The 50701-nt window shown below is 53.4% G+C and overlaps 1 protein-coding gene across 2 annotated transcripts; it reads right to left on the bottom strand.

The window, feature by feature from the left end:
* Positions 1-540: 540 nt before the first annotated feature.
* Positions 541-28678, bottom strand: Ccn4 (cellular communication network factor 4). 2 transcript variants are annotated; one of them, XM_004837922.4, is made up of 5 exons: positions 28464-28677; positions 14704-14983; positions 8469-8729; positions 5081-5274; positions 541-2828 (listed from the first exon to the last, which is right to left on the bottom strand). In XM_004837922.4, exons 1-5 carry the CDS (start codon positions 28530-28532, stop codon positions 2529-2531), a joined length of 1104 nt encoding a protein of 367 aa, XP_004837979.2. In that variant the 5' UTR covers positions 28533-28677; the 3' UTR covers positions 541-2528. The 2 variants fall into 2 exon arrangements, with proteins under 2 accessions (XP_004837979.2, XP_021107461.2); XM_021251802.2 differs by lacking the exon at positions 8469-8729 and having other exon boundaries at positions 2334-2828; positions 28464-28678.
* Positions 28679-50701: the final 22023 nt, after the last annotated feature.

Below are 50701 nucleotides of genomic sequence, written 5' to 3' on the forward strand. Positions count from 1 at the left end.
GTGTTGGGGCACTCATCATGGCAGCATAATTCTATTAGAAAGAGCTTGTTCAAGGAAGGGCCTAAGTACCCTTCCATATGACTTCAACACATTGTTCAAAGATATTCTCTTTGGACCTGCATGGGTCAGATCCACTTCTCAAAACCAGCAGTAACTTAATGACACTGGCCACCCCGTCTTGCTATTCCAAGATAACCCCCCAACTCCTCCAGCCAGGTTTCCTAAGCTCTTGGAAGCTATGCTCAGTTTCCCAAGTGGGAAAAAAAAATTATTTAGAACCTGACTCTTGGAGTTCTTCCGAATCTCATATGGGGTTAGCTGTTATCTAGCCTTGTAGATGGTAGGTATTTCTCTTCCAAGAAAATCCAACAAGACTCAACAGAGATGATGGATGGAGTAAGTTCTCTTTACATGAGAATTTTTGTACATACACGAATATACATTTCTTTAAAATATTGTTGCTTCTATGGTGCTTAATATAAGATTTTCACTGATAAAAATTAGATTTTAACACAACTTCAAGAAGAGAGCTTCTAAATAAAGGTAGAAACATATGCACAACTTATTTTATTTTTCAAATACATATTGAGCACCACTGAATGCCTTGCACTGTGCTAGGCCTTTGGGAGGTCAGAGTAAGGAGGGCAAATTCCTGATTCCTTTTTCTGTTGAAGAAACCCTCTGCAGGCTGCATGCAATTTCCTCATGAGTAACTGCATATCAGCCCAGTACACAGTGCTGAGTAAATGCAATCACTTATAAATGCATGATCCGAGGTGGTTCTTATTTGAAGGAGGGGATAATCTTAAGGAATGCATAATTTTTGTCTATCCTACTTTTGGGGGATGCTTAAGTGCCTAAGTCATTGGAAAATCAGACACTTCTTTTGGAATAAAATCTAGAAAGACAATAATAAAAGCAAAAAATAATAGCAAGAAGTTGCTTATTTCACTGTTTGGCTATTCCAGCACATTTGAAAGCTCAGGAAAAATATGAATTATGAGGTCAGTCCCATTTGGACTTGAATTCCAGTTCCCTCGTTTACCAGGTGGGTGGCTCCAGTCAAGTTTTTCTTTGCATTTCTGAGCTTCCATTTCACATTTGTAAGACTAGAAATGATAACGAGAACTTCTCAATATTATCATGAAGATTCAATAAGCAAGTGTATGGAAAGCACGGAGAACCATGTACAGAGAAGATAATGAATCAAAGACTATGACAGTAACATATCCTAGTAATGAAATAAATAAGAGTTTCATTTCCATTTATAACTACCTTCTCTTTTTTTGTTGTTAGCTTTCAATTCTTTTTTGGCTTTTACCTCTATTGAATGTATTTCCATATCTAAGCAACTGCTCAGCTTCTGTCTTCAGACCAGAAAATTGAATTGTTTTGATCCGCCAACCCAAGGTGTATGAAGTAGGTCCCTGCATCATAAAGAGATGAGTCCTGGGTTCAGGGACCTCATGGTCTTACAACCTCCCTCCCTAGAAGCCACCTCAGGCTAATGCAGTGTGGACCCGTTCTTGGTTTGACCCATACCTGACCCAATAGGTCTGGTTTGGACTTCAGAGGACTCTTCAGAGGATATCAAGGACCGTAAGAGAGAAGTACCTTCTAGGACACCACTGTCGGGCACAAAGGGGGCTCCACCAGTTTCAAAGTGCCCTGGGCAGAAAGAGGGTCAGTATGCAAGGAAGATCCCGGCCAGTGCCCATGAAAATGCCAGTCAGCAGCCGATGAGTTCCTTGGTCCGTTATGCTTCTGAAACTGGCTGACCTTGCTGTGACCCTGCACTATTGACTGGGCGCTTCCCCCATGGACAAAAGTAAAATTTCTCAAATCACATTTCTGACTGAGATGAACCCAGTTTGAATCCTTCTCAGTGCAGGAGTGAAAATAAATTGAACCTCAGCAATGTCCAGGTTGACAAATACAACTCTTCACTGAGCATCAAAACCAAACAACTATTCACCTCACTTGACAAATGTCTGGTGTTGCTGTGGTACAGAAATCTGGAATCAAAGCTCCTTTTATGTACTACGGACAGAAATGCCCTTCAGAATACTATGTGAAAGGGCCCAGGTAAAAGCTTCCATTGTCCCCAATCCCATCCGTCCTCCTATATGGACCTAAGGGCTCCTTGGAGTTGGCCACTAGAGAAAGAATCTGTGATACTGGATTATCTAGCTGGGTCCACTCCTTGGGACCTGGACAAGATCCAGCAGGCCTTCCAATGACTCAGCAAGGGTGAGATTGCTTTCATCCAAACAGCTAGAAACCAGCACTTTCTTTGGTGTGATGCAAAATACCACCCACAGGGGCACCTATTGTTTGGACCTGAGCAGCACCATCATGGATCATCTAGGTGGTGGAAGACAGGACAGAAGGCTGAAGGTCCAGATCGGAGTTTTTAGAAGTGGGTAAGCACTAGACCAAAGAAGGCTCAATTGTGACGTTATTGGCCTCAGAGTGCTGGCTGGTTTAGAGCATTTAGCCAGGTCCTGAACCCCATGATTTGCACCCCACTAGTTGGCAATTTCTGAGATCTCAGGGTAGAGTTCCAAGTCAGCAAAGATATCATTAGGATTCCTGCAGGTCAGGTTGCAGAAGCAAGCATTGATCCACAGGACCTTGCGGGAGAAACCAGGCCCCTCAGGACACTGGAAGGACACCTCGATGGTCTTGGACTTGTAGGGGATGCAGCACCTGTTGTCCATGCACACTCCACAGTACTTGGGTCGGTAGGTGCGGGTGCTGACGCAGCCCGCAAGAGTGAAGTTCATGGGCGCCTCTGGCTGGAACACAGCCAGACACTTCTTCCCTTCCTGCAGGAAATGAAAGGAGCTCTTGGTTGAGATGTTCAGGGCATGGACCACACCACCTTCCCGCAACCCTTGTCACTCACTGTGTGCTTTGTCTTACTCTAAGATTCCCAGCATCTTTGAGCAAGGAAGAGCATGCACAAACAATAGAGACCCAGTCACATTGCACAGGCTTAAAATGAGGATCACCCAGCAATTGCTTTGCTAAGGTTGGATCTCACAGCCTACAGTCTCCGTCCTCTCCTGAGTTTTTGCCTTGCCAATGCCCACTTGTCACAGTTTTGCCAACATGGGGAACCTCGGTAGCTCTTTCAGCCAGCGGGCTCCACAGCTAGTCAGTGGCAGGGCTGGCATGGGGGGTGCACAGTAGGGCCAGGCTTCACCCAAGCTTCCCTCCTGTGCTTCCCCCAGCCTCTCTTGTACATGGACTACACAGCCAATTCAACCACACTGGACATCATTGAAAGGTGACTCTGTCCTTCCATGGGGTTGTGGACCACCTGGGGCTCTTTCTGCATTTCTATGATGTATGAGGTGTGATTGAAAAATATGGTCACTGTTTACATTTTCAAAAAACATATTACAGTGAAAGGCATATTGCCATCAACTCTTAATGAAGTACTTCTCCTAGCTTAGATCACACTTATCCTACTGTTCTTCCTACTTTTGAAGCAGGTCTGGAAGTCTTCTGAAGTAAGTGCCTTTAGTTGTGCTGTCATGCCTGTTTTGATGTCCTGAATCGATTGAAAGCATTTACATTTGTGCTTATTTTGACTTTGGGGAAGAGCTAGAAGTCGCAAGGAGCCATATTCAATGAATAAGATGGATGAGGATGCACTATTATGTGTTTTATGAGCCTGTCTTTCCCCGGAATGGCACTTGGCAGCAGGATTCACCATATTTTTTTAAAATCACATTTTATAAAGATACTCACACAAGAGAACTTGCAGAACTGCTTCAGAAAGTGGCAGGAATGATGGGATAAGTGTGTTTTTAAAGGGGGGAGGATTTTGAGGGGACCTAAAGGCAATGTTTCTTTTACTGCAATGATTTTTTAAGTTTAAACATGCACCATATGTTTTGAACACCTCTTGTAATGTCATGCCTGGTGCATAGTAAGCATTTACTAAACATGTTGAACTAAGGTTCTTGCAGCCTACTATGTACAAGAAATGGCAGAGCTGGGGTAAAGCAGACCCAGGCATGAAGCGTATATATTCATGAAACCCAGTTAGGACACACAATCATAGAAACACAATTCTGTGCTGTCATTTCCCTAGCTGTTGATATCTTTCCATTCATCTTCTCAGTTCAGACTATGTACTGAGGACCTGCTGGGCAGGAAGCTCTGAACACACAAAGGCCAGCACAATGAGGGAAATAAACAGAGAGGAAGAAAGAGGAAGCAAAGAGAAGAAAAAGAAGGAGAAAGAGGAGGGATGCATCCAGGTGACCAACAAGAGAAGATGGGGAAGCTCTTCCCAGGGACAAGGAGCAAGGCTGGATATTGGAAAAGGACAGCAGGAAGTCTGGCTGTCTTGTCTGCTGGGAAATCTCCCCTCCGCCCAATCCAGAAATCACCTGGGCTCCCAAAAGGGAGCCAGAACTGAGCTTTCCTTGGTTTTTCTGTTTTTGTTGTGAGTCCCGACTAAGGCATGAGCGAGGAGCACTGAGTTAAGCACGGAAGCTTCATTCAGGTCTGACTGAGCACCGGGACACACCCTGCAGGGCCTCTGCTGCTTTATTTTCATCACCTGAGACTCTCAAAGTGGGAAGGGACTTTAGAGATAAATACAAACGTTGTGACAGTGGGATGTGAGGCCCAGCAGTGGGAAGAGATTGGCCAGTCATGTGCCTACAGTAGCAGAAGGCACCTGATTCCACCTGTCAGGGGCCCAGTGGCGCGCTCCTCAGGACACCCCAGGTGGCTTTCCTAAGTGCTGGGGCCAAAGGGTGTGGCCTGGCCTGGTTGGGAGGGTAGGAGTCAGTGAAGGTCCCTCAGCATCACTACAGAAGAAAAGTTTGGAGAGTCCCCAGGCTCTCTCTGGAGTGGCTTTGATTCTAACAGGATAGGGACCTCAAAACCTTTCATGGGGTGAAATTCACAATGCATTGACCCAGTGACAAATTACTCTGAGAATCACAGGAGCTTTAATGATCCCGTTTTACACGTGGCCTCATACGGGAGTAGTTCCAAGCCCAGACTGTCTGCCAGTCACGTCTCAGGCGCTTGCCTCTGTCCACTCTGGACCCACCTTGATGTGTGGGCGGATGTCCACGTCGCACGGCCGAAGGTTGCACAGGCGGCTTTCCTGCTCAGGCCAGCACTGGGCATTGGCATTGGAGACCCGAGTGGAGATGCCTAGACCACAGCTAGTGGAGCAGGGACTCCATGGGCTGGTGTAGGGTAGACAGTTCCCGTGCCAGGGTTCCACGTCACTTACGGCTGCTGTACAAAGACACCAGAGTCCCCATGAGACTTGAGCCACCACCCGCCCCTGAGCCTGACCGTCACTGTAGGAAAGAGGCTGGGGTCCCCTACACTTGAGGAGAGAGTGAGCAGTCAGCCAGAGACAGAGACAGAGACAGAGAGATGGAGGTGCTGTGCTGTCCTTTCCCTCGGAGGACAAACAGGCTACCAACCAACACCGACACCCAGGGTCAGAGGGACACATTCTAAGCTCCTTATATTTTTCTGACCAAGAAAGGAAGCACAGTGCATGGAAGGAAAATCATCTTTAGAGACAGGTGGACCAGGAGTTCAAATCCTCCTCTCCTCCATCCCTAGCTGTGTGATCTTGGATGCCTCACTCTGGTCTCAGTCGCCTGGTTAGAACCATAGTATCTGCCTTGGGTTGGTGGGACCACAGATTCTGGATCTGGATGGTTTCTGTACCAAGACAGGGGCTGAGAATGAGAGGTGAGAGAGATGCTGCCCCTGGCCCTGCACAGGTAAAAGTAATTTGGGGGAGTTCGAAGGTGAGGACCCACATTCTAGCACCTAACACTTCACTATGGTGATGCTTGCGGTGTGGTGGATCAGGGACTCCAGGCATCAGTGTCCAACTCCCTGGGTTCAACTCTCAGCACTGCTGCTTCCAAGCTGTGTACGTCTGGAGCTCATACTCACTTGTGTGATTCCGGCCCTTTCTCTGCAAAGGGACTGGCAATACATGGCCCTCCAGGGCTGAGGTCCGAAAAGACAACGTCCTTGGCCCTCCATGAGCCCGAGTCCATGTGAGCTTGAGGGTTATTCTCAGGCTGCTCTGGGGAACCCTGCCTGTCCAGCATCTGGAGCAGGTGGCCATTCAGTTGCTATCTTAGAAACGGATGCTACTGAGCTAGAGAGGGACTGAGGCAGATAAGGACCAGCAAGACAGAGAACTGGCTGCAGAAAGAGGGCACAGGTACACAGGAGAAAACTCCATCTGGGCCTAGGCAGGGGACGTGGGAGAGAAAGAGAAAGAGAAAGTGGCAGGTGGAGGCAGAAGGCACAGAAAGGGCTGGAAGGGCAAGGAGAAGAGAAGAGAGGAGGAGGAGAGAGAAGGGGAGCAAGATAGAGAGGGAGCAAGGGAAAGAATGGGGAAGGAAAGAGAAACTGGGAGAAGGGACCTAAGGAGGCTCAGGGGACACGGAGAAGGGAAATGTGCCTCTTCCTCAGCCCAGCGACACCCAGGAGCGCAGGGCACACTCTGAACAGATGCGGGGGCGAACAGTGAGAGAGGCCGGCCGAGGCTGCAGGCAGGAGAGGGGGGGGCACTCGGGACAGGGGCGGCGGGGCAGGCAGAGCTAGGCGGTAGCACCCAGGAGGCTGAGGCCCAGCCAGGAAAGGGGTTTGTCTGGAGGATGAAAGGCTTTGGTTTCTGGGTCGCCTCCGCCTCAGCCTGGGAAGCCGCAGGGCTGCGGGGCTCTGCCTGAGCTGGGTCACAGTGGGGTCACTGGGCCACACACAATGCACAGGCGGCCTCCGCCTCCGCCTCCACCCCCCCGCCCCCGTGACCCTTGTGCGGCCCTGCTGTGAAGGCTGTGACGGAACAGCTGCCCTGCCACCTCTTCCCTTCCACAGGGGACTGCTTCTCCGCCAGGGCCATTTTGTTCCCAGGCACATCTGGCGGTGTCTGGAGGAGGTTGAGGCTGTCACACCTTGGGGACCGTCTCACTTGGGGTGTGGTGCTAATGGCATGCAGGGAGTGGCGGCCAGGGTGCTGTTAGCATCCTGCAGGGGACATGGCAGCTGCTGCCTCACGGACTCTCACATCCTGAGTGCTACCCATGCGAGGCTAGAAACTCAGCTCTACACAGTCCCTGAGTGATCTCATGCACTTAAAGTGGTTTTCAAATTAGCCATACATGTTGAGCTCCCAAACTCTGTGCTATTTTTTGCTACTCCTCGCCCACTTGCCTGAGAAGTACTTTCCTCTAGCATCGTGCCTGCCCTCTGTCTTCCAAGGCATCAGCTGCTCCCTATTCCCCCCTCCCCCGACCTTCCTCGGTGTCTCCTCATCTCCTCTTCATCTGGGGACTCCTGAAAGGCCAGGCCCACCCTCACCTCTACCCCAGGTGCCCCCTCTCTCACTGTATTATTCCTATGTCGCCATCGGCAGCTCCAAACAGGAGACCACAGAGCTCTCTCCCTGCTTCTCTCCCCTCCACTGTTGTGCCCATTAGATACTCCTCTGTGTATACCTGGCCACAAGTTCAATCTGTGTCCCACCATTTTGATCTCTTTAGCCTCAAGTAGGCTCCTCTTGCTTTCTCTCCTAGGGAACTATGTGCTCCAGGAGGCAACTCCACGCTTGGTTCTATTTCATGTAGGCACAGGTGGGATGCCAACACCGGCAGTCCCACGCAAGCACTGTCCCTTGCATCTTTCCCTTCCTCACCGTCTCTACTCCCACTGTTATAGTTTAGATCCTTGGTAGCCCATCCATTAATCAATCTATTCATCCATCTATCCTCCTTCTATCCATCTTCCATCTCTCACCCATCCACTCATCCACCACCCATCTAACCATCCATTCTCTCATCTTTCAATCCATCCATCCACCCATCCATCTACTTATCCATCTACCCATTTGTCCATCCATCCATCTATTCATCCATCCATTCACCTAGCCAAATGTCCAACATTAATTAGGTACCTGCTAGGTGTTCTGCACTGGACTAGGCTCCAGAAGGCAGTGAGGAAACAAATAAATCTTTCTTTGTCTTTTCTTTCCAGGACTTCCTGTAAACAGGATTACCTGGCTGAAGCCTCACCTGCTCACCTATCCTCCACATCAGGGGGACCTGGATGAAGCCACCTTCTCCCTCCCTGCCCCTCTCCCTAAGTACCCATATGCCCACCTTCCTCCATTCCACCCCCAAACTCTGTAACAGATAATAATAGAGTGTGCTTGTGACCTTTTTTTTCTTTGCAAAGTACTTCTTCCTTTTATGCTGGGAGGATCTTATAAGATAGACAGAAGATGAGGAAATTTCCATTCTACAGATGAGAAATGGGGACCGAGAGAGGTGTGGCTTTCCCAAGCCTGCCCACCTAGTGAGATGTGGACTGGATGCTGGGCCTCAGCATCCAAGTCATGCAGAGGGACCAGAGTTCCCCGAATTCTGTAATCCCCTAGATTCTGTGCCTGCACCTACCCAGGGCTGCGGTGTCACCCAGCACGGTCTGTCGAGGTCTCCGGGCGTCATCTTCACACACCCACTGTTCACAGCACTGGCCTGGCACTCTCACCCGTCGGGGCTGGTGGCACCAGAGACGCGGAGGGCGTGCACGGAGGCACAGTGGCGTGCATCCCACTGCACCGCCAATGCACGTGCAGTTGTACCTGCAGCTAGGCTGGAAAGACTCTCCGTTGCTGTAGCGCACCCCATCCAAGACGCAGCCCACGCCTACCACCTCTGCAAACATAGGCAGCACCCATCGTTTGGTTAGGCAGCCCTGCAAGGACAGCATCCAGGCCAGACACCCAGGAAGCTTGTTCCCTAGGGTGTCCTCGGCACAAAGCCTGGTGCTGACACATGCCTGCCCAGAGGGCTCACGTTCCAAGGAGGGCAGACATGTAAACAAGCCAGGACACCAAAACCCACATGGCCTCCTCTCAGGGCTTAGTGACCTAGGGTACCGGTGCTGGGACGTAGCAGCTCCATCCTTGGAGCATGTGTTGCTGTGGGAGTGGCACAGAGAAGACATCCAAAGCGATCACACAGAGTGTCAATGGTGACAGTCACTGGTGACACTCGTCTAGGAAAAGTGGAGCAGGGGTGCAGCTGGGAATGGGGGGCAGATGCAGGAAGCCTCACTGACATCAGGATGCTCCCCTCCCCAAAGACCAGGAAAAAGGAAGTAAACCTGCCAGGTGCTGGGGGAGGGTACCAATCACAGGTGTGAAGGTTGCAGTTGCAGGTGGGAGAGGCAGGGGAGGAAAGAGAGAAGCAGGCGTGATGCCAAAATGGCTTCCTCTTGGCTCAGGGATGCAAAGCTGTTAGAGCCTAGCACCTTACTGGGAACAAAGCAAGTGCTCATTAAGTAATAATTTGAAACAATGACAGAATTGTGCTTCATAAAAATACTCTTGGTGCCATAGAGGATAACTGAGAGAGGCCAAGGGCAACATCTGGAGGCCACCACGGTATCCCAGCTGGGGCCAGGGAGGACCCACAGCTATGGATGGAGGGCTTGGCTTCTGACTGCATTTGGAAGAAAGCTGCCAGGACTTGCGATGGAGGGTCGAAGGGTAAAGGACTCCTGGCTCTGCAGGAGGGGAGCAATGCTGTCACCCGAGGAGCAGCATTTGGGTTAGGCAGACCCAAGGGCCCATCATTAGCTGTGCGACACCAGGGTGACAACCACCGAGTGGCCCTGAGGGGTGCTCATGTAAACATGGAGTCTCTGGGAGGGTTGGGGGGGCTGCTGGGCCATAAGTAACTTTTAATGCCATGTGGTATCATAAACAGAGCACCTGGAGGCACAGACAGCCTCTGGGCAGCAAGGTGCCCAGCCAGAGGAGGGGCAGTTCGGGATCTTCAGTCTGCCTGTAGTTCTGCCCTGCCCTCTGGATTTGCCCACAGAGGTGATTCCTAACTTTCACCCTAAAATCTGTCAGGAGTGCAGGTTGTCCCTACTACTTCTCAGGGACTCCTCTGCATCATTCTTAGTGCTTATCTCATTTTAGATGGAAATCCCTTATCACCTTCATATGCAAAACTAAAGCTCAGCAAGGTGAAGTCAAGTGTGGTCATCCGATGTGACCACAGTGAGTGGCCGGGGGCAGCGTGCATGCACCTTGGTCCAGCTATTGTTCATCCTGGAGCGGAGCTAGCCCAGAAGGAGGTACAGAAGGGCAGGTGCCAGTGCCTACTGACCACCTGGTCTTATGCCCAGCACCGCTTGGTCCATGAGCTCTCTCAGGTCCCCCAGGACCTCATAAGGAGAGTTTTATTGTCTTCATTTGGCAGACAGGGAAGGTCTGAGGGGCTAAGTGATTCATTTGCTCAAGGTTGTCAAGCCGGCGAATGACAGAGCTGGGACTCCAGCCCAGGGGATCTGACACCACAGGCTCTGTCCTTCCATGGGGCATCAGATGAGGAGGGAAATGGGGAAAAGCAAAAGGAAAGAAAGAAAGAGCAAGCTGAAGAGGAGGAAACAGGAGCAAATCACACTGCAGTGTGTTCTGCATCACCACTGACCACATCCTCTTACTGGGGGAGGATGTGTGAGTTTGTGTGGTGCCTGCACGCACATGTGTGACACTGCGCATATGCAAATGTGTATTGGTGGTTAGGGGCAGGCCAGGGAGGGCAAAGCCTTGGTTCCACCCTCATGTGTGGAGACAGCAGGGAAATGGTATTGGGAACCTGGAACCAGTGACTCAGGGATTCTCAGAAGAACCAGCAGAGGAGCCTTTGAGAATCTGATGCCCAGACCATGCCCCAGAACATGAGGGCATTTTCTTTTCTCAGCCTCGGTGTTTTTTGAATCCCCAGATGAATCTGGTTTGCAGCCAAGGTCGAGAAGCACTGTGCCTAGAAGATGCCATGCTCTGCTTGGAGTCTTGGGTGGGGACTGGGGGGTGGGGGTGGCAGCCGCTGGCCATGGAAAGTCTGCCCCGAAAAGGCCAGGGAGCAGTAAGTGTGTGATGGCTGTGAACGGCCCCATGAGCAGGCTCGATGTCCCTCCTCATTCACTTTTCTCCTGCCTAACAAAGGACCAGTTCCTGGTGAGGCAGTGAAGCAGCCACTTCCTGCCCATCTGCCTTTCGCATGCAGGTGTGGCTTAGCTTGCTTTCCTCTCACTGAGAGGCTTCCAGGAACTCAAGGCAACTTGCCCCTTCCCTGGGGCCTTCACTCCCTTTGCCCACACCTGTGGACGCCCAGCCCAGTAGGACAGGCCAGTGGGCAGGCCCTGCTGTACCTCCATCCTGAGCTCGTCACTCAGCTGTGTTCTCTATGGGAATAACTCAGTGGGTGGATGGATGCCTGGATAGATGTGTGTGGGTTACTGTCTGAGCACTTACTGATCTTTACTGAGCACTTACTGTGTACAGGCATTCGGCATCCTGACAACCTAGACATTTCTCACACTGTCCTCGATGAAGAAACTGAGGCTTATGTGGTTGAGCATCTTGCCTCAAGTCATGGTACTGATTATCGTGATGCAGGGATTCCAACTCAGGTTGCCTGGAAGACCATGCCTGGGTTTACTGGTCCCTGACACCAGACTGTGGGACTGGGCCTGGCAATGGATTTGCCCCTCCTCTGAGGCTGACAATTCAGAAGGCAGAGAAGACTTCAGCAAAGGAAAGTTAAAACAAAGAAAACTCTAACCCACAGCACTGAACGCCATGTTTTGATTTGTTGTTTAGTTGTACTCCCTTCTTTATTGCTCAGCTCACACAAGGGTGGGTGAGGGATGTGCTCACAGTCACGTAGCTAGCAAGTGCCAGAGCCAAGATTGAAAAGCCCAGTCTGTGTGCCTGTAAATGTCACCATCCTTCTAGCAAACCATTCTGCCCTCAGACCTGACCCGGCTGCATTAGATGTAATGTTTGTGCTGCAGAAATAGCCACGCAGCCGGACTGAGTTTGCTCCCTGCCCTTTGGATGTATTTAGTTTGGCCCACAGAGTGTTTCAAAAAACTGTTTCAAATTTATTGCCAACATTTACAAGTCACGCACAAGTCTAGATTTCTGGATTCTCTTGGAGACTGAGAGGACCGGACAGAAGCAAGCTCACTGTTCTTGGCCAGCGTGGAGGGGCCCCCAGGAGGGTGGCCTGTGATAGCCAGAGCTCGTATGTGCTAGCTTTCCACCACCCGCTCCGACCTCTCTGAGTGAGATGTGCCCGAGTTGCAATCAGTCATTTTTATCACCTGCCTTGTCCTGCCCTAATTACCTGCAAATTTTCAAAGACAGATGTAGCTTGTCCCGGGGACTGTCCATTAGCTGAATACCCATTCGCAGAAAGGTTGTCTGTTAGGGGGGCGATTCTTTCTCTTTAATCTCTGGCTCAGAGTTATCTCCTTCTCTATAAGATCAGATCCTGACCTCTCTTCTTTCTTGCACTAGGGTCTCACAAACTCCGATGCTATGTCAGTATTTTTAGGAAAAGTTTCAGTAGAACAATTTTGAATTGTGTGTGTGTGTGTGTGTGTGTGTGTCAAAGTGGGTGAGGAAGAATGTACCTAGACAAAAGGATTTAGTGTTCAAATAAGTTTGAAATGAGAAGGCCTCATGATAGGCCTTTTGGAGCATGACAGCAGGTAGACATGACCACTGTGAGCCTCTGAGAAGCTCTGAAGCACCTGTTTAAGTTCAACCCACTGCATACTCTGTGATCAGGGAGCCCTTGGCACATGTAAAACTCACTAAAATCTTCTTGAGACCACAGTGTTTGTTTTCCTGAATAAATGGAAATAAATAGAGACTCGTGGTGGGTAAAGAGCTAAAGAGCTGTAGGGGGTGAAGGCACAACCTGAGCTGCAAAGGCACATGGATGACAGGATGGGGAGGAGGTTTTCCAGGCAAACCAGACAGACAGCCTCTGGATCCACGAGAGAATCTATAAAGGTGCCATGCCCAGTAAGTGATGAGATCTTGTACAGATTTAGAGGTTAGCATAGTCACAGTGAATGGAATTACCACTGAATGAGCTCGAAGAACAGCTGTCAAATGGGAAAGAATTATGAGATGATCTCCTCTAACGGGAGTGGTTCTAGCGCCAGGAGTGAGGTTGGGCCAGTTGTCCCACTTGAGCTACGAGAAAGGGTCAGTGACGGACAGTGTGTATCAGCAGTTGGTCTAGAGCTGCAGCATGCATGACAATCACCTGGGAACCTCACTGAAGGTACAGCTTCCCATCCTTGCTTCCAGAGGACCTGATGCAGAAAGTCTGGCTAGGACTCGGGAGTGACAGTTTCAATCAACACATCAGAAGGTTCCATGCAGGTAATCTTCCAAGTTCTCTTGGAATACATTATTTTCCAGTAATAGTCTAAGTAAAAGGAGAAAGCTTGCAGGATAGGTAAAGCAGAGCAAATACTTGCAAAACCAAAGACACGTGACTTGGTGTGAATGTTGAAAGATGAACCAATGATAAAAGAGAAGAGAGTGGCATAAATTAACCATGATGCTCAGATGGGGTTGTCTGACTTGGAATTATGTTCAGAACCCTCGTCAGCAACCCACTTCAGGAAATATGTGTTAGCTGAGCATCAGACACTGTACTTCGTGAATGTCTAATGGAGTGTGTATGAAGTCACAGTTGGGGGAATTCTCAGTTTAGCACTAGGGAAGAAGGGAGTTCTTTGTTTTATGAGACTTTGTGGAACTTTGCAGAAGTTAGGCTGCTGCATCACGATGCCTTATTATCTCTCTTCATCGTGCTATGTTATGTAACTTTGGTAATGCTTAGAGGATTTGAACTAAGAAAGTATATGTCCAGATAGAAGCAGGAGGTCAGACGGCCCCAAAAGGAGGTCTCAATAACAAAAAAGGACAGCATGGTCAGGATGGAGCACTTGAAGGTAAAACCAACCTTCCCTCCAAACACAAAGATACTATGAAGAGCAAGAGCAAAGAAAAAGAAAGCTGATTATAAACTGCAAGAAAAACAAAAGGCATCTTAAAAAAAGAAATTGAAATAAATACACTATTTTATACTGCAATGAACAATATTTACATAGTCACAATATTGTAAATACTAACAATTGCAAAACCAAAAATTATCACGATGACATTTGGAAGATAGAGGAGGTGTTGGGTGGAATTGAGGAGCTAAGTCATCAGCTATCCTATAGGAATATTAATAGATTGTCCAAAGTTGATATATGAAGCCAATTAACACATAGCTGAAGATAGTATCACATAGTGCTAACTGTACAAAGGGCTAAAAAGTTAAAAAATGACCTTAGTAACCAGAAAAACATGATTGGTAGGAAGAGATAGTTGCAGGCTGCTGGTTTTCATTCTTTCAAAGCTATTAGATTTAAAATATTTAAATTTACAATAGTACTAAAATATTTGGAGTTCCATAGTGACCTCATGTCACCTGGGAGGCTGTGGGCCTCCATCAAAGGAACCTACCCACTAAAAGAATAAAACCAGACCTAGCTCTTTCCTGGTGGAAACTCCTTCCCCAGAAATTATGTCTCCAGGACCAGGAAGTGAGAAAGAAATGAGGCTCTGGAGGCCAGAGGCGGAGAGCAGGCATTGCTATCTCCCTGGAAAGACCCAGCCTGTGGCCTCTCACCATGGCCTGGGACAGGATGCTCCTCCTGCCCGTCTGAGGCTTGACCAGGGGAAGGGCCATGGTGCTGAGGGAGGCGCCTCCCCAGGGCTGGGCATGGAGCTGGTCAAAGGTAGAGGCGCTCACTTACGTGCACACACTCCTATTGCGTACCTCGGGCTGTCCCTGCTGTAGTCGCAGTAGAGGCCCCGGTGGGGATCGCAGACGGCGGCCTCGGTGCAGTTGTCCCCCAGCTGCTGGGCACATATCTTACAGCATTCACAGCCATCCGTGACCAGGCTGACCCCCAGCGGGCAGCGAGGCAGCGACAGCGGGCACTCACATGGCCACTTGCAGAATTCAAGGCTGGGGGCCGAGTCCTCGGGTGGCGTTGGAGTGACACCCATGGTGTCAGGGGCTGGAGAGAGGGCCTGAGGGGAAAGAAGATATAGAGACCAGGGGTTCAGAGCCTGGAGGATCCTAGAGTCACCTTCCCTTTTGGTGTTCAAAAGGATTTCATAATTTTTCTACCATGCATTCAATAGCCAAACATCTCTTTTCTTTTCAATAAACCCAATAGAATGGAGGAGTGCAAAGTTCAGAGAAGTTAGGCAAATTTTCCAAGTCTCCCTGTTGGTTCAGTGCTAGGGTCCAAGTTCACCCTCGCCCATGCTTGTCTCCTTCCTTCTGAGATCATCCCCCCAGCTCCAGAGCAGGTGAGGTGGCCTTGGGGTGCAGAAGAAGGAGCTTTGGGCAGCTGGGAGCCTCCTGAGTCCATTGCTCCTGCCCTGTGGCTCCTGCTGTGTTCTGCAGATCCATTCTCTTTCCTCCACTGAATCCGCCAGACCTGGCCCAGCCAGGTGGCTCCCCAGTAACCTGGGCTCAGTCAGATGACCTGTTATGGTTTTGTTCTCCTTCTGAGCATCAGGAAAGGGCTGGGGAAGGGAACTGGGCTCCGTCACTAGCCCTGCATAGAGGAGCCTTCATTCTGCATGCAGGGCACTGGGCCCTCCATTCTATTTTTCCCACCCACACCACTCCCCAACAACCCCATTACCATCCCTCAGCCAACAGGTTCCTCTTTATTCTGGCAAATGTGACAGCTGGAACTTGGAAGGGAAATTGAGGCCCAAATAATTTCCTGGGCCCAAAGAACCTGCAGAGGAAGAGGTCTAGGAGCTGGATGCAGGAATCTGAAGCTATCTGGATCTTGGGGGTCCAGTTACCTTCCTGCCCCTCTGGCTGCCTCCCTGAATCCCATCTGGGCCTCCCACTCTGCACTGGAGGAGACCATGCTCAGGGGACGAAGAAACTCCCCCAAGGACGCAGACAGTGAGGCAGCAGAGCTGGATTTCACAAAGCTGTTAGAATTCAGATCTAGAATACCCCTCAAAAGTCTCATATGTTCAAAGGTGGGGCTTTTGAGAGGCCATTGGATCATGGGGACACTATGCTTATCAGTAGATTGATTGATCCATTGCTAAATTTATAGCTGACCCTGTGGGTAGGAGGTGGGGCCTGGGTGGAGGTGGGGCCTGGGGTGTGGCCTGGAAGGGAGTATTCTTGTCCTGGACTCCTCTCTTTTCTCTGCTTCCTGGTGGCCATGGAATGAACAGCTCTCTTCCACCATGCACTTCCACTTCCTGCCTCTTTGGCTTTCTGCCATTTCTACCCTTCTGGATTCAGCCATGGACTGAATCTCCCCCAAATGTGAGCCAAATTAAACCTCTCCTGCTTGAAAGTGGTTTTATCCCAGAGACAGGAAAATGACTGACCAGCCCTCCCACTCCCAGGCCATGGAGCGTCTGTCCAGGACTTCTCGATGTGATGCCCAGATTTTGGGCTGAGCAGAGCAGTAGCCAGGCCTTCTGTGTGAGGCAGAACCAGAGGGGCCCAGCTGTGTATGATGTATAAATCTGCCTTCCACTCTTGCACCACAGGTTGGGAGGCTGATATGCAGACAGATTTGTCTTCTCATGCGGAAGGAAATAGACCCAAAGATGCTGACAGATGCATCAGTCTGTGTCTAGGCCCAGGCACAAATGAATCTATCATGCTCACTTTGACACCCTTTATGCTTGGCTCCTCTGAGGTCTCTCATTCACTCAACAAATGTTGTCCGAGCTAGCTCATGGCCTCTCTTCAGTTTTATGCATTTGAAGAAATACTTAAGAATTTTCTGTACTTGGGAAACTCACAGCTTATGGGAAAGCCAGGCTTATGGGAAAGCCACCCTGACTATCAACAATAGCAAACCCTGGAAAGACAGCAAAGCCAGGGGACTGCTGGCTGAGAGGGCAGCTTGGACATGGCTTTTTCCCTACAGTGGGAAGCACTGCGTGCTGGGCATCAGGAGGCCTGTGAGCTCTCTGAACACCATGTAGGAGCTGCTGTGCCCGCTGGATCAGGGTGCACCCTGGCATGCTTGGCCAGGAGGCCCAGCAGTCAGCTGCGGTGTGATCTGACCCCCAGCGCCTGGGACATCATAAGTGCCGTGAACACTGATGCAAAGAATAAAGGACCCCAGAAAGTCAATTCGGCAAATGTTGATTTGGCCTTCGTCACCTGTCAGCTTGATTTCACGTCCACTGCCTTCCTACCTCGAGGCCTCTGCAGCGCAGTTTCCTGAGGCTTAGATGCCCTCCCTGCCTCTCTCCAGCAGGGCCCCTCCTCTGAGAGCACCATGCTGACCGCCGACCAGCTGCAGCCTGGCTGTCCTTTCACGTGCTCTGCACACAGGGCCCCAAGCATCTGTGTGTGTGTGTGTGTGTGTGTGTGTGTGTCCACATGCGTGCGTGTGCTGATGTTAGTGCCTGTGTGCACCCTGAAGATGGATCCCTCCTGCTCTTAGATTCCCACCAGAGCCTGTCACAATGCCCGTCCTTGCTGGGGACACAGACAGAGCAGCATGCAGCTGGGCTAAGGAGGTAAAGACCGAAGCAGCTCCAGGGAGAAGGACCTCAGGGCAGAGGACAGAGCTCTCTGCCACTGCTGGACTTCCTGTCTCCCTGGACACTTTCAGGCTGTGACTCCAGAACCTGGGAAGCCTCACAAGCAGCCACCAGGCCTGTCTGCCAGGTCCTCAGGCTGCTAGGAAGTGTTCTTGGCAGAGGAAATAGAGAAGCGCCCTCCCCCAGGAGCCTTCCTGCCTGCATCAGGAGTGTGGGGTAGAGCTGCTGCCTGCCCGCCAGGAGTGGACTTGTCAGGGGCCGGGCCTGATTCTCTCTGTGCCTGAGACACAGGGGAAAGGGGGCTGCTGTCACTTGATATTCAGGAGGCCACACCCTGGTCCTCTCCTCTCAGCACCAAGGCTGGTAATGCAGATGCTGCAATGTACTGCAAGCTGGCGGGCACCCAGCACCCGTCTACAGTCACTGCCTGACTTCCTGTCTCCACAGCAAGGCAAAGATCCCCAGGAGGAGGCATTCTTTCTGAGTGCCAGCCTAGGGGCTATGCAGCTGGCCATGGGGTGCCACAGGAGGATCTCCCTGGGAGAAGGGAAAGGCTTGGAAGGCCTGCCAGATCTTCCGGCAGCAGAGGGATGGGTTCTGGGCAGCCGCTGAGGCCAGCCCGTGCTGTGGGCGCCATCTAGTGGTGGCAGGGTTCCCCAACACTTGGGAAGAAGTCCCTGGACCAAGGCCATGAAGTGGGGAAACCTCAGGACCCCAGCACAGAGGGCTCCTGTGTTTGGAATGTGCCCCTCTGAGTCCCATTGTATGGCCCATTGCTGATATCCAGGGCATGTGGCTGCAAGTCCCCAGTCAGTGCAGACTCCCGAGGCCCAGCCAATCCCCCACCCTCTCTGTGTGCTCACAGAACAGACGGCGGGTGTGGGCTGTGGTTTTTGCCCTTGAGCACTGACAGCTTCACCAAGCACACTGGCTCTTTCCATCGCTCAGACTTGTTGGACACTTGTTGGACAGCGGCTATGTGACAGGCTCTGGGCTAGGCTGGAAGGAAGCACAGGTACGCAGATGCAGACCTCTGGTCACTGTTCACAACCAGTGATGCCAACAGACACACCCACCGTGGTTGCAACCCAGGGTGATCAGTGCTGAAAATGAGACCGTTCATTCATTCACTCATTCATTCATTCTTTTACTCTCCGTTCCATCTGTTCATTCAACACCTCTCTTGTCAGCTTTGACTGCTTGCTAGGTCCTGCTGTGGGGGCTGAGGACCCAGTGGGGGGACCAGAGGGACTCATGTGACTCTGGGACTCCTTCCAGGCCTCGGCTCTCTCCTCTGTCAAATGGGACCCTATTGATGCTTATCTCTCAGTGAAAATGAAGCCAGTTATGGGTGTTGTCCCTCCTGCCCAGGCCTGCCAACCATCGCCCCACTGGTCACCTGTGCCAGCCTGGCGCTGACTTTGGCTGTTCTGGTTGACTTCACTGTGTCCCCCCTACAGTGTTCCCATTTTACACATCAGTAAACTGACTTGCTCATTGCCATTCAGAAAGCAGCAGAACCTGGCTTTGAGCTCAGATCTGTTTGGATTCATGTTTTCCCCAATACTGTGCATGAAAGAGAATTTTCCAGTGGAAGAAACCGGCTGGAAGGTGGTGAGGACACCATCGGTGAATGCCACCAAGAAACAACTGGACAATGATCTGGGCTGAAGGTTGCAGAGGGGATCAGGCATCACAAAGCCCAGCATGTGATGAGTGCTAATCGGCATCTATTGATAGAATGAGCTGTGCTCATGTCCTCAAGTAAACTGTAGACCCTGATGTCAGGAACCCCTCAGGACCCGGGCAGTGTCCCCAGAGTCTTTGATGGCCCACAAGAAGGTGACTTCTGTGATGCCTGTCCTTAAAATGTAGATAGCAAGCCCTGTTTAAGCAGCAGGTATGGAGGCAAAACTCATTGAGCACCGATTGGCCGCATCTGGCCAGCGGTGAGGTCCCGGTGAGATGCAGAATTTGGGAAGTCTCTTTGTGGTTGAAAAGTAGAAGAGGAGGGCTGCGCATGGCTTAGAGACTCCTTAGTGGCCCATTCCTTCTGGGGCTGGGGCTCGGGCTCTTTCCTGAGCCTTGGGGACCCCCCTCCCAGGCTCTGGTTTTCACTGGGGCCCAGCTCTGCCTCAGCCCTTCTCCGGAGAACCTGGACTGCCTGCCCCCACGCACCATGGACTTGGGGGAGCGTATGCATCGGGCAGGTGGAGAGACAGATCTCGACCAGTATGTTGCCATATGGACACTGCTATTCTTAAGAGGGGATAAAGGGGGAAAATCATACAGCGGGGAGCATGTTATCTAGGGAAGGTCAGAGAAAGAAAGAAAAAATACATCGGTCCTGTCAAATTAGAGTTGTTCACATAAAAGTCGGTTTACAACGTGCTTCTGGAACCAGACCTCTGCCCAGGCCACTGTTTACGGCTAAGACAAGAAGGAGGTGGCCCCTCCAAGATGCTTCCCAGCCTGGATGCCAGGGTGCGCTTAGTCATCTGGCGCTGCCCAGTGCCCATGGCTGTGGGCCCTGGGTGAATCCAGCCTGGCTCTACCCACTTCCAGGACGACCCCTCCCAGGTCAGTGGATCCCAAACTGAATCAGACCAAAGCAGAAGTCAGCCAACTTTGCTGCTCTGGAGCTCTAACCACAGCAATCCCTGGCCACTTTCCGCTGGAGCCTGGCTTATGTGGCCCAGAGGGGCCTGGGCTTTGGGACTTTGCCAGGCCATTCTGAGTGCAGCAATGGTGAGCACCCTGCCCCATGGAACTGAGTGCAAAGGTCTGGATCCCACTTTGAATATTTTATTTCACTCCTGCCAGATGGGGCTCAGAGCCTGCCCTTGGCCATTCTTAGGGCAGTGGGAGCTGCCTGCCTTAAAACACTCCGCAGTGGGGAAGGACTAGGGTGGGGCCCCACGTCACCTTCCCGTTTTAACCTTTGACTCTTACAAGAGGCAGGATTGGAAATTCTGGTGACTCTTCAAATTTTTAAAAATGTACTACTTTTAAAGACACACTGCCATTAATCCAGCTTCAAAATATTTCCTGTTAGTTCAAACACATCCTTGCACTTTCTGGAAGTCCTCTTGTGAGTATCTTTAGTTGTGCTGCTGTGGCCACCTCCATGCCCTGAATTGATTCAAAATCTTTACCTTTCATGGTCACTTGGATGCTGGGGAAGAGCCAACAGTTGCACAATGCCAGGTCTGGTGAATAAGGTGCATGAGGACGCACTGTAATGTTTTTCTGAGCCTGCCTTCCCAGTGGATGGCACTCAGCTTCAGCATTGACTAGATTTTCGATCACATCTTATAAAGACACTGATGAAAGAAGACTTCCAGAACTGCTTCAGAAAGGGACAAGAGTGGTGGGATAAATGTGTCCAGTGAGGTGAAGTATTTTGAAGGGCATTAATGGCAATGTGTATTTTGCTGTAATAAATTTTTGAAAATACATACATTCACCATACTCTTCAGTCACACCTTGCACAACCCACATTATGTGGATGAGCTACTGACTCCCCCAACTGCCCGCCGTAGTACAGCCACATGGAGCCTTGGGGCCATATCACCCTGTGGTTCCTCCGCAGCACCTGGCTCAGTAAGTGGGTCTTGTGCCGATCGAGGAGAAGGATCTGCCCTTGATGCTTTGTTAAAAGGCCTGAAAAATGGGAGAGCAGAGAAAGGAGGAGCTGCGGGTGATAGGATTCCCGAGTTCCATACACTTAACCCCTCTGGACAGCTTGTGGTCAGCAGGCAGCGTCAAAGCCAGGAACTGCCCCCTGGGCCATACTGATTCACATAGACTGATTACAGTCGAGAGGCAAAAGAATACAGCTCCTGCAAGAAGTCCCTCCTGCCTTCCGAGATGTTTACAGTGGGCTGCAGTGACCGGTTCGCAGCACACTCCAGCCTGTTGACACTGGCCCTGGAAACACGCTCATCTGTGAGGTGACACCAGTGCAGCCTCAGCGTCATGAAAGGGCCTGCAAGGGACTTGGGAGCAGGAAGTGGGGGCTGGCCAGGTGGGGCGGGCCCGGCAGGGAGTGGAGCTCCCCTCTCCTGCACGTGGGTGTGACTCACAGGTGGGCAGGGAACAGGGTGAGGGCAGGGCTCACCAGCAGCGAGGGACCCAGTGACAGCCCCGCCCACCACTCCCAGCTCTGAGGCCTGGGCTATCCTCACCCTCTCTGAGCTCTTGTTTTCACTGGTAAAGCGATGGCAATTGTGGCCGCAGACTCCCGCAGCCTTATCACACAGTTACTGCTTACTAGAAAGGCCCCATTTCACGGATGAGGAAACTGAGGCTCGGAGTTTCCTCTGGGTGCTGCATCTGGAAGGAGGCACGGCATCCCACGGTGTCCTCCAAGCTTCTCTGTCATCCCTACCATTCATCCATAATCCTTCATTGCCTCTACTTGCCCGTCACACGTGCACCGGGCTTCTCTAGGCATCCGGAGCTCAGGTGGACAGGAAGGCGTCCTCCTGCAGGGAAGGTCGTCACAGATGGAGCTGAGCCCAACTTGCCAAGGCAAGAGGAGCGGAGAGGTGTGTGGGGCCTTCTAGAGCGGGACTGTCCTTTCCTGCCTCCGGGGCAAGGGCTTAGAGAGGCCTGGGGATGGGCAGAGGCCTGGGCTGCCTTCTGTGGGAGGCCACCCCTCAATGCTCCACCAGGGGGCAGGGTTGAGGCAGGAATGGCTGATCCCAAACATTGTGTGGAGGGGACTTCTTAAGGTGTGCCTGGCCTAGAAGCACTTTCTGCTCAGATACTGATCAGGCCTGGGCCCAGGGCTGGGGAATTGCCCTCCGGACCCACTCTGCATACGGCTTTGTTCTCACATCTCTGGAGCCAGCGGCTACATCTGCTGCAAAGGAAGGGAGCCCATCTTTCCAGAGCCTGCCTGCTGAAGGAGTGCCCTAGGCCTCCTTGGGGCTGCCATTATGTGGGGCGTCTGGGCCAGGGCCGGGGGGCTCCCCATGTCCCAGCATCACCAGGGCCTGCTGCATCCCTGGCCAGGTATAGCAGGAGCTATGGGATGTTGAGGGGCAACCCTGGAGTTACACCAACAAAGACCAGGGTGGGAGAAGATGCCATCTGGGAGCTCGGGCTGCTCAGTCTGCCAGTGCTGCAGAGGTGAGGGGCACTGGGTGCCACCCCACGGGGACACCTGTGGCCTCGACTTTGTCCTCTTCTGAACCAGGACAGGTCCCTACTGGCTGTCTGGCTCTGACCATCAGTCACGGGGCAGAGCCTCAGGTGAGGTCTCTCCCCAACTTCCTGGGTCACCCTCACCCTTTCCCTCTTCTAGGGAGTCCTGCCAGCCCTGCCTGCAGACGCAGGTGTGATTTGCAGTTCGGATGGCCTGGGAGTAGGACTCTGTGCCTCAGTTTCCTCCTCTGTGGAGAGGAGATAGTGAAGCTCTCACCACCACAGCCCCCCGAGGGTGAGATGAGATGTGCACCACCGTGGGGCTCAACCGATGGCTCTGGGCCATGTCAGAGCTGAGTTCTGTGAGCACCAAGCCTGGGCCACTCTGAGCCAGAGCCAGAAGCTGCTGCTGAGACCATCAAGTGTGGCGGGGGACGTACCCTTCTGCACGTGCGTGCATGTGTGAGTGTGTATGTGAGTGTGTGGGGGGGTGTGGATGCAAATACAAAGGGCAGAATCTTTTGGAGACCCCGAGGGGAGGAAGCACCTCTAAAGGAACATCCAGAGCTTGGAATACATATTTGGGGGCCCAAAAGCCAACCCCACCCTTCCCAGAGAGGCAGCGATTCGGAACTCTCCCTGGGAGAATCCTGGCCTGCAGCCCTGCTGGTTCCACCCAGGAGCCAGAGTGAATGACTGACAATGACCAGAGACTGAGGGTGACCTGAGAATGACGGAGTGGACACCAGGGCTCTGAGGTGGCTCCGGGTGGAAGCAAGCCCAGGGCACAAGGCCAACCTCCTCATTTTCAAGATGAGCCGAGGAGCAGACAGCACGTGCTTGCCTAGGGTCACACAGCCATGGGCCTCTCCTCTGGTCTTCAGCTCCCCAGGCTGGGAGGGTGAGCATCCCTGCCCTCTCAGACTCTTCCTCCACCCTTGGACCCCCACAGGCCTTCCTGGCCCCGGGCGCCTTCTCTGCATTCCAGCCCCCTGCCCGCCCCTCCTGCAGGCCTGGGTGCTCTCCTCTCACGCCCCCACCCTCATCAAGGTGTGGTACATCCACAGCGCCAGCCGAGCCCGGGCTGGCCCACAGCTTGCAGACTTCAGGCAGACCCTATCTTATCGCGTTCCCGGGGAATGTCCACTACTCACGTCTGAGAGGCCAGCTCCAGGTTCTGTGTCCCTTCCTCTCCTCCTCCTTCCTCTCCTTTCGTAGACGGGATGAGGAGGTGGAGGAGAAGGAGGGATGTTGGCATTACTGTGAGGATGGTGAGGCTAGAATCTGCCCATTTCACTTGTGTTTGAAATCTAGTCCATGCAGAGACTCGCAGGGACCAGTTAGCATATGGGTGCTTGAGCTTCTCCTCAAATCCTGGGTCCTCTGAGTCCTCTGCATGCCTCCTCTGCCAGCATGAAAATCCATCTCCAACACACAAACCTAATCCAAGGAGCACAGAGCTGACACCTCATTGCCACACCTAGGGACTGGGGAGTGGCTGGGCACGGGCAGGGATGCTGAGTCCATGGAGCCAGATAGAGCGTGAAAGGCAGTCAGAGGCCAGGGACACTGTTGCCTTGACTCCAGCCTGGGAGACACAGCCTCACCTACGGGCACCTTCACTATTGTCACCACCATCATCACCATTACCGTCACCCTGTTATCATTATCATCACTGTCACCATCACCATAGTGACGTCCCTCCCACACAATACCCAAGAGCATTCACCAGCTGCCGTCTGAGGTGCTGAGGACCTGGCAGGCTATGGAGACACCCAGCACAGAGCCAGGACCCCAGCCAGGGAGGCTACCCTTCCCCCTGCCCCATGCCCTCTGGTGTCCAGCCTGGGTCTTTAGTGCCCCACTGTGTGCATGCAACACCAGTCTGCAGCCTGTGCCTCCACTCAGGTTGGGGCCCTGGCACTGCTGTTGGGGCACTCGCAGTCTGTTCATGGGTTGCCATGGGCTTCGTGTGCTTTGTCTCTACCTCCCTTCCAACCCTCCCAATACCTCCAGCACTGGTATGTTCCTAATGCCTGTGTAAATGGCGTGCCCACCAAGGGTCCCCAGCTGGTGGGCAGAGGAGCTGGGATGAGATCTCTCCACATTCCCCTTCTGCACCTAATATCACTCCTCTGTGTCCTTGTGTCCACGGTCTAGATCACCATCCTCTAGTAAGATTCATGTCAGCCACAGTCAGGACTTTACATTTTCTAGTAGCCTCATGAAAAGTAGAAAGAAACAGGTGAAATTTAGTGCAACAATACATTTGTTTAGCCCAATGTTTATTCCAAATACTATCATTTCACTTTGGAGCCACTCAAATATTATGGAGACTGTTGCCGTCCTGTGGTCCTAGTCTGGCTCTGGGATGGGTGTGCCCCTCCACAGTGCCCTTTGGCAGGGACTGGCCGCATGGCGAGTGCCCATGGACTCCTGCAGCCATGGCTATTGCCTGGGTAGTGCTGGTCAGAGCCCAGTGCTGAGTGCTATATTCAAATGTGCTGACACACGGCTGAGGACACCAGGCTCAGGGCAGAGCACATACTGGAGCCATGCTGGCTTTTATCACCTCCCCACCACAGGGTCAGGCGCTCTGCAGAACACTGAGTGAGTGGACAAGTGTGTTCCACCCCCACCTCAAGATACCGCAGTGCCCGCCACTGCCCTGTGTGGCCCTCAGCCCTGCAGCTGGCTTTCTTCCTGCCCTGTCTGGGGCTGGGCCCTCTCTAAGACCTTCAGCCCATATTGTTTTCCCCAGCCACCAGGTGACGTTTTGCGTCCCAGGAGCAGGATGAGGTGACCCACTCCTGTGCCCATCCCCATGTCACCTTGTCGTGCAGGGGAGGAGCCTTGCAGCCCTGTGCTCTGGCCTGCACCTTGTACTAGCTGCACACGGTGGTGGGCTGAGCTGAGCCGGCCAGGGGGCTCCAGGAGCCCTTACAACTCTGACCACGGCCCCACAGGGTGGGCCAGGAGGATCTTCGAGGCTTGCTCTGATTCTGCCGCACACGGCAGTGCACAGAGGGTAGGTGAGGTGTTTTATGTTCCCCTTTTTCAAAGGAGAAGTCTTACCACATAGTCAGGTCTCCAGTATTCTGCAGTTGGTTCTGGGAGTGTGATTTATTCACTCAGATGCACCATGTGTACATGCGCACACACACACACACAACACACACACACACACACACACACACACCCGTGCACAGGGGGGAAGAGGACATGGGCCTCGTCTGCAGATCGGCATAGACCCTTCCAACCCATTCCCTGGGGGTTGCTCCCAGCCCCTGAATGCTGAGCATGGGCTCCAGAGCGGGGCTGGAAGAAGCCCGGTGCTCAAGCCCAGTGAAGGTGGGGTGGGGTTGCTGGCCCTGGACATCGCTAACTCCCAGGGGTGAGGAACCTGTCACAGCCTGTGTCTCGCCTCACTCTTCCACTTGACCCGACTCTGTCCCTCTCACCCCTGCCTGTGGGTGGACGTCGCCAGTCCCACCAGCTGCTGTGGGCCAGGGGCCGGGTGTCCCATTTCTGCACAAGTGCTCAGCCCCAGGCAGTGGGAGTTTGCACTGCACTGTGAGGGTGGAGCGGACTCCACTCCAGCACTGGGACTCCAAGCAATCGCTTCACTTCTCTGAGCTGGAGTCTTGCGTCTACAAATGCGGGTGAAGGCACCTCCGTAATGACAGTGTCAGAGGCGTGTCATAACTGTCACCCAGGCAGGGTGCTTGGTGCATGATGTCGCTCACCAACTGTTCTCCCTTCTCCCAGCAAATAGTCAAAGAGGAGTAAAGAGATTAAAAATTAGTCATATGTAGAGTACACGTTTTTCATAGGTTAGATTCCCCAAGACCACGGTGCAGTGTCTGAGGTCACCGTCCCTTCCCCCAGGGCTCATCGCTCCCTGGAGGGCCCCTCCCTTCCTCCGAGACAGCCCCTCATGACACTGTGCGCATCTGGGGGAAGCTTCTCCACACCTGGCTTACTTAATGCTCTCAGAGATTCTTGCCTGCCTCTCCTTCCCTGTGGACGTTTAGAATCAGTTTCCGTTAGCATCCCTCTGGCCCCTGATTCTTCTGTGAGCTAATTTGCCGTGCTATGCAAGGAATTTGATAGAAAGAGCCTCTGGTTTCTGGAGGAAGCCTGGGTCTTTACCATTTCGGGTATGGTGTCCCCAGATGGAGGATTTGAGGATGCTAGAAGGACTCAAATGCCCCGCCTCTGTTTTGACAAGTATGGGCAGGGAGCCTGGGTCTGCCCACAGAGCAGAGCACCCCCCTTTCCCAACAGCCTCCCGCCGGCCACCACGTGGGTCCCTCTGGACTCTCAGCTCCTCTGCCTTCACTAGGGGTCTCCCCTAGCAGAGCCTCAGCTCTGCCGCCAGGCGGTCCAGTCCTGTGTGCTCTGGGGAGGTGATCCGGTTCTAGCGTGCTTGCACCCACTGCAAATTTCTCCTCTCCTGCTCCTGGCTCTGACCCCAGCAACCCTAAGAAGCTCACCTCTTCCCTTTGCATGCCTGGACCTCCCAGGCATGGTGGCCTGTGGACCCATCCCCAGGAAAACACAGCTGTCCCAGAGTGGGAGGCAGAGGCCACTCCGGGACAGCCCCCAGCTGGCAAACCTCTGAGAGGCGGAGGATTTGCCATCAAAGACCCCAGTGTGACCCTGCCACCCACTCCCCGTGAGACCTGGGCAGGCCCTCCTTCCTCTAGGCCCCATTCCTTTCCTCCAAGAATGGAGTCAAGATCTCTTCCCTACCGGGTTGGACAGCAGCTCCCAGCAAGCCCGAGGAAGAGCAGGAGGGCTGGAGGGGAGCCAGACACTTCCACGGAGGGCGCGGCACACTGGGGCCCTCAGAGGGCCGGATGTCTGCGGTCCAGCCCTCTGAGGACACCTCTCAGCCTCAGATCCCTGGGCCCATGGCAAGTAGCTCGACTGAGCCTCAGTTTCCCCACCCAAGCGTGGGCACACTGGTCCTGAGGAAGCCATCGGTGTGAGGCGGTGACAGCAGTCCTCTTGCCCTCTCTCATTGTCCCTGACCGCAGAGGCTGTTTTGGTCTGGGCCGGGCTCTTGCATTCAGCAGCTGCCCCGCTGCCCACTGCTGCCTGCCCTGCTGGCCTCGCCTCTGCCCTGTGTCCATGCCACTTGCAGGCTGGCTTTGTGCTGCCACGTGTCCTGCTCCCTGGCTGCCCTCCCCTCGGTGGTACAGACTTTGTCCCTCCCTTGCTGTCCCCAGGGACACAGGTGGGAGGGCCTCCTGGGACTTTCCCGGGAAGCCCTGTCCAAGCTCTCCTGACTTCATACCGGGACCCAGTGTGCTTTCCCCACGCACCGCAGCCCACGGCGGCAGTGGGGTGAGAAGTGTTTGCTCAAGTGAGCAGTCTTGCTGAAAGCTGGCAGTTTTCTTTCCAGCTTTCCTTGGCGTTTCCTGTAGTATCTCCAGGGCAACAAGTCTCAGAGTTTTCAACCTGAAGCTTCCAGGAGCCCCCAAGGACAGCCACACTTTGTGCTGCTGATAGGGTACGGGACCGGACCACGGTCACTTGGCCAGGTGGCAAAGCCTCCTGCAGCTCAGACCTCCCCCCTACACCCCGTCCCGTCCTGTTTTATTCAGTGCAGAGGCGGGGGATGCAGCATCTGCTTGGTTGGCCCCCAAGGACACCCCTCCTCCTCCCAGCCAGGTCTGGCTGACCCTGGCAGCCCTTCTCCCAGCCAGGTCTGTCGCCACCCTGCTCATCCTGTGCACTGCCCCCAAGGCAGGACAGCGGGAAGGGAGCGCCTGGGCTCTGAGCCCCTTCAGGCTGGACTCACCGTGGTCAGGATGCTGCCCGTGGCTGCTGCTGTCACTGCTGCCAGCGCCCAGGACAGGAACCACCGCATGCCTGGGGCTGGGTGCCAAAGGCAGGCACCAAGGAGGAGAGCAGAGGGTCTGGCCGCCTCTCGGGGGAGCTGCGCCCAGACTGGCCCGGCCCATCGGGAGCCGCAGATATTCCTCCTCCGCAGCCCTGGGGGGGTTTGTTAAAGCAAGATCTGACGTCAGAGTGAAGGACAAACCCTGCATTTTCCTCTGAAAAAACTTTTCCTGCCTCCCTCTCTCTCTTTCCCTTTCTTCCCTGTCCCCACCCCCAGCTGGGCCACAGCCCTGTGCAGTGCCGACAGTTCTTAAAGGGAAAGCTACAGGGCTAGGATTTCACAGGGACTTAGACAGTTCAGGAGGGTGGGGAAGGGACAGGCGGAGGTGGAGGGGACACAGGCGGCCCTGTCAGAGGACTCCCCAGGGCGAGGCCTGCCTCTCCTGTCTGGGCTGCTCCCACCACTGAACCTCGCTCCCCTCTCCGGGCTGCAGGGAGAGGAAGACTTCCAGCCATGGCTTGAGAAATGACAGGAATTCACAGAACTGGCCTAGGAGCAGATGTCAGTGCTGCCCTGCTCCAAGTCCCCTGCCCTGGTCCCAGAGGTGCTGTGGCTCTGGGCATCTGTCATCCCGGGGGGCTTGGGGTCCCTCGCCTCCCCGATGCAGGGCTCCTGCTGTGGGGAAAGGAGGTGGCTGGGGGCCTGCTGCCCCCTGTTCATGTCTCAGAGAGACCGGGGGCGGGAGCCTGAGTGGCAGTGGCCATGCTCGCTCCCACTTCTCCTCCAACTCCCCCTCAAGGACAGTGCAGCTGCAGAGCCTGGAGCGCTCTCTCACACCCAGCACACTGCACTCGGAGCCCTGCCTGGGCGCCTTACTCACAGGGGATGCCAAAGCCTGCGAGGCTGCTCAGAGAGGGCCAAGGGCTTGTCCCACCTAAGGGCTTTCTGTCTCTACAGCCATGATGCCTCAAGAGGGCATCCTGATGAGTTCTCCATCGGTTAACCTGGAGTGGGCCAATGATACATAAAGGGACATTTGTTCGGAGTGCCTATAAAGGATATTCTTCCTCAAGGGAAGAAAGAACAATTCTAATCATCTTATTCTTTCCAACTGTGTAAAGGTGATGGCTGGAACAGCAGCAGCCATTCCGGTGTATGTGGCACAAGCCTAAGTCTAAAAAGCCAACATACTACAGGCATCAGAGCAGAAGAAATAAAAAGATCCAGGTTCTTGGTGCTTTATGTTGTTACTAAACAAACCTGGAACCATCCCTTCCAGACTATTCATTACAGAATGTAATTTAATTACTTATTGCTTAAGTCATTCTCAGAAAATTAGATTTTTTGTTCTTTGAAGCTAAATTTATATTAATCTATATATAAGAATTTACTGAAATAGTATATGTAAAATGGAAGGCAGTGATGTGGGGCCACAAAGAGACTGCCTGATAAAGGTCTTCAGTTTCTTTTCATTAACCAATTTGATGCTCTTAAAGACAAATCCTAGGTGGCCAGCATTGTTGACAGGTTTTAAAGGAATCACTCAGGTGCCGTGGGCCAATGCAGGTTTGACAGCCTTTTGATGAACACCCAGTTCAGCCAGGCCCTGCGCTAGGCAGCACCTCAGGACCCAGGCTAGACCGTGTCACCTGCACTGTGCTCTGTGGTACCGGTGGGCAGGGGCTCAGGAATGCTGGGGATCCCAGGGCTCAGCACCCCGGGACCGGATTTAGATCTAGTTGTTTCATGCCACTGGGGCAGACACCCCCAAGCACCAGAGTTCTGGGTGCGTCCACCTGCTGGGGGTTGCTCAGCTGCCAGGCTGCTCCTCGGTGGGGCCCGGGATGGCTGGGGACAGGCAGCCTGCTGGGTGAGGAGGCAGAAGGCCAGCATGTCAGCCCACTCTGCCTCTTCCGGGGCCTTGGCAGGCAGCAACCTGCTGCACCTTTGCTCTTTCAGCGAACGTGGGGCACTGGTGTCCATCCACTCTGTGACCTTCTGACCAGAGGAGTCAGGATGAGCCACCCCAAGCTGGGGAAGCACACACGCCACTGGCAGGGGTGCTTCCTGCCTCAGCTCACTCTCCAGCCCAAACTCCATCACACACGTCATCCCCTTCTGCAGGCGAGGAAACTGAGGCATGGAGCAATCTTCTGTGCTCAGCAGAGCTGACATCAGAACTCAAACCTGCAGGTCATCTTTGCCAAGTAGGCCTTATTGCCCTGTGTGTTGGACGACAAGTTAATACTCAGAGGAATGAGCTAACGCAGTGGCCGGAGAGATGGGAGCTGCCAGAGTGCACTCTTCATTATGACCAGAGAGAGGGAACGTGTGTCCTGCAGTGCTGAGGTGTGGCGCCTGCATGGGCCCAACTCTGGCGAGGGACCCGCTGGCTGTGTCTTGTCATGGTGGGGCACGTGTGACGTGAAGACGCACATCAGCTGTCTGGAGCTAAGAGAGCCTGGGCTCCCGTAGTGTCTTCGAGGGCACAGTTCCACCTGGCTGAGGACCTTCCAGGAGGCACACACAGCTCTCCAAGCTCTGCTCCCAGAGGCCTTTGGGTCTCTGGGCCTCCATTTCCCCAAAGATGGGGGTGGGTGCTCAGCGTATGAACAGCAGCAGCTCTCCGGTTTGTCTGGAGTCCAGCCAGGCACCGGGAAGGAGTCCTGTGTGTTTCCAGCCAGTTGAACGTGGACCCGGCCTCCTTCTCTTCCACTCAGTTCTCTGGCTGCCTTAGTTTTCCCAGCCTGTGACCTGCAGCTGCTCATTGTGTTCCCCCAGGGAGGGGCCTCACATCTCCTTCACCTCTCCTCCAGCTGTCCTGCCCAGCCCCTATGGGCCTAGTGGGGAGTCCTTCTGGGAGTCGTAGGGCTCATCTGTTAGCTGTCACCTTAGCTGGTGTCATTCCCATGTGGCAGATGGTCCATTGCTGCCCTCAGAAACCTGACCTTCATTGCTGTGTGACCTAGGAGAACTCAAATAATCTCTCTGTTCTGGTTTTCTCGTGTATAAAGTAGGGGCAAGAGCGGTACTTTCTGAGCACTCTGCTTTGGTAGGATTTATTACACATGCAGCACAGAGGCCAGGCTCAGGGAAACCCCACCTGTGTGAAGGTCCCTTCCACTTGGCCCCAAATGGGAAACCACAGAGGAGGGCAGCACTTGGCCTGGTCAGGTCCGAGTCCCACTCTGGGCCCTCAGGTATGTGGAAGGACAGCATCCCGGCTCGGACTCCTCCCCATGCATCCCCTCCGGCCCAGGTCCTGGCAGCACTTCCGGGGGAGGGCCGTCTGTCTGCCACCTCTCCCCAGCAGAGGCAATAAATTCCGGAGAGGGGCAGGGTATGCTTAAGCCGAACAGAAGGCCCCCCGAGCACAGCCAGCTGCAGGGAAGATTCCAGCGTTTGTCTGGGACCAGGTGCCAGCAGCCCTGAGGCTGCATCTGCCTGGGATCTGTTCACAGCCTGTTCGCTTGTCATTTATTTGTCCATGAACACGCTCAGAGCCCACGCTGTGCGGGCAGGCAGTCCAGTGCCAGGTCCTGGGGAGACCCAGAGGCGTGCACCGTCTCCTGGTGGGAGCCATCTCTGGCTGCTCCAGGGACCACGGTCTCGTCTGAGCTTCCAGGAGAATGCAGGAGCCTGAAGAAGAGCCCTGGCTCCAGCCTGCCTGGGGGTCAGAGGGCTCAGGTGACTGTCCCTCACGGCCCCCCCCAAGGCCGGCGCTGGGAGCTGGGGCCACCGGGGAGCCCCTGCCGTGGCTGGTGTAACAGGAGCTCACCTCCAGCCACAGGTGGGGCTCCCCGCTTCTCACCTGGGAAGGTGAAGGAGAAAAGCAAAGTGAGTGGTCCCGTGCCAAGCCTCTCCAAAGCCTCACCGAGTGGGGAAGGCGTGGGTGGATGTTTGGGAAGTCCTGGGATCATGAGGGCTTGGACTTCCTGGGTCCTTCCATTCATCCATGAGGCCCCAAAGTGGTGGCATCATCATCGGGAAGGAATGGGGACAGGCGGTGGGGCCTAACTAAGGGGACTGACTGATCATGTGGGTGTGGCCTTGGGCACTAAATCTGGCCCCTGCCCCTCAAGCTCTTCCCCATAGGGCCCTTACCTGGGTCCCCAGCCTGGGTCACTGAATCCGTGCTCACTAGAGAAACGGACTTAATCTAAGACATTGGATGGCCCCTGCACAGTCAGGTGTGGAAGCGTGCGAAGGAGCTGTCTGTGTGTGGAGACCCCAGGGGTCCAGTCAGAGGCCCAAGCTCACCGTAGCGTCCTGCGAGTCCCCATCAGGAGGCTGAGGGTCCGTGCTGGAAGCCAGGAGACAGATGTCCAAGATGAAGGCAAAGACTCGACTTCCTCTGAAGAAACAGAAGCGAACCTGCAAACGTCCCTTCTCCTTCCCTTTTGATCGTGTTCAGGCTACAAACCTACTGTTGGTGCTGCTCGGCTCGCTCACTCCCAGGTGGGTCTTCTGCCTTCAGGAAATCCAGTCAGTCACACCAGGCGCTGTGCTAAGTCTATCAGCTGGGCGTTTCTCACTCAAACGGACCCAACAGTCACCTTTTGGCCCTCACCCCGCTCTTGAACTCAGTCTCCTCCCCTCAGCGTGGCTCCAGGGTGTGACAGGCCCCAGATCCCTCCGCTTTGCCCCTGAGTAGAAGCCACAGTCCTGTGTCCTCGGTGCGAGTGCTTCTGGTGTTCAGGGCCGTGTGCAGATGAGGAAGAGAGACAGTAGTGCACCCAGTGAGACTTGCCCAGCCCAGATGGCCCAGCCAGAGCTTCTCTCCTCCACGGCAGGCTGGCTAGCTCACCCGAACTTAGGAACTGAGTGCGAAGGCGTCCTCAGCTCTCCCCTCAGAGACCGCTTCTGCCCTGGGCCTGCATCGGCTCTGGGGCCCTTGGCTTGGAGCATGGTGGGGTCTCTGATGCTCTCCTTGCCCCTCCACCAAGTAGAAGGTTCCCCACGCCTCCCCAGGGGTCACAAGCACCGCCTCTCTTCACTTGCCTGTGAGGTTCTCTGGGGACAGAAGCAGCCACGCTGCCCTGCATGTGGCGTTTGTCCTCACTGCCTGTGATGCTCCTCCCTGCGGGGCTGCAGCAGCTGGAGATCAGGGTTTCAGGACCACAGCGATTCCACCATGTCCCTGATGTCCAGGTCTGGCCTCAGATTCCAGGATCAGGGCTCTGCCACCGCCTATGCTGTTGGGGGACCCATGGGTGACCTCGTGTGCAGCATTCAGCTCTATTGGCCCCAGGCCTGGGTTCCAGCCACATAGATCCCCAGCAAGACAGCAGGAAGGGGTTCCACGGGCCACCAGGGCCTTTCTGTCTCTGCGGCCCTGTGGTAGAGGTGGCTTTGCTCCTTGCATGCAGTAGGTGCTCAACAGATGTTTATTCTAAGACTAAAGCTCCCCCGCCCTTTCTAGTAGCAGGAAGAAAGGGTGTCTTTCTCGTGGGGCTTTTGTGATATGGAGTGACAGCAAATGTGCCCCTTGGTGTCTCCAGTCCCCTGCCCCTAGTGCCAGCCCAGCTGCTCCCACCTGCTGTGTCCCAGTGAACCCACCCCATGGTTCATGCAGCACACAGAGCCTCAAGATGAGGTGGGAGTTTGCACCCTCTCTGCTTCCCGGTACAAAAACGTGGGTTCACAGGGGTGAGAGTGACTGCCTGGGGCCAGGTGGGCAGGAGCCAGGACCCCGAGCCACCCAGGTGGCCACCACAGTGCTGTGTGCACCTCTGTGGATGAGGACATGCGCCCGGGGCTCTGGGGTGTTCATGGAAGGGGAGGATGAGGCCCATGGTCCTCAGAGGCGTAGTGGATGAGCGGCCACACAGCACCTTGTGGGGATGGCCCGGAGTGGGCCCCAGCAGCAAGGGAGCCTCCCAGCTACAGATCAGGGGTGGCTGCTGAGCTCTATTGAGCGAGGAGCACCACATTGTGCTGGGCCTCAGGACGGAGCATTTCCCAGGCTCTTGTGCAAGGAATGGCGGAGATGTGGCCCATGGACAGAAGGTGCAGTTCCAGGAGTCCCCAGGGCCAGGCTGGGCCAGGGACAAGACATTTGCCCTGGGTCAGGGGCCTCTGAGCAGCAGTGTGGATGGGGCATCTCCAAGGGCCTCCTGCCTGGGATTCACCCAGAGGCTTTTTTCACCCCAGCGTTTCTTGGCCAGCGGGTCTGCACAGGGCTCAAAGATTCACTTTCCAATGCTCATGTCCCGGTGAATCCGCAGGCAGCTTCATGGGAGCTGGGTTTGAATGGGGCTGATTGAGAAGTGCATGGATGCCAGCTCAAACCTGTTCCGCAGCCTGCTGGGGCTTCACGGCCCAGCTGCCATGTTCTGTGCCCTCTCTTCTGTGAAATGGGGTGGCGACATGGCCCACTGGGGCCCTGAGGAGGAAATGAAGCCACTGGTTAGCTTCCCAGGCCCCCAAACTCAGCATAAGCTTGGACGCTTAAAGCAATGAGAGAATGTGTTCTCTCTCAGTTCTAGAGGTCGGAAACCGGAAACCGGAAACCAGAAACCGAGGTGTCAGCCGGACAGTACACCTTGAAGGGAGACCCCTCCCTGCCTCTTCCAGCTCCTGGTGGCCCCAGCTACTCCTGAGCGTGGCCTCCGCCTTCCCAATTTCTATCCTCAAGTGCCTCCCCCTCCATCTGTCTGCCTGCGATGTGACACTTATGGGGGGCACTGCTATGGGATTTGGAGCCCACCCGGATAACCCAGGATCTCATGGATTATCATCTCAAGATCTTTAATTAGTTATATCTGCAAAGACCCTTTTCTCAAATCAACACGATGACAGGTTTGAAAGATTCTGTGACATGTGGCCATACCATTTTGGGTACCGCATTCCACTCACTGTGGTTGTACATACGACTGCTCGGTGTATAATCCTGGCCACACGTGTTCTCAGCTCCTGCTGACCTCCTCCTCCACCTTCCTTGTCTCTGTTGGTAATCCTACCATCCTCATCTTAACATAAATGCTCCATGTGCTCCCCTCTCCTCCCACCACACTGTACTGCAACCTGACTTATCAGGGACAGGGTCACCCCAGGGGGAGTGGCTGCTCTGAGAAGAGCCCCAGCTCTCCTGTCGCCAGGTCTGACACGGATGTGGGAGGCGCTGAGATGATGAAGGTCTGGAATGGAGCAGTGGAGGACCGGGGCAAAGGCCGCCATTCGCCCAGACACTCTGCTACAAGTGGACAGGTGGGGGCTTTCGGGGAACCTGAGAAGTCGAGACACTCCAGTTACTAAACAGAGAACAACGAAGGGAGCTTGTGAGGAGGTGCAGGGAGCAGCCCGCCTTGAGGATGCCACTGTCTCTGAGAATCACTGCATCTGATCATGCTGACCTTCCAAGAATGACAACTTCACGCTCATGTCCACCCTTAGAATCTCCTGCAAGTAGCTTGGCATGGTGGCATAGTCCTACAAACACAGCACTCTGGGAGGCTGAGGCCAGACCACTGCAAGTGTGAGTATAGCCTGGGCCACTTAGCAAGACCCGGTCTCCAAATAGTAAATGAAAAATGCTTGGGATATAGCTCAGTGCAAAGGCCTTGGGTTCAACTCCCGCTATCACCAACCAACCAAACAAACAAATATAAACCCCCGGTGAGTTCTCTCTAGGGAAAGTCTATCTGGAGCCATGGAGAGAAGGGGATTCTGGGTATTGCAGTTCCTAACCTCAGCCAAATTGATTCACAGGATCCAGCTCACCTCTGGGACACAGTTGATTGCCCTACTCTGTACTCTGTGCTCCTACTTAACTTGCCAGCTCCTGACAATTTTCTGTGTGCCTGTGTCATGCACTCAGCCAGGTCTCTGCTGTGTCACTTTCCCACATGGGATTGTCCTGGTTTTCCTGCCTCTCGTCCCTTGTAAGCTATGGATGCTGTGGAGATAAAGACTGACCCAGTGGCTGTCATAAATCATAATAGTAATTCATGTTTTACTTTGAACATGCTGCATGCCAACCTGTCCTAAGTTCCTCTCGTGTGGCCAGCCATTTCCTCTTAGGACAACCTTATGCCATGGGCTCTGCCTTCATCAGCCTGCGTGGTGGCTAAGAGATAACCCTGTCCACACAGGGCCAACTAACCTGTCCAACATCCCCAGTGTGTGCTTGGATGTGAAGCCTGGGAGGCCAGCCCGGGTCTAGACCCCATCCCTGTGCTGACTGCGTGCCATGGGAACAGAGACGGTTGGAGAGTGAGAGCAGGAGGAGACAAGGGGACTTGAGGAACATCTTGAGATTTGATTAAATGAAGACCAAACATCTCAGATGGGATAAGCAGCTCAGAACTGCCCAGATATGAGTGGCCATTGTCATGCCTACCCGTGGAGTCTTCCCGAGCCACATCACACCCAGGTAGAAAACACCATGGGACCCGCGGAGTGTAGCATCAGCTCCTGCCTGAGTGACTCTAGTCCTGAACCTGCCATTGCTATATATGTCCCTGTACATCTATACCTACTCATACCTATTTACATGGACATCTGTCTCTCTTACTGGCTCACTTCCTTGCTCTAGGGGGAAAACACTGTAGACCCATGACATTCTGCTATATTCCCAGCTCTCTCAAGTCTGGATGGGCATGGGGGGCTTCTATAATAGGTGTTGTGTTTGTCAGCTTTTTGTCACTGGGATCAAATACCTGAGAAAAACAACTTAAAGGAGGAGAGATTTATTTGGCTTATGGTTTCAGAGGTTGCAGTCCGTAGTTGGCTGCAAGGCAGAAACATCAAGGTGGAAATGTCTGGTGGAGGAAAGCTTCCTAACCTATGGCAGCCCAGCCAGGAAGCAGAAAAAGAGAAAAGAATGAGAGATGATGTAGGTGGGAATTACATATACCCTCCCAGGTCACAGCCTGCATGACCTACTTCCTCCAGCTAGGCCCCACCTCTTGATAACCCATTCCACTCTGAACCCATCCATGTGTTCCTGAGCCCAATAAAGGGGCATGTGGGAAGCTCCTCTTTCAGGTATTGCTGGTGGTAATGAGGAACCGGGGGAAGCCTGGGCATCCTATGTGAAGTAAATCTTAGAGAATGCCTACCATGGAGTCCTGCTGGAGATGAATGTGCACAAGGCACTGAGAAGGGAGCTCGACTCAGAGCTGAAAAAAAGGACTGAAATGGGACGAGGTATCCTACTACCACTCATGTGTGCTAGAGTCAGATGCCACACCCCCTGGTACACATACGTGTTCCTGCACACATGTTGCAGATGCTGCCTACAGCCGTGAGGCAGAAGCTTGAGTAGCACTAAAATGATCTGAGAGGAGCCAATGATGAGGAGCCATAGGGAGGAATGTTCAGTTAAGTCAGTCATCTGCACCCCAGGGCTGTGTAACACATGTCAGAGAAACTGGCAAAGAGGAGCAGTAGGAGAGAAGGAGAAAAGGAAGAAGAGAAAGGGAGAAGGAAGAGAGGGAAGAGCAAGAAGGAGCAGAGCGGGAGGGATGGGAAGGAAAAAGAGGAGGTGCAAGGGACAAGGGAGGTAGGAGGAAGCATAGTTCACAAAATCCTGCACAGGGCTGAGCGTACAGCTTTTTGGCTAGAAGCGCCAGCTGGACACAGCCTGCCCTTCAACTGCCGAAGGTTTAAACCAGTTAGTACAGCTGGGCTGTGGAATGGAATACTATTCAGAAATAAGGATGGATTAGAACTGGTCATCGGAAGGAAAGGGAGAGGAAGCAATCTGAGGAGAATCTCCCTCTTTCCACATATTTTTAAGTTCACTACTCATTCCATTTTCATACTCATCCTGGGCTGCGAGCTACCAGGATGATGCATATTTTGTAGCCAAGGAAATGGGATCAGAGAGAAACTGAGGCTCGGGGAGACTGCACAGTGTGTTTGTTTTCTGGGACTGCTTTGGCAAAGTGCTGTAGACTTTCTCATACCACAAGTTGACGCTCGCAGTCCGGAGTCTGCAAGGCTGTGATTGATTTGTTGGCAGGGTTGGTTTCTTCTGAGATCTCTCTGGCTTGTAGGTGCCCACCTTCTCCCTGGGTCTTCGAGTACCTTCCCTCCATGCCTGACAACATCCCACTCTCTCCTCATAGTACAACAGTCACATTGGATTGGCGCTCACCCTGGGTCCTCATTTTAGCCCAATACCCTCTTTAAAGTTCTTATCTTTAAATCAGCCATATCCTGAGGTCCTGGGGTTGGGATTTCAGCACATGGATCTTAGAAGAACACAATTCAGACCATGAAAAATGGCTGGTGATCAGCAGAGGTGGGACTTGGATCAGACTTTTTACCCTTTCCAGTCCTTTGACCAACAAATGCTGAGTGGCACTGCCAGGGATTTTTCTGGGCACGGTGTTTAGGAGCCCAGTGCTGTTCTTCTGGGCACTTGCTGGGCAATGGAGCTGTGAGCCATGACTGGAGCCTGGCCTGGCTCCTGCGGGAAGCCACACAGCTGATCTGGGCACCCACAGCCACAACTGGTCCCAGCCAGGGCTCTCGAGAACCGGCGAGATCTGAGCTTGTCTGGGAGGCTGGGCTGGGCCCGGCTCCCTGCGAGTGCTCTGGCCAAGCTGCCTTAAGTCAATCACTGGGACACATTCCCCAGGGACAGGACGGAGAGTGGGTGTGGGGAGAGGCAGGCCCAGACTCAGCCCAACTAAGCCCAGGGGAGTGTGGGCCGGGCTTTAGGGAAATTGGAGCAGCTACTGTGTTTGTGGTCCCTCCACAGAGGCTTGTCAGAGTGGACAATGGGTAGGTTTGTCTGCAGCAGGGCTCAGAGAAGTCACTCAGACCCTTGGTAGCCAGCCAGCTGTACATGGATATGAACTCTGAGCTGGCCAAGGGCTCCTGATTTTGCACCTTTGGGAGGTTTAACAGTCAGACACATCCCCGGCTCAGAGCCTTTTTCAACAAGACCATCTGGGATTTTTGGACAAGACTGTGATTTCCTCCTGGTGTCTATGTAACACGTGACTACTCTGGGGACAGAGCCTTGCAGTTCCAGATGGTGTCGAAGCCCTTCCCAGCTATGTCCAGAGGGAGACACGCACAAAGGGAGACACTGATATCGTAGTGGTGATGTGGTATGGCAGCTTTCTATCCTCTACCCTGCCCGCAGACACCCAGACTCCTGCCCACACCCGTCTACCCTCTCATGGGCAGGGTGATTCATTTCTCTCAGTGTCTGCAGACTCAGCTGTGAGCCCCACCACTAGAGGCACAGGGATTGCAAAGCTGGACAACTGGAAGCCTGGTTTCAAACACAGTATGACCACAAGGGGTTTCCAGCAGCTCCCCACCCAGTCCCCCATAGGAAAGACTGGGTTTTCTGTTGCCAAGAACAGAAACCCTAGGGAGGCCATGAAAGGCAGCAAGGAGCAAATTAAGGATGTGCAGGGGTCCAGTTCCTGGGTGAGGGACATGGGCAACTGGAGTCTCAGGTGGAGGAAAGGACGCAATTGCATGTTTGCAATAAAATCTACTATTCTAGCTTTCTGTATGCATCACGGATCATTTAAAACACGTTCCATGTATTCATTTATCAGTCTTCACCAAGAAACAAAACACCACTTTCCTTGTATTTGACCCATTTCATATGTAAGAGAACAGAGGTGCAGGAAATGAAATTGCATGCTCCAAATTCCCTAACTAGTAAGTGGCAGAGCTGGCTCCCACACCCTCTCCTTCCCAAGCCAGTAGCTCTTCACAGCTCTGTATGAGGGGACTTTTGGCTGCCATTTGTCCAGAGCCTACTATGTGCTGGGCCCTGGGAGGAGCTGGGATTTGGGGGGGGGGGTCCCACCATCACCATCATGGCTCCCAAGCATGTTAAAATATAGCATATGGTCAAGGTCAATCATATGGAATATGTCTGCAGTTGAGACAAGCCCAAGGAATTATGGGACTATCAGGAAGCCTGGGTTGTGCACGGGGATGGGGCCACAGGTGAATGTGAGTGGCTTAGTTACTTTCTTGTTGCTGGGACAAAATATCCAACACCTGCAAGTTAAAGGAGGAGTTTTATTTAGGCTCACAGTTTGTAGAGATTTCAGTCCATGATGGGCTCGTTCCAAGGAAGCATGTCAGAGGGACATGGCAGAGGAAAAACTGTTCACAGTATGCCAGGCAGAAACAGCAAGGGATCAAGGGAAGAGGAAGGACAGAGAGCCTTCCAGGCCACGCCCACAGTGACCCACCTCCTTCCACCATACTTTGCCTCCCAACATCTCACCCAGCTAGCAATCCATCAGTGGGCCAACCCGGTGATGACTATCACACACCCATGATCCAGTCACCTCCCCAGGGCCCCACGTATGAGCACATGGGGCTTTGTGGGGACATCTAGATGTAAACCCTAATGGTGAGCTTATGGATAGAGGAAGCTGAGATGCAAGGGGCGCGATTTAGTTAGGGGGTGACAGAAGACGTGACCTTATTGGAGGAAGAAAGAAGCTGACGGTTTGGAGCAGGAGAGGACTCAGCACGTTGGTGAGGCTCTAAGCCTGGCATCGGCAGGAGACTCTGAGAGGCCATGTGCCCCAAACCCTTGTCACCCTGTGAAGAGCAGTGCCATGCCTTTTAGGGCTGTGGGAGCCACTGAAAAGTGTCAGCAGGTGAGATCTTCTAGAATGTTTCCTATGGGTGCTGTGGGCAAGGACCATGGCTAGGAGAGCATGGGCAGCTGGGAGTCCGGTTAGGAGTCTGTTCCTGGGTAGGGTTGGAAGTGGGGTGGTAATGGTTGGGGCTCAGGAAGCAGGGGGGAAGCAGGGGGGAAGCAGTGAGGCAGAGGCTGCATCCTGCTGGGGAGAGGGGTGTGGATGGCTTCTGAGGAGAGGGACCTTGGTGAGATGGGAGCAGGATCCATGGATGAAGGAGTGGGTGAATGGCTGGCAGGCAGGGCTGGGAGAGTGGATGGAAGTGGAGAGGCAGGCATGAGCCCTCTGCCATGTCTCTCCTCCCTGGGTAATAGCAGAAAGGGCAGCAGATGAGGAGGAAATATGGCTGGAGAGTTGCTGAGTTGATTGGCCACAGAACCGGAGCATTTAGAATCTGCAAGGTTATTTCCCTTTTTTTGAGAAAAATAGGCTGAGTGGAGGGAGAGCAGAGAGGAATGGCTCCTTCATTCCACTGTCCAGCAGGGTGCTGGGCGCTGGAGACAAACCAGCAGCCATCCGTGTCCTCACCCAGTGCAGGGATGAAGGAAGGATGGAAGACAGGCAGCCGCCATTGGCGTCAAAGGCAAAGCTGTAGAGCAGGTGATGTTGCTGAATTCCCCGTGGCTTCCACACTCAGGAGAAGTGAGGTCACCGCTGCCTGAGGTCAGCCCAGTCCCCAACCAGAGCTCTCTCTTTACACTCACAAATGGCAGTTACACATCTGACACGTGGAGTATGCGTGTCCTGTGTGTGCGTTACTGTCAGATCTCTGGAAAGGTCCTGCCCTGTGTGAGGCTCTGCTCGTCTACGTGTGCTGTGAGCCGAGAGCCTGGCCCATGCTCACTTACAGGTTTACAGAAAGGCCAGGAGGAATGGAGAGGAGAAGAGGGAGCAGATGGGAAAGAGAAGAGGAAGAAAAAGCACAAAGGTGAATGAATCTGGACAATTAATGTATGGGTGGGTGGGTGGGTAGATGGGTGTTTGGGTGGATAGATACACAGAGGGATGAATGATTGGATGGATGGGTCACTGAATGAAGAGACAGGGCTCTGGGGAAACTGAGGATCTATTCTGAGTGTCTGCAAACTGTGGGGATGGCAGGGCCAACCTGTGGTTTGTGCTCAGATGGTCTCAGAAGACAGGAAGGTCACACAGCTGGTTGTTGGAGGAACTGGGCCAAACTCTCTAAAGACCCAACTCTTGGTGCTGAATTTGGGCATTTATCACATAGGCGGGCATGTGGGGCCACGTGTGCCCTGTCCCCCAATGTGTCCCTCATGGTGCCCAGCCAGAGCTAGTGCATTTCCCTGGGTCTGAGTCCTGCAGCACCCTCAGGTGCTACCCCACCATGAGTCCCCGGGCTGACCGTGACCTCCCTGGGCCTGTGTCCTGCCCTGTGGAATATGAGGTTGGACTTACTGAGGGACCTTCTGCTTCAGATTCCCCTGACCGGCCGGCAAGCCCAGCCTCTCCCTTGGCAGAGGGTATTCAGGGACAGCTGCTCACCTGGCTGCTGGCAGCCCTGGCTGGTGGGGGTCACCAGATCCCTTTGTTTTCTCAGACTCCAGGCATCTGTGGCTCTGCATGGGCAGCTTCCAGCCTGGTCTATTGTCCCCAGCCTGCACTCTCCAGGCACAATGCTGCCTGTCTTCTCTCTTTCAGATCTGGGTTAGATAAACCTTCTGATTGCTTGTTTTTCTCTTATTTCGTAGGACTTCCAGCAAACCCTGCCCAAGAGAGAGCTGCCAGGCAGTGGGGAACTTCTACAGGAAAGGAAGCCCCAGCATCCACTGGCTCCCTCTACACAGTGGGTTATGGGTGTCAGGTGGGGCGTGGCACATACTGGACACTATGGCTCACAGCAAGGACCCCTGAGTGAGGCTCAGCTTGGATGCCCATCTGCTGGTGTCTTTGTTTTGTTTTTGATACTGAAGCTTGAACTCAGGGCCTTTGCACTGAGTTACATGCCCAACTCTTTTGACTTTTTTGAGATAGAGTCCTGCAGTGTCACTAAGTTTCACAGCCTGGATTTGAACTTGCAGTCCTACTCCATCAGCTTCCCAAAGTGCTGCAGAGTGCTGGGGCTACGGGTGTGAGCCACCATACCCGGCTCTGCTGGTGTCTCCAAACAAGATGTTTAACCTTCTGGTTTCTTCATCTGAAGAATGAAAATAACTAATAATTGGAAAGGGCTTTCATGGAAATTAAAAGGGAACGCTTATAAAGAGTCAGGCCTAATGTCTGACACTGGCTATTTTTAAAATCAATATGTGTATGTGCAGATGTGTATAATGATATTTAAATTATATCTACTTACCAAGCAAAGAAGGAAATCAAAAGACACCTGGATTCAGTCTCACGGATGAATGACTTTTAGTATTTTTCCATAATGTGAATATAGTATATGCATATTTAGAAACAGAAGTCCTGTTATCTTGTTTACTTTTTGATTACTGTTAGGACCTTAGCCAAACATTTTGTGCCTTCAGTACTCTGTGAGGGTCTGGCTGGAGTGGCCATGTGCCACCCTGCGTGTGGACTCACTGCAATTTGTGAGAGCAGTGCCTACCACCGGGCACTGAGGGTCTTTCTGGCTTTCCCTGCCCCAGCAGTACAGGCCCAGGATGTGAAGCCAGGCCCGCCCACTCACAGCACTCGAAGAGCCCGTTACTCGCAGGCCTTCCTGCAGGGCTGAGACGTCATGTCCCACCATCTCTCTGAAGTTTCTCAAACCCCACTTTTCTTCTCTTCTGCTTCTCACAGCTCCTCCCTGGTCCTCCCTCCCCAAACCCAGTAGCCCACTGCCACCCACAGTCCACTAAAGAAATACAGATGTCTCCTTTTCAGATCCAGCCCCAGGCCCTCTCGGCATCACCTGTCTGGTTGGAGGGGGAAGAAAGGGGGCTCAGGGAGAGCAGAATACGGAGAGATGCCCTATAGAGCTGGGCAAGAAAGATGATTGCTCATTGAGAATCTGTTCCACAGAATCCCTTAGGGCTTGGCCCAGGCCATCGAAGCACCACGGTAAAATCTCCTCTTCAAATGCTCCAGTCTGCTGCTGCTGCTGTTGTTTTTCTAAGTGAAAGAAAGCCGCACCATGTGTTTCTGGTTCTGTTTACCCCGCAGTTAAGAAAACATTGCTAGGAATTAGGAAGCGCCCAGGTCCAACATGCTGTGCTCCAGGAGCCCCTCTCCCTGCTGTGCGTGGACTTGGCCCTGCAGTGACGGGAGGCTGAGCAGGGCTGGCTTTGGAAGTCCTGGCCTTTGGTCTTGCGTTTGCACCAAGCTCCTCTGCTCCCCCTGCAGCTCCTCCTCGAATCCCCTCTTCCAGTTGCCATGGGGCTTGGTCCACAATAGAAATATGACTATTTCCATTCCCTTTCTAAAATCCATAAAAACAGTTTTGGTCCCAGGATCAGATGAAAGTCCTCAGGCAGGGCGGTTGGCCCCGCTGGTGTGTGTTGAGCGTCCTCTACTGACCCCACTTCTGTCACCCTTCCGCACTCTGTGTTTCACTGACTCCGTCCTCCCGAGCCCCATTCTCTCCTGTCCCCTGGACCTTGCTTCTCCTGTCCTGGCCTGGCTGATGCATCTCTGAGCTTGTCTTCTATGGCAGATGAGCAGTTTTCCCCAAATTCATGCCCCCCAGAGCCTCTGAGTGCACCCTTGCTCAGAAATAGGGATTTTGCAGATGTAATAGTTAAGGATCTCTAGATGGAATCATCTTGGATTGAGGTTGGGGTTTAAATCAATGCTGTTGTCCTGATGAGGAGAGGAGAGGATGCAGAGACACAAGGGCAGGAAGGCTGTGTGAAGACAGAGGGGTGATGGGAGGGATGCAGCTGCAAGCCTAGGAATGCTGGAGGTCGTGGGCAACCACCTAGGCCAGAGACAGGCGAGGGACCGTTCTCCCTCAGAGCCATGGCCAGGAGCCAAGGGACAACAGGGCTGCACTGAGCATGCCCAGTGCCCCCTGAGGGGCGGGGCATGAAGGGTGGAGAGCTGGGCAGTTCATCTCCAGCTATCACCTCCGCTGGCCACCACTGCTTTCTTCTGTGTCTTGCACGTTGTCTAGACATGAACTCAAAAATGTAACTCAGCTTTCTTCACACACACACACACACACAGGCACAGCTCTGTGGGGAGCAGAATTTAGTTTAAAGGTTTAAGAAGATAAAAAAGAAATATATTCACAATAAGATAAACAAAATAAAATAGAGTACGAAGTATTTCTAAGCTCAACAGGCCCCAGCTCTTCTGCCATGTTCTGGGCCCCACACTAGTATTTTCTCCTTCCCCCTCAACTACAAGTCCATCTTTATCTCTAATGCCTCTTGATTCTTTGTCTCTTATTCATTCTTGCCCTCAAGATTCCGATATCAACAAAATGTGGTGTATATACACAATGGAGTACTACCCAGCCATAAAGAAGGTTTGAGTCATTTGTAGGAAAATGGACACACTTTGAAATGCTAAGTGAAAAAAATCAGACACACAGGCATAAACACTGGATGCTTCCTCTTATATGAGAAACCCCAAGTAAAAGTAAGAGAGAATACAAAGTAGAAAGCTAGGTCCTCTGCATATGGGAAGAAAATGTAGAGGTGGAAGGAGGGGAAAGGAAAGGGGGGTGAGGAGAATAAAGGAAGTCGTGCTCTGCACATGTACCAACTCCCCACGATGAGTGTAGTCACGATGTACAGAAAACACGTCCTAAAACCCCCCCAAAAACCCATTAGCAACCTCAAGTTGCTGATCAAAGTTATTTCCTAAACAAACAACTCTGCTAAAACGTTATTCACGTAGGCGGTTTCAGATCACCACATCAGAAACGGCCAGTCTCTTCTTCCCTTTCGCTTTGCTTTGTTTTATTCAAATTCCTGACCATTACCCAATATCAAACATATTTTTTGTGATTATGATTATCCTTCTCCCCACCTGAATGTAAACTTGAGAGGCAGGGACTTTGCTGTCTTCTCCATTAAATCAGGGTCTCCACAGACACCTGATGCCAGAATGAATGAGTGGATGAATGAATGAAGAGACGCTGGAGCCAAGCGCGAATACTTTCACGAAGCTCATTCCGCTCCACGATAGATCCTCGGGCCCAGTCACTGCTGGATGTTGCGTGCCCACCGTCTGACTGGATGGTAGGTTGAGCAAGATGAGGCCTGGGGATTCCCCCAATTCCAGGGGGTACGGTTCTCCCCTCCTCCTCTCCTGCTGCTGCCTGTTTTCAGCCCAACTGTGCCAGGGCTGTGGCCGGGCAGATACTACCCCTCCAGAGCTCACATCCTCGGGGCCTTTGCACCTTTCCAGGCATCTGAGTCTCCGCCTGGAAGGGGTGGCTCTCTCTGGTGGCTGACCAAGTGCTGGAGCACCCCGAGGTGAGTGTGCTGCATTCTTCTGCTCCCCATCATCAGCCTGCTGCCAGCTGCAGGCCAGGCCCCAGGATGCTGGGACACCAGCTTGTCCTGGGGCTGGGGAAGGGTTGTGGTCCTGAGAGCAGCCTGGCCAGCCCCAGAGCTCAGGCTGAAATCCCCCATCCTCATGTTCTTCAGTTGTTGGCTTTGATTCCCTGCCAGCAGCCAGCAGCCAGCAGTACTCTGGCAGGATGGCCCGGCATTCCAGGAATGTCTTCCATCCCGGCCTCCGCCTCCTTATCTGCAGGGCCCAGAAGAGGAGCTGGGAGTTCCTGGGCACTGTCTGGTCCACGCACTCATTCCACAGATAGGGAAACAGGCCAAGATGAAGCTAACGAGGAAAGGGGTCGTGGCTGTTCACATCCGCACGCTGGCCCCGTGTGAATGGGAGGTGAGAGGGTGTGGAAATCACACATCAGACAGACACAGCTGTGATCCTGCTTGGCCACGCTTAATGTGCATGACTCCCTGGGGCTGTGTCAGGCCCCTGAGCTTCAGCCTTCTCTTCTGTAAAATGGGACAAAAGCATTTGCGATATCGCAGCTGTTGGGAAGATGGAATGAGAGAAACCAACAGTGTTCAAAACACAGCTGACCTTCCAGCTCCAGTGACCTTCACGTCCTTACTCCACTGAGGAAGGGCAGTTGCTGTTCCCATTTTGCTCAGAGAGGTGAGGAAGGCTGGGAAAACCACACAGCTAACACAGAGCTCAGATTCTTGTAAAATGTCATTTTCCCAGTATTTGGCGGCTCTTTATTAGATACGAAGCACTGTTAATCCTAGACAGTGAATTACAGGGCCTGCTACGTGCCCGACTCTTCTCTCCACACTGGGGATTTAACAGTGCCAAACACAGGCTGAGTCTCCTCTCAGGGCACGAAGTCAGAAAATAAATATCTATGTGAACAAAGGGCGGGGCCCCTCGAGGGCCATGGTGGGGAAAACTTCAGCTGATGTGGCCACGTGACTTGAAGGCAGGGGGTCCCTGCACGGAGTTCAAAGAGGAGAGCAGAGGGCGCTTTCGTTGTTACTCCAGTTGGGACACAGAGTGTGACATCCCAGGAGAGAGAGAGCTCCGGCAGAGGAACAAAGGAACAAAGGAGGCCCGCCCTAAGGGCGATGGTCCTGATGAACAGGAAGTGTGTGGAGGAGAGCAGCACAGTTGGGGGGAGCAGGGTGACATGAGGCAGGATTGGGGCCACAAAGGGCCTCACTGACCACACAGGGGCTTGGGCTTCAGGCCAGGGACACGGGGACCCTCTGGAGAGCTCCAAGCATGGGAGGGGCACAGTCAGCTGAGCCTTCAACAGGAAGCCCTGGCTGCTACATGGCAGATGAGGGTGCACTTAGAAACCAGGGGAGCAGCCAGGGGTCTCATGGGGGGTAGGGGGTGCCGTGGCTGTGAGGTGGTGGTTTGGGCTGCATTGTGGAGGTAGAGATGGCTGCATGCGGGCCACGGAGAATGGGAAAGGCCACCGATAAGTCCTCAGATTGGGGCCGCATTGCCTGGTGCAGGAGGAGAAAGCGGGGGTCTGGGAGCAGTGGAATGCACAACTCAGTTTGCGAGGCTAACCGAATACTAAGGAGAAGATGCTGAGTGCTTGCAGCGATGTCTGGTCTAGCAACAACATTTGAAAATCCTCAGGTTTTGGAAGGCGTTTGAAGCCATGGGACTTGATGAGATCACCCAGGGACAGCGTGATGATGGAGGAGAGCAGAGAGCCAAGTTCAGAGTCTGGAGGGCTCTGTGATAAACACCCTGTCAGTGACTCTGTGAGCCATGCAGCTTGCTCTCAGCCCTTTGTGTGCTCTCTTTCACGCCAACTCTGTAGTTAGCTTTGGCCCAGGGACTTCGGCAAGCGAGACAGAGGTGGAGGCTTTTACACCATGAGTTCTGAGGTCCACCTTCTTGCAGCCCAGCTGCCATGTTGGGAGGAAGCCCAAGCAGCCACCTGGCAGGGCCTGGAGGCCCTGTCGGCAGCCAACACTGACTGGTGGCTTGTGAATGAGTCCATTCTGAAGTCCTCTCGCGTTCTGCATTTTCTACAGAGCCCAGGAGTAGTTTCAGCTATGATTTATTCTGCTTGGCTCTGTGCAGGTCAGCGGACAATGCTCTCTGGGTTTTGGGGGCAGGGTTAAGAGCTTCATACCCTGTTTTGGCAGTCAGACACCCAGTGGAAACTGCTGCTTGTGAGTGATCATTTAGGCAACTGCTGGTCAGTTGAGCTCTTGATGTACCTTTTGGGAAAAGTACTCAGTGGACAAAGAGTTCATGGGCTTAGAAACCACAGGGAGCTGGGTGTGGTGGCACATGCTTGTAATTCCAGCACTCAGGAGGTTGAAGCAGGAGGATTGCTGAGCGTTTCAGGCCATCCTGGGCTACATAGTGGACCCCTTTTCAAAAAAATGAGAGAGAGAGAGAGGCAGAGAGAGAGAAAGAAGAAACCACAGGGCTCAGTTTGTAACACACATAATGGCGGGCCTGATGGCCAAGTCTGGGGATCTAGAAGTGAGCAAGATGTGGTTATATAGGTGCCACAGTCTGATGGGGAAGAGAAGCCAACAGGAATGATCCAAATGCCCCGGGCTTTCCCACCTGGCCCTGTGGTCCCACCTGTGGCCTTCACAGCTCCACAAGGATCCAGTAGCACTTCCTCTTCTGCTTCCACTGTGACATAATAATGACATCTGCCGCTGCCGCCGAGCCTTTGGTTCCTCCCCATCGCTTATCCTGGCTTTACAACTCCATCAGTGTCCTCTATGGATACCCCTTGAGTCCCCTCTGGAGGTGTCTGTCCTCTCCCACCAGGCTCTTCTGCTGTCTCCTCCATTGTCACTCTCCCTGGGTGATCTCATCCAGTCTCATGGCTTCAAATGCCTTCCGAAAGCTGACGCTCACTCTCTCTCTCTCAGTAGCTTTTCTAGCTGCCTCCTCTCCTCCATGTCTGGCACCAGCATAGGTGGTGGAGACTCAGAGCCCGAGCAGGTGTGGCTCCTGCCTGAAGACAGCACACAGACTGGCTAGGCAGTAGCTACTGAACTCTGAGAACTTCAAAAACTGTCCGGACTGTGGGGCTGCACTGCAGTGGATGGCAGAGGAGGGAGTCGAAATCACAGGAGGGCCAGCGAGTGTGTGGCGGGTCAGGGATGGATGAGAAGATGAAGCTGGACCAATCAGGCATGTGGCAGAGATGCAGCCAGTGGGTGGAGCGCTGGGGCACCTGGTTGTCCTTCACTGAGATTGAAGGGATGGGGTGGGGAGGCTCGGGAGTGGAGACAGGGAGGCAGGCAGTGGCCATGTCGTGGAGCCCCCGCATTGAGAGGGAACACGAACTTTATAGTAAGGGAATGGAAAACCCTGCCAGGGTTCTCCGGTGGAGACTGAGGCTCCGACTTGGGTCTAGGAGAACCAGGTGGCCATGGGGAGTGTGAGTTTCAGGGGTGACAAGGGAGGTTATTAAGGGAATGAGGCCTAGACAAAGCGGGACACAGTCGTCGGGGAGAGGATGAGCTAAGGCAGTGACAGAGGACAGGGAGAGGAGGGGACAGCCACAAGCAGCATTTCTGGGCAGGGTCGTAGAACTGAGAAGTGACAGGCACCAGCCACAGGGAAGGGGAGGGACTTTGGGTGACCGTCCAGCTTTGCCTTCTGGATGGAGCAATTTTGATGAATGATGCTGTCACGAACAGAAATTAAGAAGATTGCACGAGGGGTCTGCTTCAGGGGCGGCGAGGTGGGAGGGACTCGGCTCTGCAGCCACGCTCTCCCACAGAAAGCCGCACACAACCCTTTTCTACCCGTCCCCACCCCAGAGCTCCCTGGAAGGCCACGTCCACCTCACCAGCCTCCCCAGCTCCCACCTGCCCTGGCTCTGGGGCTCCCCAGAACAAATCGCTCAGCCCCAGCTCCTGGTGCAGACTCCAGACATCTGTGACCAACATTAACCAGAGCTGTAGCATGTGCGAAAGAACCTTGTAAACGCCGAGGGCCTCACCAGGACTCCAAGCCCGAGTGCCATGGTGTCCCAGGCGCCGGCAGAGGCGGGAGAAGGCAGGCGAGGGGGAGGCGGCTCATGGGGCTGGCAAGCGCAAGGCAGCGGGAGGAGGCCCAGTTTCCCAGCCAGCTTAGCGGATT

This window comes from Heterocephalus glaber, unplaced genomic scaffold, assembly GCF_053883595.1.
Source record: "Heterocephalus glaber isolate CG9 unplaced genomic scaffold, H.glaber_assembly_v1.0 deba00000281, whole genome shotgun sequence".
Classification (NCBI taxonomy): domain Eukaryota; kingdom Metazoa; phylum Chordata; class Mammalia; order Rodentia; family Bathyergidae; genus Heterocephalus; species Heterocephalus glaber.

What these genes read in the sequence shown, in the direction of transcription:
- Ccn4 (XM_004837922.4), bottom strand. Translation starts at nt 28,532, where the DNA reads ATGCGGTGGTTCCTGTCCTGGGCGCTGGCAGCAGTGACAGCAGCAGCC. An exon ending in CGCAATAGGAGTGTGTGCAC is followed by an intron (nt 8,730 to 14,703) that starts GTAAGTGAGCGC and finishes CTATGTTTGCAG; the next exon opens with AGGTGGTAGGCGTGGGCTGC. An exon ending in ACATCCGCCCACACATCAAG is followed by an intron (nt 2,829 to 5,080) that starts GTGGGTCCAGAG and finishes CATTTCCTGCAG; the next exon opens with GAAGGGAAGAAGTGTCTGGC.